The sequence below is a fragment of the Gastrolobium bilobum genome, unplaced genomic scaffold (genome assembly GCF_033153095.1).
Source record: "Gastrolobium bilobum isolate Gb01-03AN ecotype WA unplaced genomic scaffold, APGP_CSIRO_Gbil_v1 utg26659, whole genome shotgun sequence".
Taxonomy (NCBI): Eukaryota; Viridiplantae; Streptophyta; class Magnoliopsida; order Fabales; family Fabaceae; genus Gastrolobium; species Gastrolobium bilobum.
Window position 1 is genome coordinate 1 of NW_026896616.1, and position 64,981 is coordinate 64,981.

Genomic DNA, 64,981 nt, shown 5'->3' on the forward strand with positions numbered 1-64,981 from the left:
CCAGCATGGCCTAAAAAGCTTCTTATGCCCTTGACATCTCTAGGTGGTGGTAGCTTATCAATGAGTGCAATCTTAGCCTTATCTACCTCTAAACCAGATTTTGAAACCTTATGGCCTAGGACTATACCCTCTTGCACCATAAAATGACATTTTTCCCAATTCAAAACCAAATTAGTCTCCTCACATCTCTGTAAAACTCTAGACAAATTCAGCAAGCAATTTTCAAATGAATCTCCAAATACAGAGAAGTCATCCATGAAGACTTCTACATACTCATCAATCATGTCATTAAAAATGGCAGTCATGCACCTTTGAAAGGTGGCAGGGGCATTACAAAGCCCGAAAGACATTCTCCTAAATGCAAATGTGCCATATGGACATGTGAATGTTGTTTTATGCTGGTGGAGCTAAGGGTATCTGGTTATAACCAGAATACCCATCAAGGGTATCTGGTTATATGGTCTTTTTTACCAGAATACCCGGTTATGGTTCAAGGAAGCAAAGCACGATATTCCCTTGGCACAGCAATTAAGCATCCAACCATTTAATCACTTCTTTTTTAGTGGCTGCATTTAATTTCCTGAGCCTTATCCTAGTGCAAAGGACTTACCCAACTACTAAGAAGGGCTAATACCTCTAATGTCAGCCATGGTCAACTAGCCAATGGCTTTCTTGTGATTTTTAAGCACACTTAGGAGCTGATTCTCCTCATTATTTTTGAGGGCAGCAGCTACAATTACAGGGAGGGTATTATCTCTTCCTAGAAAAGCATATTTAAGGTGAGTTGGGAGTTCTTTCAACTCCACTTCAGGTGGTTCCACAATGGAAGGTTTAAGAGGTTTGGTGACTCTCTCATGAAGTCCTAGGGACTCAAAATGTTTGTCACCAAAGAACTTAGTAGGATAAGACTTCAATGCACATGCATGATCATGATTAGATGCATTATTTTCATAAAATTCAAAAATGGCAGAATCACTTGCAGAATCATTTGTTTCCAAATTTTCGTGTAAATGGGCAGCAACTAAAGTATCAATTACAGATATGGCAGAACAATCATCAACATCATCATCTACATATTTCATGGCTTTAAAAACACTAAAGGTCATAGTGTCATCATTTACCCTCATTGTTAACTCTCCTTTTTTCACATCTATTATTGCACCCCCTGTAGCTAAAAATGGTCTTCCTACTATAATAGGAATATTTTCATCAACTTCACAATCAAGGATAATGAAGTCAGCTGGAAAAATAAATTTTTCCACTTTTACTAAAATATTTTCCACTTTTCCTTCAGGGTATACAATAGACCTATCAGCTAATTGGAGAGTTAATGTTGTGGGTGCAGATTTTATTCCTAATTGCTTAAAAATGGAAGCAGGCATCAAATTAATGCTAGAGCCTAAATCACATAAAGCTCTACCAATATACCTATCTCCTATAACACAAGGAATAGTAAAAGAACCTGGATCCTCCATTTTAGGAGGTACTTTTGTAGAGACAATGCTGCTGCATTCTTTGGTCAGTGCCACTGTTTCGAACTCCTCTATTCTCCTCTTTCTTGATAGGATGTCCTTCATGAATTTGATGTAGCTTGGCATGTGTTGAAGGGCCTCCACAAATGGAATGTTGATCTGGAGTTGTTTGAGGATGTCTAAGAACCTTTTAAAGTGCTGCTCCTGGTTTTGTTTTTGTAGCCTTTGTGGAAATGGAATCTGCCTTGCCCTTGATCTTGGTGAAGTGCCTTCATTTTGCTGCGTAGGTTTGGCTGGCTCCTTTGATTTAGGTGCTGATTTTTCTGTTTTTCCCAAATCACCTTGCTCCTTGTTGTTTTCTGAGTCTTGCACTTCAATTACATTAGGCTCTTCCTCTTCTTCAATTGGTTGAACATTTTTTTCTGCCAACTTCCTCAAGGTAGAAGGCCTAATAACATGCTCTGGTTGTTCAACCTCTCTTCCATTTCTCAAATGGAGAGCCTTACAAGATTCCTTTCCCTCTCTCCTTGGTGCTTCAGTATCACTAGGAAGAGTTCCCACCGGTCTATTGCTAAGAGAGGAAGCAATCTGCCCCATTTGTGTCTCTAAGCTTTTTAAGATTGCTCCATGACTTTGAAGCATGGCCTCATGATTTTGCAGCATCCGGTTTGACCACTGATCATTAGGAAGAGGCTGAGCTTCTGCATTAGATTGCCCTTGCTGATCTTGAGGCATTTGTGAGTTGAAACCGGGTGGAAATGGGACTTTTGGCTGATAAGGTTGCTGCCCTCCTTGGAAGGGTTGATTCTGATTTCTATTTCCAACATTTTGATGGTAATTTTGGCCCTGATTCTGGCCAAAATTCCCACTTTGTTGCTGCCATCTGCCTTGGTTATAATTTCCTCTATTATTGTAGTTTTTGTTGTAGTCACCAACATAAAAGGCTGAAGAGGGGTTGCTTGGGCATTCTTCGAAAAAATGAGCTCCATAACAAAGGGAGCAGATTGGTGTTGTTTGAGCCACTTGAGCAGGTGGTTGATGTTTAGTTTCAGCCATTTGCTTGACTAAAACCTTGAAAGTGTTATGCATTGCTGCCATCTCAGCTGCCATGGATGTTATTTCAGTCACTTCATAAAGTCCAGCTGCCTTCTTTGGAGCTTCATCTCTTTGTTCAGGCCATTGGCAGCTGTTTTGGCTTATCCTCTCAAGTGTCTCAAAAGCTTCTGGATACCTTTTCAATAAAAACATTCCATTGGCAGTGGCATCCAAGTGAGTTTTGCCTTGGTGACTCAATCCTCTGTAGAAAATCTGAATGGTAGCCCACTTAGGAAGACCATGGGTGGGACACTTTTTAATCAGCCCCTTAAATCTAGTCCAGCTCTCATGGATTGACTCATCAACATACTGTCTGAACCCTGTTATGTCATCCCTCAAATCACATACCTTTGTGGGTGGGAAAAACCGCATAAGGAAGGCTTCTCCAAGCTCCTTCCATGTGGTGATGGACTGTGCAGGCAAATCTTCTACCCATTCTTCTGCTGCCCCAGCTAAAGAGAAGGGAAACAGCCTCATTCTCATGGCATCTGTGGACACCCCATGAACAGCAAATGTATCGGAAATTTTCATAAATTTCGTAATATGCTTGTGGGGATCTTCCTTGGGTAATCCATGGTATTGAGTCATGGATTGCAGCAGCTGTATCATCCCTGGTTTGAGATCAAAGTTCCCCTCCACTCCAGGCTGGACAATACCAGGAACTACTCCATCAAGTGATGGAATAGCATATTCAGCAATGGGAAGCTCTTCATCCACCATAACTAGAGCATGGTTGCCATTCCCATTGCCATTGATGTTTTCTCCATTAACAGATCCTTGGTTCGACTCTGCCATCTTCAATAGGTTGTAGTAATGCTTATTGCTGTAATCTAAATTGAATTCTGCAGAAATCTCACAAGAACTTAGAATTGGAGTTAGTAGGTAACAAGACAAAAATGTAAAAAGGAAAAAGATTCAATAAAAAAAATAAAAATCAAGAATTCTAAAACAGAATCACAAAAAGAAAATGAAATCAAACACCGTTCCCCGGCAACGGCGCCATTTTGTTGGGTAGTATTTTTCTCAAAAGAAGAGTTATCGTTCTCAGGGAACGGGTTATTTAGTTTTCCTTTTTAGTTCCTATTTCTAATTTCTTGAAATTAAGTAATCAATCTTTTAGAACTAAGAAAATTCTAAATGAAACAAGGTATTTATCAAATTTGTATTAAACAAAATTTAACAGAGGAATATCTAATCACAAATGTATCAATTATAAGGTTCTGGAATTCTTTGAATCATGGATGAAGGAGAAATTTCGCATTCCTGCATTTTATAACTGCTACGGCACTTTAGTATCAGAATTCGAATTACTATGGCTATTTTATCTGAAACTTCCCAGTTCCAGATTTTAATCTTTAGAAGGATCTTTTCCCAAAGTCTTCTAAATCTTTAAAAAATTATATCAAAGACCTCCTTGGGTTATCCCTAACCTCAAGGGTTCAATTAACAAGGGACATAACCTGATTTCCCAATCATAGCTATGCTAAAATTATTCAAGACCCATTCCCATGGTGTTCTTGAACTTAAAATCAAAATCTTGTTAATCAAATGAAACTAAAGCAAACCATCACAGTATTCAGAAAAATAAAAGATCACCCAATCATCGTGAATCCCAGAAAGAGAAAAGATCAGAAACCCATATTCAAAAATATTACAAATCTAAAAGTAAGAAACATGCATCACAAAAAGAAAATGAAAGAAAACTCAAAGTAAAGTTACAAACCGGTTCTTCAAGAGTCAAAGTTCCTAAACTAGAGCTAGGAAGAAAAAGATCAGAAATGGGAAAACCGGAGCTCGTATGCAGATCCGTGGTTCCTTTTCTTGAAGTTGCGTTGTCAATGCACTTCGAGATCAAGAATTGAAGAACATGCATCAGCTTTCAAGACAAACACTCAGATTCGAAGAGAGAAAATGCAAAATTCTAAAACGTAAACTGAAACTAAAAGTACGGTATATGTGTCCCTAAAAATGACTCAGACTTCTATTTAACTAAAAACTAAAAAGCTGCCTCAAAATGCATTGCTGTCCATCCATCTCTTTGTCCATCCAATGGTTCAGATTGGATCTTGCTTTCAAACTGCAGTAAAAATAACAAAAGAGAATAGTAAATCATCAGTTTATCTCTTTCTCTCTTTTTTACCTTTGGGCTGATTGGTACTCATTTGGCCCATTACCATGCACTAATATCCATCCTTCAACTCAAATATTGTAAAAATAAAGCCATTAAAATAATCATAATTTATAGCTAACACTTATAAAGTTTATAAAGCGCGCAATGGAAGGCGCCATTGATAAGGAGCTTATACATCATATTGACTACACAGCTTATAATACGGATATCTTTGAGTAAAGCCAATCGATACAGTATATTGGTTACACAGTATATAGTCTACGTAAAATATAAGTCCGCGGAGGCTCTTCTATATAATAAATTGCGCAACCTTCTCGCGCGATATAATTAGGAAGCTGTATTTATTGGATACACTGTGGCTGTTTATCCCACGAAATCAATCCTGGAAAGGTTACGAGGTGTTAAAGGTTTTATATGATTTGAGATAGATATAAGTATGATAGATATTAATCCATATATTCATGAACGCGGTGAATATTACTGTGTAGAATATATATTGCCGACTTTACCATTATCTAGAAAAGACAGTTACCAAGGTGTTTGAAATGTCTGAAGGGAGATTGGTGAGTCTTTTATCTTTGAGATTTCTTGTCATTTTGTGGCGCTGCATGTCTTTGATTAGATCTTAGGATGACTTTCCTATACCTAGTACATGCGTCACCTGTCACGACATGCACCAGTGAAGATCGGAACTATTTCTCGTACATATCTATTACTGACTTTAGTCCAAGATTATTTGAACCAACTTTATCTAGGTTGGGTTACGTTCCATTCTCCTTAGGAATATTATTAGCATATTGCATATATATAGTTCCACATAAAAGTTATTAATAACCTGTGAAAAACCATGTGGACCCGCTATGCTGAAAGTTGAATTCAAAGTCATGGCACAATATGTCATACTGTTATCAACATGCCATGGAACCTTATCCTCCGATAAGGTTCATCGCGCATGTCATCCTGTTACTCTGGTAATTACATCGCGCATGTCATCGTGTCACTCCTACCGGTTACATCGCGCGTGGGTAGATTAAACTCTTCAGTTGATATATTAACTCTTAAGTTAGTATATATATTGCGCGCTCTTCTCACGAGTATGGTTCATTACCTAGGTTGGAAATTTTAAGTACTAGTCTTCATGGAATTACGACTATGGCAATATGATTATGCATTTCGATCACGTCAACAGTCATTACATATCAGCGCTATACTGGCACACTCGCTGATATAGTGGTATTAGGAAGAGCCATAGATGGTCATATATATGAGATAATGCTTTCTCATGAAATTTGGGTTGTTGACAAGATTGACCAGGTAGAAATCATGAAATGGCATAAAAGTCCAATGCATATTATTAAGAGCTGAAACCTATGTCGGCAAAAACAGTGTCGGCAATTGCATATTGGTTGACAAAACATGTTATATGTTCGCAACATGATTTTTTGGTATACCCTCTGTAATGTTATATTGCGCATATAAGATGGCAATATTCGATTATTGCGCAAATGATGTGCATAAGGTCATATGTCGGTCAAAATCTACAAACAGCTTTAAAATTGGTTATTTCTACAATACATTGTCATTGATAAGGTATGCGATGTATATGATCACCAAAGTCTTATACGAACTGTTAGACTTGACTGATGACTATTCTGCTAGAATATCTCATATATCTAAGCACGATGCTTGAACGCAAGACTCATCTTGCAAATTGCAAATATAGTTATAGCGTGCGTACAACTTATCATAGCGCGATGAAGGATGATCACGGGATAAAAGCTGTGATGTATTTCTGCCTTGTGTTTTGTTGTGAAATACGCAGGGATCCATGAATAAAGAAAAGGGAAGACTTGAATCTCGCCTACAAGGATTCATGAACACTGAAGATATTAAATCTCACTAAGAATGCAGATAGACATAGAAAAGTTTATCTGATTTATATACTCTTATCTTGAGTTATCTTAACTACTTCTATTGTGAAATCCATAAGAGATTGCAGGGCTCCTTGCCTACCAAAAGGAGAAGACAAAAACCTCGCGTGAAACACCGACAAACTCAACAACAAATGCTACATTTCCTATTAGCAACATTATTATTTTAACATGATCTTGTTACAATTATCATCTCCATGATATAATGTTATTATTCTGTGAGATCTATGAAAATTACAGGTTTCACCAAACAGAAGAAAAGTCCTCCAAGCCAAAGCGCAATGAAGAACATAACAGGATTCTCACACGAATCCTCCAAGTAACAGAATTCCTCTCACGGATCCTATCAAATAACAGGGTCCTCCCAAAGATCCTCCAAATAACAGGATTCCTCTCACGGATCCTATCAAATAACAGGGCCCTCCCAAGGATCCTCCAAATAACAGGATTCCTCTCACGGATCCTATCAAATAACAGGGTCCTCCCAAGGATCCTCCAAATAACAGGATTCCTTTCAAGGATCCTATCAAATTACAGGATTCCCCCAACGAATCCTCCAAATAACAGGATTTCTCTCACGGATCCTATCAAGTAACTGGGTCCTCCCAAGGATCTTCCAAATAACAGGATTCCTCTCGCGGATCCTATCAAGTAACAGAGTCCTCCCAAGGATCCTCCAAGTAACAGGATTCCTCTCATGGATCCTATCAAGTAACAGGGTCCTCCCAAGGATCCTCCAAGTAACAGGATTCCTCCCAAAAATCCTCCAAGTAACAGGATTCCTCCTAAGGATCCTACCAAATAACAGGGTCCTTCCAAAAGGGTCCTTCAACCTACAGGATGTCCCTAAAGGATCCTCCAAGTTCAAGCGCGATACTCCAAGTTCTAGCGCGATAAAAGGTATGCAAAATATATACATTATGAATTATGAATTGTATCAAAATGAAGGATCCAAATATACAGCTCTCAAGCACCCATACAAAGTACAAACCATAGTTCCAGATAAAGGAACAAGCGCAATGAATTTTCCAGGTTGATACACAGACAAATCATCTCGCAGACTTATACATCTCGCTCCTCATGCCTTCGGCATAAGCAACGAGCTGGGGGGCTTCTGATCTGGATAATTATTATACAAATACAAGGCCCAAACTAAAAGCCTTCATAATGAAGCAAAGCCTTAGTCCAAGAAGGCTACAAGCTCCATAATATTAAAAGCACCATGACAGATAGCAAACTCCACAAGCTGTTATCTCATCTATAACAGCAAGCTCCATGACAGCCATCAAGCTGCACAATATTAATGGCCTTATCTCATCAAGCTCCTCAACATTAAACATGGCAGCTCTAATACTTTGGCACCAAGACAAGCAAACTGCATCTTATCTCAGCCACCCACAAGAACCAATAGAGAGGAACCTTTGCCTTCACCATGAAGAAAGGCACCCTCCAAGCTGCACATCTCTCCACTATAAATACATGTATCAACACTAAGGTATATCATCTTCTCCTGCGTAATTAAACCTGCTTGAACCATAACTGACTTGAGCGTCGGAGTGTCTTGCAGTACACCCCCCATCGCGTTCCATAGAAGACCCATGGGTTAAAACTGCTCCAAACTCCAAACTGCAAGATGCTCTGACCCAAGGAGGTTCCAGGCCTTTGTGTAGAGGAAGATCACATGATCGGCCCAGTTGTAAAAATCTGTTCTGATCAGCCTCCTTGTTACAACCCAAGAAAATACAACCAAATCTCTACCATGGATTAAAGCCAAAAATCAAATAAAAACATTGAATTTTATAAAAAGAATTATAAAGGATACACATGCCAATAATAACAAATATAGAAACCTAGGTGCTATATTTTATGAAGCAAAACAAATTACATGATAAACGTAAAATAAAACTAGTTCCACATCCAAAAACACAATCCAGCTCTGATACCAATTGTAGGAGCAATTGCATCTGCGGAAGCGTATGAGACCATTGTGATTTGGATGTATAAGGATCATCATGATTTTATCAATTACCTCTTTGATGGCGCATATGTGAGATGATGATGTTCCACACGCTTGAGTCCTTTGCGTCACAGCATGAACTCACAAACTGTTGTGGTAGATCTTTCAAACTATCTCTCGAGGAGGAAGGGGAAGTGTGTGGGCACCAATCAGATTCTGAGCTTGCCTCTTTCTCACAAAAGACCTCGGAGGCTGATGACTTAAGTGATACTATTTATATGGATTCCAAGAAACCCTAACTCATTGGGCTCTAGGTTCCTTAGGCTCTTCTCATACTAATAACCCATTTGAGCTTTAGTAAAAGAGCAAACCCAACAATTGTCACCATGCTACCAATCTCTGGAGAATTTGGTTTCGGATCCAGCCCCCTACCACATTCTTTTCTTCCTCCCTGGATGATTGGTTTAGACTTAATCTCAGTCTCCGTTGGTCTGTGGGGACTACTATTGAATGGAAATATGTTTGCTTTTTTTATTTTTAAATTTTTACATTTGCTACTAGTTCCTTTGGAAGTGGAGGAACATGATTGTTCATAATGCAAACGGCACCGTCTTGATCACCCCATGATGTTATCCTCTCTTACATTGCAGATGTTATAAGAAGCAAATCTTCTTCTTCTGAGTACATTGACAGGTCAGTTGGTTGGCAGCTACCGAAAGAGGGTTGGCACACAATTAATCTTGATGGTGAAGTTACTCATCATGCTGTGGCCATGCTGATTCGCCATGCATCAAGACAATGGCTCGGGGGATTCACTCATTTTATCGGCATCAGTAATGCTGAACTATGTGTCATATTGAAAGGGCATTGCTATTTTTATTTTTTTTTGATAAATCACAAGTATTTTTCATGGGATGAAATTTTATTCAGTACGGATATAGCTTTAAATCACTTCAAAAAATGATATTGAGAAAGATCACATACATATTCTCACCTTTACCTGCTCAGCTTTCAACTACCATCATTTGGTGAAATCACTCCTAAAACCAGTTATTGGCTGTGTAGAGACTGGATTGTGCAATTCAGAGATACCCCTCGCGGGTCTAATCAAAATACAGATTTTCTCGGGAAATTAGGGTTGTCATCAAGTATTCAAGGTACGATCATTTATTCGCTTTTCTTTTTGTGGTTCCTGCTGGTTGTTTCTTTTCTGGGCTTGATGCCCGCCTTGTATACCTAAAAATAAAATAAATTTGCCTGTTGATTCCCTCAGAATATCAAGTGCTCCTGTGCTCGTCCGATGTTTTTTGCAGTAATCATATCAGATTACAAAGTCAACACATCATGCAGCAACAAAGAAAAACATAAGGGTCAAAACTCAACACAAATATATACACAGTTTGTGGAATAAATTAATCAATTTACCACCATGACTACTTCGACGAAAGAATTAACCGACGGTTTTAAAACCAAATTACTATACCCATTGCTATTGCTTTGTTTCCTCGAGGCAAAAAAGTAAAAACCTTTTCTGTCATCCTATTCCAACTGAAAATCTGTTGACTACAACCTCAACCATCGCTACAAAAATGTACACAGCCTATCACCTATAATGAATTTCCCGATTGAAGATATACACCGCCTATCAACTGTATTGATTTTCCTACTTCTATAAAGGGCAAGCAAACTCATTTTTTTTGTATGCAGCCATGTGTCGACTAGTTATCTCCAACTCCACTCCTATTCGCTATTCCTCCCCTTTTGACCTTGTACACCTCTTCACAGAATAAATCAGACGTCCAAACACCCCCTTTCATCATCAAACTGAGGCCAATACCATAAAATTGCACAAAATGTTCCGGTAATTAAAATATAAAGATGTCTAAATGCAGCCACTTGTACTTCAGCCGGTAATGAGAAAGAAGTGTGGGTTTTTTCTTCTTTCTTTTCCTGTGTTTGGGTTTTATATGCAACTTTAAGCTCAAGCTGCAGCTGCTCAACGGGATATTAGGAGATAAAAATCACAATGAAAGAGTCAACAGGTACAGCAGTGCGGAATCAGAGCAGCTTCACTAATCCGAAAGAATTTCCTCCAACTCCGGTTCCTCAGAGTTCAGAATTTCATTGTCCGAAATTGTTTCATTGAACATACCCTGCTCATCACTCTGATCTTCATCATCATCCATATCAGGCCATTCAGTCTCATCATCAACATCAAAGCCATCATTTGATACATTTTTCTTGGTCGCATCATCCTTCCCATATTTCCCAGGTCCAGAATTTTGATCCACTTTGGTCACAGAATCTTTGCATATGCAGGCAGATGGATTCTCGTGGAAACTACCTCTACCTGGTCTAATCTCCTTTGGCTCCCCCATAAAGCCTTTCTGGAAAGTACGGACCCTAGAAGCAAAAACTTCCCAAGTCATGTTGCTTCTGCTCAAGAATAATCGATACAGCTTTTTAGCATTTGGACGAATGGTTGGTTTGTGCCCAAAGTATCTCCTACGAGGAAGTGCTCATAAAGTTAACCAAGAGATATAGGCAATAGTGATCAACTGAAAAGAGAAAAAAGACGCAAATGAAACGTGACATACCTTCGCCCAGCTAATATTTTAGCCATATTACCATTGTTATTTGTCACAAATACATCACTTTCATCACAAACAATAAAGTCAAGTGCAGCCATGCGGGAAGAAAATGAAGAAAATGGTTCTAGTTCTTCTTTGGTAGAAATAGTATCTTTAGAATGGAAGTTAGGAAACAATGCTTTGAGAGGTGCCAATGTTTCTTCCCCTCCATATACTTCTCCCGACGCAACATAGATATGAACATCAGAACCATATCCCAATGCCCTTAGCATGAGACCAACTTCTTCCGGGGTTAATGGACATTTTCCCTGTCTCCTTTGCTTATCAGGATTGCTTCCCTGCATATTAATATTGCTCAGCCTTATTCACTAGTCCATACCTAGCAGTGGGAATGAGTTGAGCTACAAGTAAAATATTTAAGCTTGACTTAAGCTCATTTCTTTTACTAAACAACCAAGCTTAGCTTTTAAACTTGATCATAAACTTAACATTAAAAACTCGTGTATATATATATATATATATATATATATATATATATATATATATATATATATATATATATATATATGGGGCAGAATCCTTTGACACCGGTGTCAAACTTTGAAATTTGACACCAAATCCTAACCGTTGATTTCAGTCAATCAACGGTTATCATTTATTGGGAATTACACTTATTAATTAATCATTAATGTCAATAAATGATAACCGTTGATTGGCGGAAATCAACGGTTAGGATTTGGTGTCAAATTTCAAAGTTTGACACCAGTGTCAAATGATCCTATCCCTATATATATATATATATATATATATATATAAAAGATCCTTTGACACCGGTGTCAAATTTAAAGTTTGACACCTCGTCTGAGAGCCGTTAGATCAAAAAAGATCAATGGTGTCATATGCCTACAAATCAGAGTCGTCAATTTTTTTTGATCTAATGACTCTCAGACGAGTATCAAATTTTAAATTTGACATCAGTGTCAAAGGATCCTACCCCACATATATATATATATATATATAATTGAAAATTTTAGATAAGAAAATGGACATAGATAATAGTTTATATTTTCATTTCTTATAAATTGTAATTCTATTTAAAGAATTATAATTACCTAACTTTCATGTTTAAAGATTCTTTTACTCTATCTGTTCTTAATTTTACTTCAACTTCTAGCATAAAAATGTCTACTAAATACTCAATCAATATACTTTAAAAATAGTTCAAAAAGAGATTTAATAAACTAAAAAAAAATAATCAAGTTACAAATGAGCTAAACTACCCGAGCTCAGCCTTCATAGTTTTAAACAAGCCAAGTCCGAGCTCTAAATTTGGCTCGTTTAAATAAATGAGTGAAGCTTGAGTATCATGCACACTTCTTCCTCTTCCTCTTCCTCTTCTTTTTTTTGTTTTTTTCCCCAAGCCAACCCTTAGCTTCAAGTGCTTGGCTTGGCTAGATTTGTTTACACCCCACCTATACCTTTTTAAGAATCAGCTTCCATATGCAAACATAGTTAGGAATATTCATTCTTCACAGTTCACAGAGTAATGTCTATTTTCTTAGCATTTTGCTACTAATAGCACGGAAGTTTATTCAGATGTTAAAGACATTGCTGACATTCATTCTACGATAACATGCAGTTAGGTCACATATCCAGTGTACTCATAACAGATATTAATATTGAATACTAGGTGGTTGCATGTGCATCCAAGCATAAAAAAAAACTACCAAAAAGTTGAATAAGATGTTATGACATTTTCAATATTTCCTAATAAATCATGGTTACTAGTTGTTGAAATTATAGGGATTTAGGTACAAAGGGAGGAAAATGCTCAGAATAATAAAATTATATTGAAATTGTTGTGAATGATGTGATATAAACTACTAAGCACTAATCCTGATTAATACTAATACTATCCTAATTAAATAAGAAAAAAATCATTAAATATAAAGAAATATCAAAATAATCTTAGGAGATCATCTAAGGTAATCTAAACTATTTTAAGATATAATCTTAATATTATAAGATAAATTCCAGATATTCTAACAGAAGTATAACATTTAACATGTAATCCTTACATGTAGTGTCTTCCACCTCCTCCTTATTGCGCGCAGTTCCTTTTGCTCCTTCTCCCCACCACCATAAGCACATCCAGAAAATGCAAGCATATCGGGTTCAAATCTGTAAAAGAAAATCCAGTAAGATTTAGAAACCATCTCAATAATTATTCAACATAGGTTACTGCATCTTATATGTAAAAGCCATTGCTTCTTATCAATAAAACAATGAACAAAAGCTTCACCGGTGCCAATCAAAGTCCAAATCCTTATCCATTGAAGATGGTTAATGGATTCAAGCAAACCAAGAAGAGACTCCAGTGCCAAATTCTATTTCATGAGGATTTTGGAAATAAAAATGGAAATTACAAGAAGAAAAAAAAGAATCCTGGATAAAATCAAAAATGATATCGCGATGGGAAAGCATGGAGGATAAATAATAAAGGCAAGGGTAGCAAAAATATTGAGAAATTATAATATCATAAAATAATATAATTTATTTAGTCCATATATTTGTTAGAATTAACCCCTGCAATGCATGGGTTACAGGCCAGTCCTAGAAAATTATGATATAAAAAAATATACAACTTTGTAATGACTATTCAGTATTGACTATTCTAATTCACCCTTATTTCCACGAAGCCTCTTTCCGTGTAAATATCATGATTACAATGATTTTTTTGTATATTTTCTGTACCGTAGAGCTATGAAGCACCGATACGGCGATTTCAATACGTTCTCGATGATACAGGATGTCGATTACCATACAATACGTGTCCGATACGTTTCCGATACGCGTATCCGATACGTTGAAAAAAAATTTAAGGAGTATCGGTGCTTCTTAGCCGTAGAGTCTATAAGCCCAATATGTTCCCTTGTGGGATGAGAGTCACTATATGGGTTATACCTCTAGCACAGGTAGAGACCAAGCTAGGAAGTACTATCGCAAGTACGAGTATCACTATCAGATAAAAAGGGGGGAAGTGTGTGTGTGACTCTAGGTTTACAAACTAATAGAATAACGATACATAAAATGCCCCTCTCTGGTCTTAAGGGGGGTATTTATAAGGAGTGAGTGTAAAGAACTAATTCAACCCAAAAGCTTAAGCTGTTGGGGGACGCTACATTAATGGTTTTATATATCTCAATATGCCCCTTCACACGAGAGCCCACTGGGCTTTAAGGGTGGACAATGCACAGGCTCACCTACCTGTGCGAAGAAAGAAATTCCACTAGAAAGAAAGTGGGAGGCAGTGAGGATCGAACCCAGTACACGGAGGCTCTAATACCATATAAAGAACCAATTTAACCCAAAAGCTTAAGCTGTTGGGTGAGGCTACATTAATGGTTTTATATATCTCAACAGTGAGGTATTTGCCTGGGGTGAGTAGGTGGAGGGGGTCAACTCTGGGAACGCCAGGCCTGGCTGGCATTGCTGTGATAGCAGTGGCGCAGACACTGCATCAGCGGTGACAGCATCTAACGCTACCTCTGTAAAAAGGAGGTTACTATTTATGGCACCTGGGGCGGCTTCCAGCAGGGTTGGTATCCCTAGGTGAGACATTTTGGTGTCTCAACTAGGGGGTGCAATCGCCCAGGGGACAGGAAGGAAGGAGGGTTGGTACCGACCTGCCGGTAGAGCTGATGTGGAAAGGGTAAGGGGTTTGGGCCCAAGTCACTGGGCCGCCCAGATGTGGGCCATCCAGAACATTTTCAATTCTAAAATATTGAAGAACACTAAAAATATTGCTACTAAGAATAATGTCCAGCATGTGGGCACCTTCTTTGATATATATCTTGTCACAAATTGTCCAATGCATGTCCACAGAATGTTGAATTTGAGAACAGATTTTACAACAGCGACATGAAAATATATTAAGTAGCCAACCTAAGTTCAAAACTTGATTTCGTCATGTGTAAAATTTAAACTCCCCTTCCTGAATGAATACCATTCAATTAAAATGACAAGACTATCTCTGCTATCCCACATGCAAATGGTTAGTCGAATGGTACAAGCTGGGTGTTGAAACGTACATAGTTTCAATTTCAAGTGTAGTAGGTTATTAAGCTACCAAGGGCTGAAAGAAAGGAAAAATCCTTGTATATCCTTTGCATAAGTCTCAATTTCAAGAAGCAAGTCCCATAATTTATTCCTTCACAAATTTGCCAAGTAAAAAAAAAAACCTCAAAAACCTATTCCATTAAACAAATTCCATTTACCAAACCAATTTTGAAATTAATCGCAGATTTGGCCATTTTATCAGAGCTAACCAGGTTACTGTCCCTTTGTCAGACAGTTCAAAAACATCTGGGGAATAGAGATAATGTCCAGCTACTCATCCTATTTGACTTTATACTACTTCAAATGCCACACTTTAGTCAAAACAGAGATACTTCATGACACTGATCATTCTTGTATTTCAAAATTGTACAAAATATTTGGATATTTTAGGGTTGTACTTAAAAAGCACATTCAATAGGGGTACCAGCAGGAATATAAATATCCATGTATTACAACAGTGTAAGAATTGATCCAGCTTCGAAATGAATGTTTACAAGGGTTTGTACATAAGAAAATGCTTAAGAACAAGGATCCACACATTAATGTGTCACTATATTCTAGAGTTTTATGGTCATCACATAAACTAAACTAATTGATAAAAGAGACCAGAATTTGTGAACTTAATAGAATAGATAACCAGGTTATAAAGGAAAGAAAACCAATTAGACTACCTGAGGTGCAATGCAATATAATGTTTGCTTCTCATCCTCATTCGATGGACCAATTGTTGACCCATTGCAAGTATTGGATTGGTAAATCTTAGAGCATGGTAATTAACTCTGCATCTCAGCTTTTGATACTCTGTGTCCAACCTGTTTGCAAGCCTGTAGTCAAACTTGTTGAGCTGAACAGCCTGCCACAAAATAAAGCAAAATAAATACTTTTTGGGGATAATGAAATATTCAAACAATATGCATATCAAAAATTTGTATCAGAACTTAAAAGTATTACTCATACATTTAAATATAGATTTTTTTACTCAGTTTCCATAAAATATAAACAGATCAAAACTCAAAGATTCAGTTCATTATAATATGGTGAACAATTACTAAATGGCAGATAAATTTAATACATTTATAACTTATAAAAACTAATAAATATGCAGATGTGCTCGATCCAAAACAACCGGGATTAGTATAGCAATAAAAGCAACAGTTGGTGCTGACTAGTGCTCTCTCAAGCATTTATGAACTTTCTCAAATTAAAGTTTCAAGCACACAAAACATCACATTTTGGATAAACCAAAAATCACTCTAAGAAAATTCAAAAAAGGATAATACAAACAAAATTTTAAATTTAGGTGTAATTTGTCTAACACGGAAAAATTATTTAGCTAAAAGTTAGAATGTGTAAAGCGTCATTTCAAACCAAAACCTTAAGCTGTTAGGTGAATGCCACATTAATATTTTTATATTATATTTCCCTAACATGACCCCTCATACTAGAGCTCATTGAGCTTAACCGGTGGATAATGCACAGACCCACCTACCTATGCTAAGAAATTTAACAATATTTAATTATTTATCAATAGAATGAAGGCAGTGAAGATCGAACTCATGAACTTAGTCACAGAGGCTCTAGTATCTTGTAAAGAACCATTTTAACCTAAAAGCTTAAATGGTTAGGTGAAGACCACATTAATGGTTTTACATTATATTTCTCTAACAAAAGCAAAACAACTTGGATTTAAGTAGGTTAAAATTAGGGAACTTCAAGGGTGGCATTGTGCGATTTATGGGATTTTTTGGTTTATGTGGTTGGAAAGGAATGTTGTATCTTCAACCGTGTATGTTCGTTCACCTTTGAATTTGCTTTGGGATAGAATTGTTTAGATGGCTTCTATTTGGTGTCCAGACACGGTTTAATATCAGGAGATTATTGGACAGCTCTTTTACACTGATTAGTTTTATAAGACTCCTGTTTCTGTGTATTTGTTTTGGTTTTCTTTTTCTGGTCTAAGGATTCCTTATCCTCCATCTTTCTGTACTGTTTTTTGTTTCTAATTCTAATACAACTTTTGTAAAAAAAAATTAAAAAATTAGGGAACTTCAGGATTTGTAGATCTAATGAATGAATGGTAGTTGGTAGGCACTTCTGCCATAGATTTTAAATATATAATGAAGGAAGAATAGAGATAGCTAGCTTGACTCATCAGGTACTTTGAGCATAACACACTTGGGGTTTAAGTGCATCAGACAACCTAGAGAAGGAAACATGCTGAGGGACTATCTGTTTTAATGAGATTATCTTCCATTTGGTTCACCTCTCTCACTGGAGCCTTTATTGGTTTTCTTCAATTGTATCGTTGATCCATGTCATAAACAGTTCGAGTTTTACATCAAGTACCTAATACAACCCTCCTCTTTTAAAACTGGCTGTGGGAAGTTTGACAAAAATGTATGAAATAGGCAGAGTTTCAGAATAGAAGTGGAGCCGAAATAAAGAGAGCTAAATTAGACAAGCATAGCAACTTCCAAACAAAAGAAACATACATTTTAGGACCTAATTTAGCTCCCATAAATCAGCCTACATCAAATTAGACAATATTGATCCTCGAGTCCTTTGTCCCCATTTGTGTTGAGAATTTCTGAAATTCCATAGCACAGAGTTTTCATATTTGCTATGGACAAGTCACCTATATTGATGAGAGGCTAGTTGGGTATGTAGATTTGAGTATATGACATCTTCCAAGTAACAAATAACACTCAAGCTAAGGGGTGAAGATGATTCCTCCCAGTAAAGAGAATCTAATAAATTGTAGAAATATATGATATATTGGCACCAGAAGTAGTTTCAGCCAGGAAATAAAAAACTTACATGTTTCTTCAGGAGTACAGGTAATATGCGAATTATATAACATCTTTCATTACACTTCCTTGGAACACGCATATTGTATGGAGATAATGTTTTCCCACCCTTTCTTGGCAGTTGCCTGATTATTTTGACATCTTTTGACAGATAGGAGATAAACCAATTGACATCAAAGATCTCTGAGAAATTACTGCAAAAGGCAACATATGATATCATTTCACATAATCACCACTGAGAATGGTACAACACTTCAATCCTTGGACGACCCAGTCAGATAACAATAGCACAATTGTACAAACAGGCCAGACAATAAATTTTCCTTCCATAACTGACCTAGAATCTTTCCAGAAAGATTTTTGATCTAATTTCGGAACAACAAGAGTAGCATTCAAGATTCGTGCAGCAACAACAGCATCTGTAATCTGCCAGTTGCAAAAATGGAAAAGTAAGCACTGACAGCTGACTATGCAGATACTTTGCAATAATAAGTGCATCCACGACAATTATCATATACAGCAGTAAATTAATCTGGTTTCCACTTTCACTTTTAAACAGAGACATATGCATATTTTGCTTCTTTTGAGTTCATTTCACTTTTCTTTTTCTTTTCTTTTCTAAAAAAAAGCTATGGAATGAAGTATATTAATCGAAAGGTTAAAAACAGACCCTCTTTTTTATAGAAACAAAAACCAAAATATCAAATACTCGCTTGACTGTAATAATGCAAGAGTCTAGAAAACAAAAGTACCCCAGTTCTTTGTTGATTCAAGCCTCCACTTGTTTCAATCATCAAATATCGATTAGGTTGTGTAATCACTTGAGCTTCTGCCATAAGAAAAGCATACTCATCGGTAATGATTAAACAAATCTAAGTAGCACATAGGAGTTCGAAACTCAGAAGATAAAGACATATTTCCCAAACTTCAAACTACTAGTACATGGCAGCATTAGATTACTGAAGTGATGTGTATATTGCAATGAAATACGCACTTGGAAAATTGTTGCTCGCATCGCTGCATCCATGGAAGTGCTCGGAATTCATAGAACTCCACACATGGCGATCCAACTTTCCTCCATCGGTCTGCTCATTAAATTAAAATGTTAAAAAAAAAAAAAACAGAGCTCAACGGAATTAAGATCCAACGTATAGAAGCTAAACAAGCCTAACCGGAACGCGGAAGGCGGGAATTCCAATTGCGTAATCCGTTTCAACGTTAACCTAGAAAATAATTGCAGAGAAAACAAAAAAAATAGGTAAGGAATTCGCATAGTGATTCAGTAATAATTATCAGTTTTATTAATCGAAATGGAGTATCGTACCGAGGAGTGGTTGATATGATGGTTATCGTTGGGAGAAGGAGAAAAGAAAGTGAGGAGAGAGAAGAGAACAAGTAGAGCGGCGGCGATACCAGAAATGACCGGAATCATACGATTGTTATAGCGGTGGCGCCGCCGCTGAAATGCCATTACAAATGCTTCGGAAATCACACACAACAGAACACAAAGAGCAATTTACTAATTTATGAAAACGCCAAGAAGGTAAAGAGATAGATATATGATGGCACACCGCCACAACATAGAAATTGAAAAGCCCAGTGGCATGAGTGCCACACTCACTCTCACACACTGCACATACTTTTCTTGGTTTTCACTCTAGATATTATGCTTCCTTTTTTCCTTCTCATCAACACGTGCACTGTCTTACTCATGACACAAAATCGCACACTGTGGTCCGGGTTGGGTTAATGGATCACCGTCTCAGTCACTGCATGAATTAAATATATATATATATATATATATATATATATATAATAAAATATAATAAGTATAAAATTAGAAACATTTCAGATAATAATTAAAGAGAAATATTACTCTCCTTTCACATGAAAGTAACTTATCTCATTTTCTCTCACTTCGATTTTCGCACCCCACTTTTTCTTTTTCTTTTTCTTTTTTCTTGTAATGGTGGGACCCACCCATTTTCTCTCTACCACATAAGATAACTATCTTATGTAGAAAGAGATTAATAAAACTCATAATTAAAGTTGGCTTAATAGCATTTGTTATAATGATTCGTTTTTTCTTTTCGTTACGGCAGATAAATTATTTGTAGTAAATCTAATACGATGTCGTTTTGCGACGAAAATCATGATATTTTTGTAATTTCAATTTATTTCAGGATTATTATAGTCTTTATAATTACAAGTTTTTAATATTTCAATCCCAAAACGATATCATTTTGAAAGTAAATACAGATAATTTATCTATAGTAATGTAGAAATATTTTTCAATTGTTATAATTTATAATTCTCATAGTTTAAATTTGAATTTCGTTAGTAGTAATTTTTAAGTATTTTGTTCAGAATTATACAAAATTGATTGTTTTTTAAAATAAAATTGATGCCAACAAGACTAGTTTATTGATTTTATACGGGATCAAATATATAACCGTATGATAGAGGGTTGTCGATTTTTATAGCACCGCTCTGTACCCTCCTTCGCCCTGGGTTTATCAAAAGAGTATATGTGTTTACCTTAGTCTGGAGAATTTTGTTTATACATTTACGCTATTATATTAATTTTACTCTTTTTTTATAGACATATTTTACTCTCTTTTTTAAATGATAAAATATAGTAATTTTGAGAGAATATATCAAAATGTATATTGTCTGGTTTCATTATAAGATTAATTAATATGTGCAAATAACGTTATTTATTTGAAATAATTGGACCATATCATGACATCATTAACTATGATACGGACAACTCTAAAATCTAAGACTCCACAATTATTGAACTATGAAAATGTATTTTTATTATTTGTTTTTAGTTGGTATTTTTTTAAATAATTTTAGATTCAATAATTTTATTTAAATCAAGGATCACTTAATGATTGAGGTTTGAGGCACAATGCTTGTTTGATGTCGTTGGATTAAAGAAAAAATTGCACTGCATTTTTTTTTTTGGTAGAAAACTTGCACTGCATTTTAAAACTGAAGATCAGCTAATCACAGTTTGGCTTTTTTTCTTTTTCTTTTTCATATTGCTTTTAGCCATATAAATTTTTTTGTACGTAAATTATCTCCAACTGTCATGAAATGAAAAAATCAAGCACATCTAATAAGTGGTAGTGAATTTTTTTTTAATTTCTCAACAATTTTATTGATTATTCGACTAATTCTACCTAGTCAGGCAAATTTATAAGGGTATCAAAATTCTCCATGTTAAATTTTTAACACAGCTCTTGATCATAACATTTTTACATCAGCTGACGATGAACTTTTGCTACAAGTGATTTGATGCAATTTTTACTCATGAGTTTTTACTAGATTAAAGTAGGGGATATACTTGCAAAATACTCCGACGCTTAAGTCAAATTTTGTGTAAACAGGTTTTCATACGTAGAAGATGTATACCTTATCTTTAGCATACTTGTATTTATAATGGAGGATGACCAACTTTGGGGGATGCCCCCCATTGTTGCATGCAAGTGGTGATGCAACAAAGTTTCTCTATTGGTTCTTGTGTAGATGTCTTGAGATGAATTTTGCAAAAGAGTTGAAGAAGTAACATAGCAGAGGTAGAGGGCCAGCTTTGTTTGACTGAGATATCATCTTGAAGATACGTTTCTTGAAGGCTATAAATATGGGTTTAATATATTATTCTAGATCAACTCCATACTTAGATACGTTTCTTTATGTTGAAGGCTATAAATATGGGCTTAATATATTATCCTAGATCAACTCCATACTTAGAACTAGAATCCGAGACCATTAATTAAGTTAAAAAGAATCTTATGTCAGTTAATCTACATAACAATATATCTCTTCTAAATTTCCAACGCAAAAGCTTGGAAATGTTCGTATTCTCTGATTCGCATCACTTGGCAGTTTACCCAAGCAGATATGAATCATAGATTATAGTCAAAGAAAAGGACATTTAAAAAATAATAAAATGTGCAACCAAAAAAAATAAAATGTTAAATGAATAGCTGTAGATAACAAAGTAATTATAATAACGCGAATAATTAAATTGTGAATTTGGGAATTAATTAAGGATTAAAAGAGGTTGATTAGATGAGAAATCTAATTATGTTATTTAAATCACTTTTCGGGATAAAAGTGCAAATGGTGAAAATTTTGGGGTAAAAATACAAATATGTAAAATTCATCTAAAACTTGAAAATGATTTAGTGAGAAACTATTTCATGATCTTTGGGAACTTAGAAACACATATTAGATGTTCTAAGTCATTGATTAGAATTAATTAAATAAGGAGGGTAAATTAGTAAATGACCCAATGTGAATTGTTGACTTTAGTCAAACATCGTTTAAGTCACTTAATCACCATCATTTGTAACAAAACACATATCCATTGACTTCATTCCTTTGCTTGGCTGAACCTTCACCATTTTAAGACCTCAAAATACCTATTCGAGAGTTAACCATCAAAATGCTTAGATTGTGTCATGAAAGTTGCTTAGTAGACCACAAAGAGTAAGGATCATCTATCATTTCCCTTCAATAAGTGGTCAGAAAATCCCTCTCAAGTGTGGGGCGCCATTTTGAGGATTTGTGTAAGAAGAGAGTTGTGTCTCTTGAAATCTTGCAAAGGCTTCCTTCTACACTTATTGGAGGTTTAATGTAATACCTATCATATATCTTGATGTTTCATGGACTTAGAAAGAAAGTTATGGATTTTGATAGTTTATGAAATGGAAGGAGATTTTGATGGTGGTTTTATGTTTGATTGATTATGTAGTGTTGAACCAAGTGCTATCTTGGTGGAGTATCAAGCATTGGATCATTTCATGGACTATGACCTTGATTCTTGAATATGTCAAGAATAAGGTAAGTTATTAAACTTGTGTTCTTTGTGGAATTGTAGCTACTAGCTTAGTATTTGATGTGTAATATATATGATTGATTATATCTTCACCTTTGGAATAGGTGGTGCTAGTAGGAAATTGGTTGGTATTGATACTTTGAGCAAAATTCATGTGTAGAGTAGATTGCTTGAGCTTGAAGAAATTTTTTAAAGGAAAGACTTCAAGACGTAAACTCTTGGATCTTGGGGATTATTCTCTTTTGATATTCCACCATGCTCCTTTGGGGATTATGGCTATGTATTGGATGATTGTTGGTTTGTTAGTTATATGGTATAGTTGCATTCATATAGAATTGTTATGTGGGGGTGTAGGGACCAATGCACAAGCATAAGGGGCTAGATTGTATAGTTAGTCTATGGACTAACATACAATTGAATGTTAAATTGATTGTTTAGTTCTTTGGCCATTTGAACATATGTATGGAGGGCTGACGTGCGCTATCAAACCCACACAAATTACCGAGCTTTAAGTTTGTAGTGATAGGACAACTCGGATCGTCTCCCAAAGAACCTGCTAGAAATAAAAAACGTTCTGTAAAATAAAATATAAAAAGGGAAAGAGGGATTTTGTTGATTTGAAATTTAAATAAAAACATTTAAAATTTGGATTTAAAATCAGAATTAAAAAGCAATCAACCTAAGGAATCAGGATTCATTAGTTTATTTCATCGTTGGATTAAAAGATAATTATCAATTTGTGATTAACCCCAATTAAATTCGAAATCCTCAAATTCAATTGGAAACCCTCTCTAGACTATCGCCTAGCGTTTGGTTGAATACAGTATCTCAACTATGCGATCGCAGTAGTTTTGATTTGTTCAACATATGTTCATCGGGTAAATTAATCTGACCATTAAATCTAATGATCAATTTTTCCTTATAGAATGCAATCGCATTATTCAGTTTGAATATCTTCAATCGCATGATATTCAACCTGAATTGGGAAAAAATGAAACTGATTTAATAAGTTAAAAATAAATCCTCTAAAATAAACTAACGAACCTTTAACCTTAGATTGATTAAAGGTGTTTAGCCTAGCATCGCAAGGTTAAACATCATTCAGAATAAAATAAAATAGAAGAAGAATGTTATCAAAAAAAAAAAAATAGAAGAAGAAGAAGAAAAAGATGAAAGGAAAAGAGTGCAGAATTTCGATAAAGAAAACTCAAAACAATTATTCAATTCCAAAATCTGACTGTCGAAGGGTTTCTTAAAATTTTCCTTAAATAACCCGCATTCAGAACAGGTTACGGTTCCAACACTTCAGCCCATACATAAAATAAAAATTGAATAAAATAAAATAAAATAAAATATTAAAATATGGCCTTGAGCCCTAAACACATTGGGTCCTAATTTAATTTATAAGTCCAAACGTCAAAATAAAATTCCAGCAAAAAGAACATCTTGGGCTCAGGTTTCGACCATCTTCTCATCCGTATTGGGCTTCAATGGCTGAAATAGCGATTGTATCCATTTCCGTTAGCTGCAAAACGCAACAACAACGGAGTCAATCTGACATTTGTAGGGTGAGATATGGCCAAAATACGAAAGTAGTATAAATCTGGAAAATTCTGACGAAAATCAATTAAACCCAATTAAAATCTAGAATTCTGATTTGACCCAAAAGACCTTTATTTAACTCAAATAAATCCTAAAAGTACTAACCAAGAGTAATAAATAAGTGTAACAAAATATGTGTTATCAAGGGCTTCCCCTGGGAATTTTATCCTAAGATGTACGAATCTTGGAAGTCTCATACAAACACTCTCTTTAAGGTACGGCTCATCGAAGGGTCTCAGTATACTGGGTGCACATTTAAAATCAATTTTGAGTTGCCTCTGCCTATATGATGTTTTGTATGCCATGTTTATTAACCTATCATGCAGAAAATAAACTCATGGGTGGAGAAATACTCCAAGAACCCTAAGGGGCTGTTTGGTAGGAGTATATTTTTTAGAATCCTGGAAAAGCTCAATAGGGATTCCAATTAACCTGCGTTTGGTAGAGGTTTTGCAAAAAAAATTCCATGATTCCAGTTTGTCCAGCATTTTCATTGTAGTGTAAAATAATGGTCAAAATACCATGAAGAAATACCACAAAGTAGGTGGTATTTGGTGAATCCGGTTTCTTGGACAAATTTACTTGTTTTTTTGGGACTTTTTTTTTACCCTTTTGTTACTTTTTTGGGACAGAGTAGGTGGAAGACAAAAGTGTTGAAGGGTTCCGATACATTGTCTTCCCGTCGACTAATTTGCCAATATCCGGTGAGTTTTGTGCTTACCGTCTGATACTTGAAGCTAATCTCCATTATTTTTGTTTTGTTTAGTTACCCTTTTAGATCCATATTGACCCTTATCTTCATAAAAAAATTTCATTGCTTTATAAATTCTTAAGCTCAGTGATGTGGGATGAGAACGAAGAAAACCCAGGGCGGAAAAAAATCGTCTTTTCAACAAAGGTGGATCTACGAAACCCAGACTGTAAATCGTGCAAAAGTAAAAATACAAAAGGGTTATTTTTTGTAAAATAACCTCATTTTCCCATTAAAATTTCCTAACCAACCAAACATAGAATCAGTAATTTTTATCCAATATTCCCGGTAATATTTTGACCTACCAAACAACTTTTTGATAACATTCTCGGAAAACTCACTTTCCTATCATATTTTTCGGGAATCGTGATTCCTGGATAAAAAAAAATTTCTCCTCTACCAAACGCCCCCTAAGTTTATTGAGATAATTATCTCACCCCATTTTTGGGGATCATATTTCAAGTACTCTAGCTAAAGGAGGTGAGACCTCACAGGGCAAGAAACTTGTTTAGAGCTAGAGGGCTCTTATGTTTTGGAGATCTGATTATGATGATGATATTTATGTTTTGAGAAACATGATACATAGCTTTATACATTTTGGAAGAAACTTGTATAGTTTTGGTTTAAAGCTTGTAATAATGGCATGTGTAGCCTTTATGTATTTGAACATTTGTTTATGTAATTTTGATGTTCAAATGTTGTATTTTTAAATCTTATGATATTTTCATGGAAGTTAATGAATGAATGTGTAATTAATGTCATATGATAGGTTTAAAGCTTTGACATAGCTAAAATTATGCATGGGAAATGATAAATTGTCAATTAGGTGGTGTGTTGGACAAATTGGGGGATAGTATATCCTATTATATGTCAAAATAGCAATTTTGCTCACTGTCCAGGAAGTAATTGATTACTTCCCATAAGTAATCAGATATGTAATACCCTATATTTTCTTTTAATAAAATAATAATAATAATAAATATTTTTGGATAATAATGATATTTAGTATTTTTGTAATTAATAATATTGGTATTTAATATTTTTAATTAATGAGTTAATAATAGTTAAAATAATAAGAGGTAAGATAATAATAGTAATATTATTTAATTTATGTGATAATATATATATATATATATATATATATATTAGATGATAAATTATGATTAATTGATTTATTAATTGATTGATGATTTATGTATTTATGTTTGATTAGTAATGATTGATTAGTAAATTGTTTAGATATGATGAGTCAACAAACATAAATTGTTTAGATATGATGAGTCAACAAACATATATTGTTTAGATATGATGAGTCAATAAACATAAATTGTTTAGATATGATGAGTCAACAAACATATATTGTTTAGATATGATGAGTCAGCATTGAGTCAGTAATGTATAAGCCCTAAACTTCAACTATAAATAGAGACCTAGCTTAACCAAACCAATTCACTCTCCTCTACTACTCTCTCTCTTCTCACTCCAAAAAGCTTATTTTAATTATTTTCAATCTTTATATTTTTTTTATCAACCGATTCTCTACCCCAAATTACTCTTTTCTTCTAGAAGTTAGCGCGGAGACCAGGTAATCTTAATCTCTAGGTGGTTGTAGATTTGTTGTGTATGAAATTTTATTGGGTGTCCTATTATTCAGGTAGTTATATGTTTGATATATGTAATCTCAATCCCTAGGAAAATTTTAGGATGTTTTCATATATTATATGTAACCCTTAGGGTATTTAAATTAAATTATTTTAATCTCTAGAAATTAATTGGATTAATTATTACATTTTGGCTTTACTCTAATAGATGTGAATATTTGAATTATGATTTGGAAAAATTATGATATGATGATTGGATTTAGATTTTACTCTTTGAATTCTGATTTCGAAAATTATGATATAATGATTGGATTCGAGTTTTACTCTGTTATATGTTGAATATGAAAATTATGATATTCTTGGATAATGGATTTGAAAATTATGATGGATTAGAAAATTATGATATTCTTGGATAATGGATTTGGAAATTATGATGGATTTGGAAATTATGATGGATTTGGAAATTATGATATTCTTGAAAAAATGAATTTGGAAATCATACTCTTGATTAAATTGATGTGGAAATCATGAAAACTATTTGACAATTATGAGAATCGTGACAAGATTGAATTGATTGTATGTGATTGAATAAATTAATAGTGGGAGGATAGCTTTGGGATGGTACCTCCCAAGGTGATGAACACAATTTTTGGGCTTTATGCCTCCGATGTGAAACTGATGTGAAAAAGATTATATTCGTTCTTTCCAAAGTGGTGTCTGGCAGGGTTTTCCGGGATACTAGTAGCAACTTTGGGAAGAGGTGTGCACACTAGGAAGATGTGAATTGATTATGGCCAATTTTGATTATATGTGGCTGGTAACAGTGGTTTTTTCCCGGGTCACGGGGTAGACTGGCAGGGTTTCCCGGGTCTACCATGGTTCTCTTCCCACTAAATATAATGAACTTAAACATTATTAATAATGAAATTTGTTATTTGATTTGATTATGAAGAATGTCATTGAGTTGTGAATATTATCATATTATGACTAATGTTGTGCTAAATATATTAGTTGATAATTACCAAATACATTAAATGAACTTAATAAAGATAAATATTATATAATGGAATTTTGATTATTATATTGATATTTGATTTGATTAATGTGGAATTGATTTGAACACTATTTGATATTTGATTTAATTTGTTATTACTCACATTAATTGTATTTTGATTAGGATTACCAGCTTTGCTGACTTTTGTGTTTGTTTGACTGCAATGATCCTGCGGCTGCGGGGGAGCAGATTTTCAGTGAAGCATGTTGCAAAGGATGGGGCTAGCTGTGGACAGTGAGGATCACGACTCGGGTATTTCAAGCTAGTTTCTAAGTTTAGAAATTTATGAGATTTAAATAAATGCATAAGACATATTTCCTTTATTTAAACTTTAGTCTTTGGTTTTATTTTAATGTAATAAATTTAGCCTTGCACCTGTTCATTGTACAGGTGCGGCGGTAACATTCCCCAAATTAGATTTTGATTAGCTTCCGCAATATTTCTATTATTATAATTGTGAAAAAAATGAATTTTGACAATTTATTTATTATAAGATTGTTTTATAAATTGTTAGAAATTTGGGGTGTTACAAGATATTTCCCTGGCAATAACTTAACCTGAGCCACTATTTTGATTACTTTCAAGAAAGTAATCGATTACTGGGTTGTAGGTAATCGATTACTTGATGTGACAATGGAGTAATCTGTTACTCGGGTTTTGGAAGGTTTAAATCAACTTCTAATGAGTTGTGGTGCCTTGTTAAATGATGATGGACTTTAGGGAGGTTAAATTAATCTCTCTCAACATGAATAGATGTCCCAACATGGTTAATCATTCCTTATGGAGTGGTAAGGGATTAAAGTTTATCAAAGTGAAGTACTTACGTGAAATTATGGGTGTGCATGACAACCATCCGAGAATCATTTTTTTTAATTCATATTCTTGGGAACAAAAACGGATAGAAACAGCGTTTGGTAAAATCAATTTATTTTTTGTTCCCGGGATGAACTAGTTTAATTTTTGTGCTGAGTAATAAAAAAAAAGAAACACAGTTTTTTTGCTTCTCCGTTCTAGGGCACAAAAAGAGAATCACTTTGATTTTTTTTTTCATCAGCACTCTTAACCCTTTCTCTCAAAAAAAATTGAAACAAAATTAAAATACAAAAATTTAATTATTTTTTTTTAGAAACCCAAATCCCTTCCTCTTTCATCGACCAGCAACCCCCGTTGTCTTTCACCTCCAACAACCACCGACCTCCACAACCACCATAGAAGCCAGCCATCACCTCTTATCTTCATCGGCGAACCACATATCCACCACCGTGCCCAACCAAACCACCAATGACAAACCCCATTCCCGTTCGCATATCACCGTTTCACCTTTGGTTGAAACCCCAAATACCATCTTATCCGCCACAAACCTCCTCGGCCACCACCAATTTCGTCCGACCAAATCCTACCAAAACCCCAACCATTCGACCACTAGCCTCCACCACCGCTGAATCTACAAAACACCCACCACTGACCCATAAGCAAGTCTCTCACAACCGACCCAGCCATCTCCCTTCTCCTTCCGCCAAAGTAATCATCGCCTTCCTCCATCATCCCGTCATTAACCCTGCCGACCAAGCACAATCGTTTGCAAGCCACAACATCTCATTGGCCATCCATCTCACCGACCATCCATCTCTTTCTTTATCTCTTGTCCATCTATGCCGACAACCACATTTATTGGCCAAGCACTTCGGTTGTATTGTGTTATCAAACGTAATTCTAATTCTCAAAATAAAAAAATATGTTAATAAATGTAATTTTGATTCTCGAAATAAAAATAAAATATGATTACAAACGTAATTCTGATTTAGAACTCTTCTAAGACACAAAATCAAACAAAAATTGTTTCATCTCAGAATCAGTGCTAGGGAACAAAAAGGATGTCATGCACATTTTATTTCATAATTAAATGGAGTATAATGCAATATGTAAGAAATGAAAAAGTTAGTTCACAAATTTACATAAGTGTAATTGTGATATTTATAAGTATAGATTATGTTCTATTACTTAATTGTGTTGCGCTTAATACCATGTAAAGAGATAATACACCGGTTGCAGATAGGGTGTTCCGGTAATAATCTAAAATTTTATAAATTACAAATATTTAAATAATAATTTATAAATTTGTGAATCATAACTATTTTATACATTTACATTTTTTTTTAAGTGCAGTTATTATAAGATCTTTATTATTGAAAGTTGAAAAGAACTTGTTCGAGCTTGTTCTCCTTAACGTGCTTCACAAACAACTTATGAAATAGTTTGTTGAAGGAGCACCTCAACATGCATGTTGTTTTCTAACTACCGCTACGATACAAATTACCAATGTGTTCTGATCAACATGCTACTCATCACTGTTAGTTGATTGATTTTCCATGTCACTGTGGATGCAATGCGACAAACAGTGACAAATATGATTGGAACACTGCCCTCTCAGTTTTATGCGGTAACAGTTACCACTGTAAGTGTTGTATCACTTTCTCTTTCTCCTTCATTAATTTTTGCAATCATTTTATGATACCCTTTTATGCAACTTGTGATGGTTTTAGAAGCTTCCTGCAACTTCGGAAGGTATGAAATGAATGTTAAGCGGTTGACCATACCAATCAATAGTATCATGACAATATTTAGTTTTTATATATGGTGTTGTGTGTGAAGTGAAATACTTTACTTTTAATAATGTGTAGTTATACACTGATTATAGATTTAATTTTTAAACTCATGGGAATAAACCGTCCCCATGACAGATAATTATTCTGTATCTCAGACATGTAACGGATGGTTATGTTTTCTTGAAACGTGTGGTTATGTCCGTAAAAATAAATCATTAAACAAGTGTCAACAAAATAAAAGACGTTGAATAAATAGTAAAAACAAGTGTCACCAAATAAATCTCAAATAGTTGGTCATAATCATATATTATTAATTTGACAATTTATTGTTTTTGTTATTTGGCTAAAAATACATAATAATACATATCAGAGAACTTCAGCATCTTCCAAAATGATCAGAACTTGTCCCCTAAAATATCTTTGAAAATTTGATCACCTGCGCAATGCTGCAGCAAGGACAATGTCAACACTTGACACCAGACATGATATTAGCGTCTTCGTGTGTTTCCCCAATACTGAAACCCCAACCTTTTATGGAGGCTTCCCTAAAGAAAATTCACATGTAGCAGCATAACCTGTTTATCGTATGTATAACACAGTTCAATAACCAAGGAGATTGTCTCCATTAAAACCATCAAGCAACTGTATCCACAAGAGGGTATCTTGATAGAACAAAAAGGCTCACAATTGCTCTCCTCTTAAGGAACTACCCACTAGCCTCTTCTTAAGGAATTGTAATTCGAGTCTTTTAGCCCATAGGCTTTGATCAGCTGATTCGCAGATTGGGAATCCAACTACAACAGACCATCTTAAATTCAACAACCCAACTACAAGTACATCTTCAGAATCTTCAAATAATTTAAGTATATGTGACTCATCAGCCAAATCTTCAGCAAGGATGAATTCATCCACAAAATTTTTCTTCTGTCTAAGTATGTTGCCATCTATAGACATCATACGCAAACTTAAAACTTGCAATGCTTCAATTGCGGTATTGTGAAAACCAGAGTTTACATATGCAGAGAAGACATAGCCGCATGTTGCTGGATTAGGCTGAATTTTCTCTCGGTGCATACACTCCACAATAAACTCAATTACGTCAATCCTTCCCTAATTCATGGAAGAAATTATAAGACAAAAAAATTAGGTCATACTCTAAATTTTCCTTTAAAAAGGAAGAAAGCAAGCACAATTAGACTTTTCATCAGGGTAGAAAACTAGAAACTTGTTTTTTCCCCCGGATACCAAGGACTAGCAAGCGAAGTGTGAAGAAATTATAACCATTATCCAACATGAAACATGGTAACTATAGCAGAACATTTGCAGTTCCTTAAGAAAAATACTAGATTAGCCATAATTTTTTATAGAATGAGCTGGCATTGTTCTTGACTCTTGGATGGACGAGTGACCCCTATCACTTTCGAGTTATCCAACAACCATCCTTAAATCTTGACAAATTTTGGCTGAATTCTATAAAATTTTCTGGCTGCCTAGCATTACTCATTTCTTAATCATATATACGAGTTTGAAACAGATTCTTTTTCTTCTACCTTTTATCCCCCTTCTATACAGAAAGATATTAATATGAAAGACATAGTACCTGGTAACATGCTTTTCGAAGAAATGTATTAAACAATAGTACATCAAGTTGGATGCCATCCAATCTAACTCGTTCGAAAAGATTCAGGGCTTCATTAAAGTTCTCATTTTCCAACAAAATCTGAAGCAAACAAGCTCAGTATCAAGTTGGACACAGAGCTCAAAAAATAAATCTATAAATTGTAAGACGGACATCATGGCAACACATGAACAAAGAATTAAGATATCAGCATGCACGCAATGGGCAGTGTACAATATATGATACATGCATCAGTTATAACTTATAACTCAATTTGCATAATGATCAGAATTCAGCTGCAAATTCCTGTAATTTTTGCAACATTTTGCTGGTAAATTAATTCCTTCTCAGGACAAGATAAGCAGTAAAATGGGCAATAAGGTCAAGATGAACCAAAACCAGATGATCCAGAAGAACAACTATGCTTTCCTTGGGTAGTAAGAAACAAATTTTGAAGCCAATACTTTAGCCACTACATATATGAGCAAAGATTTAGTGGGTTTTGTATGTTCAAACTCCATCCAGCCTAATATGTCCAAAGTTATAAGAAAAAATAAATGCTTCAAATATTGTACACTATGAGCATGAGGAATGTAACTCAGGAGAGAACTGCAGAAAGACTCCTGAAGTATCATTTCAAAAAAAAAAAAATTTATTTAGTAAACCCCCTATATGCTGCACAAATTATGTACCAATAGAAATATGTCACACCAGATTGGCGCATTTGTACTTGCAGGTTGACTACTTGACTTGTGGAAGGGGATTAGGAAGTTCATTAAGTTACTTTAAAATCCTGAACCTGTGCATTTTACTCTCATCATATAAAACAAGTACAAATGCCAAAACTTTGACAAAATGGTAATAATTTGGAAAACATTATCAGAGGTTAAACAAAAATAACCTTAATGAGAGTAGTATATGTACAAGTCATTGGACAAAACCCTTCACGTATCATCACCGAAATCAGCAAAGAAGCAGATTTGTAACAACTTAGGACGCTACAACAGTCAATCATTATATTGTATGTTTCGGAATCAGGATGGCAGCCACATAACTTCATCTTTTTGAAAATTTCAATTGCCATGTGACACTGCATATCAAGTGGAAAACATTATATGTTAGAGAATAATATAAACCATTAAAAAGGCCCTCACCCAACAGCTTAAGGTTTTGGGTTGAAGTGGTTCTTTACATGGTATCAGAGCTTCAGTGACCATAAGGTCCCGAGTTCAATCCTCACCGCTCCCTACTTGTGGAATAAAATAAGCATATGGTAAACCAAAAGTAAAAATAAAAAAAATTGGGCCTATGCAATATCAACGCTTCAAGCCCAAAGGGCTCTTGCGTGAGGAGATATGTTAGAGAATAATATAAACTATTAAAAAGGGCCTCACCCAACACTTTAAGGTTTTGGGTTGAAGTGATTCTTTTACATTATATTCCAGCAAGACATGTTAATCTACAATGGAGAAGCATATAGAAGGATTATTGTGTTATTTTAAGTTATTATGTTATTATTAGAATTTTAGAATTTCCTCTTATTTAAGAGATCTTTCATTACTTTTAGGGATTTTATATTTAATAAGGAATTATCAGGATTTATCTTGCATTTTATATTTATAAGGGATTATGATTTATCCAGGATTTTATTATTTTAGGGTTATAAATACCTTTTAGGTGCCTTATGTAATTCAAACTTTTGCATAATTGATTATTGATATTTTGTTTGAGTTGGATGAGCACTCCTCCATAAAAAAAAGCACTCTACGTTTGTTTTTTAAAGGGGACTATCCTTCAAAGAGCACTTCTACCATTGCGTGCGGCATTTTTCGGCGGCCTTTCGCCATCAACAAAGAAAAGAAGGGGTTACCTAGGCCTCCTCTTTTCAGGTCTGCCATTGCTTTGTTCAATGGACATCTTTTGGGTTGTGGGTTTGTAATTTTCGCATCAAGATTCAATGTTTTCTTGGTTCTCTTGGACCCCTATTGCTAAGATCTAGTCTTCCCATTGCTGATTGGGGTCGACGAAGATTTCATTGGTAATTATCCACCCTCGTGTGTTATTTTTATTTTTTTATATTTTTTTGACTAATCACTCCTTTTTCGTCCATTTAGCACTATGTCGGACGTTGACAGTACTATTGACCATTCCACAATACAGTGTTTGCTATGCAACCAATTGTTCCTCTCAATCCAAATGATCTTCCCACTTTACATCAGAATTATTGCTTCTGTTGAGATATATAAAACCATTAATGTAGCCTCACCCAACAGCTTAAGCTTTTGGGTTGAATTGGTTCTCTACATGGTATCAGAGCCTCGCCGCCCCCCACTTTTTCTTGTGGACTTTCTTAGCACAAGTAGGCAGAGCCTGTTGCATCTTCCACTCTTCAAACCCAATGGGCTCTCGTGTGAGGGGACGTGTTGTGATATATAGTCTCACATTGGTTGTATGTGCAACTAATGTGGAGTTTATAAGGCCTTGGGCACTCCCACCCTTTAAGCTAGCTTTTGGGGTTGTTGAAATATATAAAACCATTAACGTAGCCTCACCTAATAGCTTAAGCTTTTGGGTTGAATTGGTTCTTTATATGGTATCAGAGCCTTGTGTCCCGGGTTCGATCCTCACCGCCCCCACTTTCTTTCTAGTGGAATTTCTTTGTTCGCACAGGTAGGTGGGCCTGTGCATTGTCCACCCTTCAAGCCCAGTGGACTCTCGTGTGAGGGGGCGTGTTGAGATATATAAAACCATTAATGTAGCCTCACCCAACAGCTTAAGCTTTTGGGTTGAATTGGTTCTTTACAGCTTCCATGGGAAATAACAGATTTTGGAGAAGCTCGGTAGATTAGCCCCACATGGCTAGGCTCATATGACCTCATTGGACATGATAACTCCTAGTGAGGGCACACGCATGTCTAATGAATTCATTACTACTCGCCTTGTTGAATTGGAGCAGCTTCAAACTATTTTTTATTTTCTCAGTAATCCCCATGGGACTGGTTCTTTGGCTATGACCGATAAGAACACAAGTACTCAATCTTTTATCGCCTCTTTCATTGATCTCAAAATTCATGAATTGTATATTCTGGTGCTACTAATCATATAACTTGCTGCGCTAACCTATTTCTCTCTTATTATCCTACTGTTGGTACTCATACTATAATCATAGTTGATGGCTCTCACGCATCAGTTGCAGGTTCTAGCAACATTCGAAGTCAACTTTTCTTACATCTGAAAAATGCTCTTTATCTTCCCTAACTCTCCACCAATCTTCTTTCCATACATAAACTTACTAAAAATTTCAATTGTACACTAAACTTTTTTCCTACTCACCATGCTTTTCAAGATCTCACCATAGGGAAGATGATTGGCGTTGCCTAAGGAGCAGGGTGGATTGTATTCTCTCATTCTAGAATTTGCTGCAAATGGGACTAAGGATCAAATATTGATGACTTGTTGTCAGTCTACTCCAGAATCTCTAATTAGGCTTCATGATAAGCGATTGGGCACCCTTCATTTAATCTACTTAAGTCTATGTTTCTGTCTTTATTTATGTCACAGCTGATTCAATCTTTCCAATGTGATATCATGTACTTTTTCATTCTAGTGCAATAAAAAGTATTGAACCTTTAGCTATTATACATTCTGATGCTTGGTGTCCTTTTGAGGTTCTTAATGTTTCTGGTTCGAAACAATTTGTTTCTTTTATTGATGATTGTACTTGGGTAACCTAGATATTTTTCATGAAAGACAAGTCAAAGGTACCACAGTTGTTCATCCAATTTTATCATATGATTGAGACATAATTTCGAAAAGGTATTAAACGTTTGAGATCAGATAATGATACAGAGTATGTAAACCAACGCCTTTCCAAATTCATTAAACATAAAGAAATGGTTCATGAACTTACAAGTGTGGACACCCCTCAGCAGAATGGAGTTGCTGAGCGAAAAAATTGCCATTTACTTGAAGTCACCAGAGCATTACTCTTTTGAACATCTATACCCAACTCTTATTAGGGAGAAGTTGTGTTAACTGTAGCTTATCCGATCAACTGCTTACCCTCCCAGATTCTTGACCATATAAGTCTTATTCATTCCATGACCTCCTTTCCCTCTGCTCCAGTTATGCAGAGTCTTAAGCCTTAAGTTTTTGGGTGTATTGCCTTCATCCATATTCATAAACAACATAAGAGTAAATTGGACCACTGAGCTATTAAATGTATCTTCCTTGGCGATGATCCCAACAAAAAGGGATACAAATATTATCTTCCTCCAAGTTGTTAGTTTTTTGTCTCAATGGGTGTAACTTTCCATGAATCTGAGTCATTTTCCCCTCATCTTCACCTTTAGGGGGAGAACAATTATGAAGCTTCATCAATTTTCTTCTTTGAGCCCGAGTCTTACTTTACCATTACCCATACCTCCGAATCATTCTCTACTTCCCCAAGCTCCTTCCTTGAGGGGAAATGTCGTAAATATGAAAAATATCTGTAATTATTTGTTTCCTTTATTTGCCAGATTATATTTAGGATATAGGTTTATTCCTTTTGACCATTTAGTTTCTCTATAAATATTGCGACCCCTTGTACTTGTTTTCTCAAGCAAATAATATTTCAATTTTTCTCCTTTCAAGTTAATATGTTTAACTCTCCGGAGATGAGTTCTTTCAAAGGGGTAAAATGATGTAGAATGGAGCATATATTGAAGGATTTTTGTGTTATTTAGGAATTATTATGTAATTATTAGAATTTCTTCTTATTTAAGAGATCTTCATTATTTTTAGGGATTTTATATTAATTAGTATTTTCTAGGAATTTATATTTGATTGGCATTATGATTTATCTAGGATTTTATTACTTATAGGTTATAAATACCCTTTAGGTGCCTTATGTAATTCAAACTTTTGCATATAATTGATTATAGATATTTCATTTCATTCAGATAGTACTGGAAACTTGAGACGGAGGAGCACTCCAGGTTTGTTTATCAAAGAACTACTCGTGATTTATCAATCAGGGAAGTAGCATGCCAAGATGAGTACTATTGGACTGTCCTACATCACAAAGCAGGTTGTCAAAATAGAGAAGTAACGGTGTAAAAGTCACTTACTTCTTTGGCTTCAACAAGATAATGCAACACTATGTTGTACATATCTGTTCCCAACGAAGGGTTTCTATAAATAAAAAGATTCTCTGCCACGTGTAAATACTGGATCAGCTCCCTCATCATCCCTTCTTGTCCAAGGGCTTTCAACTGAAAAGAACCAAAGGTCATAGCCAAGTCATAAGCAATGTAAATGGACAAGATACCAATCCTGTCCCTATCTAACCCAGCTTGGAGAGCAATTAAACATCAAACTCTCAATCATAACGTTAGCAATTTAAGTCGACCTTTCATTAGCATGCTCTCACACAAGTGTGTGTGCGTGTGTATGGAGGAAGCTGGAAGAAATTAATAATTTAATACACAAAACTACAATGACAGCAACAAAAATGACAGCAGCAAAATCCATTTTGTACTACGGGAGGTTGGCTACATTGGCTACATGGACAAATGATACGATTGTGTTCTACCAAAAAGCAAGTTTTTGAAATCAAGGTCTTTTTAATTGTTTCACTTCAGAGTTTTCCTTTGTCTTCCTCTACTTCTGTTTATAGGGTCATCCTCCATCTGATCAACTCTTCTTATTGGGGCCTTTATTGTTCCTCTCCTCACATTACTGTTGGCACCAGGCTTTTCAAGAGAAATAATTACAGTAATTAGAGAATTCAACAGCAATCTCAATGAAGAAAAACAATTTTATTAATGGAAGTAAGGATCATACACTTCATCAGTGATACAACTCATGACAGTAAACAAGTAATAACAAAAATTAAGAGACTCAACGATAATGACTAATTCCTCCCAATGGACTATCCTATTGGAGAAGAAACACAGTGGACTACACCTTGCAGTCACACTGTTACTACCCACACTCCTCTACAATATTCTTCACACCTCCCCCTCTTTTCCTAACTGACTAATATCCCCTGAACCTTCCCTGCCTCCCTCTCCAATTTCGCCCTCTCCATTGATAGCTTGCCACGTGTTCCCTCCTCTAACTGACTCCCTTTTGTCTTCAGCTCCTCCTTTTTGGGCCTTGCGTGTGTAGACTTTGCCATAGGATTTGAGAGGCCCATCAATTACCATACCATCTTAGGCAAGATTGTGTCATTTTATCCTCAATATGTGTTAGTCCAGCTTTCTCCATAACACTTTAATTCCTAATTTTATCTTTTCTCGTTTGTCCATTCATCCACTGCAACATTCACATCTCTGCAACTCTTAGCTTTTATGCTCTTGTTGGCACTTTGCTACCCAACATTACTACAAAGCATTACTCGACTTGTGGGCTATTTATTAAAATTTTCCTTTGACTTTAAGAGGCACCTTCAATCACAAATAACACCTAAGGCATTCCTCCATTTCCTTCCATCCTTGGGTTTACATCTTAATTACTAAACAGAATAGGCAAACAAGATAAGCATGATTTTGACATAGAGGGGTCTAAGTAATCCACACTCTAGTAACAAAACATTTTGTTTTACGTTAATTGAATCCCAGGACATGTTATTGACTACTCGGTTGATTACCACCACCACCCTCTTTTAAAATTCAAGTAGAAGGAACTCAGGAAATTACGTCATCATTAAGTTATGTGCAAAAAGGAAACATGAATTTAACTTACCAAGTTTCTGATTGAAAGATGACTATGCTGAATGCCATTTTTGGCCATATCCCTTTCTATAGCATTTATTCTTTTAGCAGCATCCACCTGTGACAGCATATTACCGTCTTCATATGGGGCATTTACTATACCAAATAACGAAAATAAAAGCTCGTATGTCCTGATATTAGGTAAAACTTTAATCTGCTTCATTTTGGCGAACACTCGCACAGCACGTTCAGGCTGATTCTGCAAATTTTGATTAGATAAATAAAATGTAAGCCATTTATAAAATCTAAGGGCAACTAAGAGGGTCGGACTTGCGAGAGATAGTTCAGTTATAAATTCAGTTCCTCATCCTAATTGGTGCTCTATCATGCAGCCTATTGATAAAAAAATGACTTATTTAATATGCCATAGCAACAAATCCAAGCCAAACAAACAATAATCAATTACATAATAGTAATAAAAGGGCATTCATTGATTGAAGACCCCAAAATTATTAACCGTACAAGAAAATTATCCAGTGTGTAGAAATATATATAGAAATATCGATAGTGTTGTCAACATTTATAATTCATGTATTTATTAACTAGAATTAGTGTTTCCTCAATATAGTTATTAGTTTCATTTCTTCGGCACATTAGTCTCTATATATTCTGTAACCCTTTGTACATAAGCAATAGTATTTTAGTTTTCTCCTTTCAAGTTGGTTTTAGAGCTTCTATGATACAAGGGTCTAGAGTTTGATTCCTGCCGCCCCCAATCTTCTTTTCTTTGAATAAAAAGTTTAATTTCCATGTTTCAAACCCTAAAAAATGGCTTTTGGTTTAGTGGGCCTGTATAAATTGTCATTGCTTCAAACCCTAAAAAAAGGACTCTTGGTGTGGTGGTCCTGTAAATTGTCCACACTTCTATCCTGCTAAAAAATAATATAAACCATTAAAAAGACCATCACCCAACACCTTAAAGTTTTTGGTTAAAGTGGTTTTTTATATGGTATCAGAGCCTCGGTGTCCCGGATTCGATCCTCACCGCCCTCCATTTTCTCTTGTGGAATTTTCTTAGCACAAGTAGGCTGGGCCTGATGCATTATCCACTCTTTAAGCCCAATGGGCTCTTGTGTGAGGGGACATGTTAGAGTATAATATAAACCATTAAAGATGCTCTCACGTAACAGCTTAAACTTTTGGGTTGAATTGGTTCTTTATATGGTATCAAAGCTTCCTTAACCACAAGGTCACGAGTTTGATCCTCACCGCCCCCCACTTGTGGAATTAAATAAGCATAAGATAGACCAAAAATTGGGCCTATGCAATAATCCATGCTTCAAGCCCAAAGGGCTTTTGCGTGAGAAGGTGTGTTAAAAAATAATATAAACCATTAAAAAAACCCTCACCTAACACCTTAAGGTTTTGGGTTGAAGTGGTTCTTTATATATCCTATAAGGATCTTGGCGTGTAAGGGTGTGTGTTAAGGAATAGTATAATATAAAATCATATCACTTAACAACTTCAATTTTTGGATTAAATAGGTTTTTTACATATACCAACAAAATAGTTTCCTTATTTACATTTTATGTACATTAATTATTGTACTATAGTACTTCACCTTGCGCTACCATATTATTCAGTAATATAAATAGGATGCCAAAGAAAGTGTAATGCACCGACTCATTCACATATTTTAGGGTTTCTCTATGGTCCTTTTCTCTCAACACAAAAACATCAAAATTAGATATGTTTTAAGGTGAACTAATTTTAGTCTTGCAAACAATAAAATGGTAAAAACGACAAATTTTGTTTTGAAGTTTCATATTTGAGCTCACCAGTGCATCACATGATGCTAGCAAAGCATTGTAAGGATGTGGATATAGACATTTAGAAATCCGATTCAGCAAAGCCTCAGCTAAATCTAGTTGCATTGCTTCGCTGCAACTGATTGAAAGTGTAGCTAGAGTTGGATCATATGGCTTCAAATTCTTCTGCTGCATTTTTTCTAGCTGCAAATTATATGAAAATAATATATTATCTTTAATCAAGATGAGTTTCAGCACGCACAAGGTCATAGAGCTCTACGCCACACTAGATATCATATTCTATTAAAAGAGAAGGAAACAAAAGGCATATGATGTAATCTGCATGATTAAGATACTCAACGGATGCACTAATATATAACTGAATAAAAGGAGTTACACATGAATAATACATTATGCGGGACTTTGTCGCTCACACTAAACTATTCTATTTACTACATTCTCGATTTCCCCTCCACCTCGAGCATATAAATAGTATGCGCAAAGCTTGTTAATATGTAATCTATTTGAGGACCTCTCAAAGACTTAGTGAAGACATCCGTCAGTTAATCATTTGAGTTGACGAATGTGCGATGATCTCTCCTGAAAGGACTCTCTCTGATAGAGTGACAATCTATTTCAATATGCTTAGTTCTTTCATGAAACACTGAATTGAAGGCAATATGCAAAGCAACTTGTTTATCGCAAATAAGTGTTGTTGTTTCAGTCTCTCCAAACTTCAGTTCCTTAAGCAGTTGTTTTAGCTAGATAAGTTCAAAAGTGATTGTGGCCATGGAATGATACTCTGCTTCAGCACTCGATCTGACAAACACACATTGTTTCTTACTTTTCCAGGAAACTAAGTTATTTCCAACCAATACACAGTATCCAAAAGGTGGATCTCCTTAATCAACATCTGAGTATCCCACAACTCTAATATGACTTCTGTCTCCATAGAAGAAACCTTTCCCTAGAGCTATTTTGATGTACTTGAGAATATGAATCACTTCATTCCAAAGATCTTCACAAGGAGAATTCCGAAACTGACTCACTACATTGACCGCAAATGAGATGTCTAGTCGAATGATTGTGAGGTAGTTCAGCTTTCCAACTAATCTTTTATACCTTTGTAGATTTGAAAACGGCTCCCTCTGGTTTGGGAGAAGCTTGACATTTGGATCTATAGGAGTGTCAAATGGCTTTGCATTCAATAGATCACAATATCGAAGTGGGCCACCTGTATCCCTAAGAAATATCAAAGTTTAACAACATTTTTTGTCTGAAAATGATGGCTGAAATGCTTTACCTAAGTAATGTCATGATGATCATTACCTATAATGACAATGTCGTCAACATACACCACCGAATAAATGGATCCTGAGACTGAGTGATGAAAGAATACTAAGTGGTCAGCCTCACTCTGAGTCAAGCCAAACCGTTTAATAACAGTGCTAAATCTTACAAGACTGTTTGATGTCATATAAAGACTTGTAGAGACGACAAACTAAACTAGACTCCTCCTAAGCAACAAACCCAGAGGCTGCTCCATATAGACTTCTTAAGCAAAATTGCAATGGAGGAAAAGAGGCCAGCGACGGATAGCTGCCATACTAAAGAAAAGGAGAATTGAAGTCATTTTCATCACAGGGGAGAATGTGTCACCATAATCCAGGCCAAACACCTAATTGTATCCTTTAGCCACAAACTGAGTCTTGAGATGGTCCACTTGACCATCAGGACCAACCTTAACAGCATAGATCCACCTGCAACCAACAGATTTCCCAAAGGGAAGAGGAACCAAATCCTTAGTACCACTGCTCTGAAAGGCACATATCTCGTCAAACATAGCCTGTCGCCATCAAGAATGTGATACGGTCTCAATTAGAATCTGATGAGCCTTCAATAAAGTAACCAAGCCCATTAATTAGGAATTAGTATATATAGAAGTTTAGGGTGATATTTCTATTATTCATGTATTCAGAATATTTGGAGTGGGGTTTTGGGAAAGGATTTCTTGGGATCTCTTTGGCTTAGGTATTTGGCTTGAGAGTGAGTGAGATCTTTTAGTGTGTATTTTCTGTATTTCCTTTATATTTTCTGCAATTTCAGATTTATAAAAAAGGGGTTCCATCAATTTGCTATCAGAGCATCTTCGATCCCGGAGGTGCTTTCTGGTCCAGATTCAAAAAAAAAAAAAAAAAAAAATTGAGCAACCGATCCAGATCTAATACAATGGTTCCAAAATTTTATGGAGGCGAAGATGAAATGAAAGCTTGGGGATGGTTGCTCGGGCTTGAACAACATTTTCAAGCAAACCAAATTCCAAAAGCTGATATGTTGAAAGAGGCTGTGAAGGGGTTGAGAGGTTGTGCTCTCAGCTGGTACAAACATTGGAGTGTGCTCAGTCCCCATGTAAGTTGGCAGAGCTTTGATAGAGCATTTATAAAGAGGTATATACCTGAGATCTATATAGTAGATGAGGTTGTAGTCTCAAATAATCCAAAAAAAAAGGAAGAAGAAACAGAAAAAAAAGAAGAAAAAAGAAATAACAGTGCAGAGGAAGAAGATGCAGCAGTAGAGGCAGTAGAAAAAGAAACAAAAATCAGCAAAGAAGAGACAATGACAGCGCTACAGAAAAAAGAGCTACAGAAAAAAGAGACGGACGAAATCGAAGAAAAATCAAAAGCGGAAGTGAAAGCAGAAAAAGAAGAAGTACAAGAGCAGCAGCAGCAAAAACCAGTGGCGTTCATGGTTGTTTCCATGGCTGATTTGAGTTGTATGATGAGCCTAGGCCAAAGGGCTGAGGATAGAGAGGTGTTATTGGTTGTTTCCATGCCTGTTATCAACGCAGAAGAAGAAATAGAAAGAGGAACAGTCATCAAAGAAGAAGGATCAGTAATCGCAGAAGAAGGAGAAGAAACAGAAGGAAAAAAAAAAAAAAAAAAAAAAAAGGACGAAGAAGAAGGAGAAAGCAGAAAGTTAACGCTGCATAGAGGGAGAAAGGAAGAAGGGGCATAAATGGCATTACAAGGATTGAATCATTTTTTTGACCTAATGGGCCAAGCCCAAAAGAAATCTGTGTTAAAAGAAAAGGAGATGGGTTTTATTCTACCCATTGACATAGCTTCAGCAATTCTGGTGGGCTAGGGCCCAATACTTGAAGTGATGAAATTTGAGTTGGTGCAAAAAAGAATATTGGGCCAAAGGAAAGGCCAGCTACAGGAACCCAAACCAAAAGAACAAGGAATTGAGAGACATTTTGTGTACAATTCAGGAAGCTGAAATTAGCTTGTGTTTTTCAGCCAAAAATACCCCAGCCAACAGAGCACTGACAGAAACAACAATTTTCAATGGTACAAGGGGCTCCAATGGCAATTTTTCAGTTTCAAGCATAATGGGGTCAATATGCTTCAAGCTATGGGACCCAGGAGGAGTGTATCTCACATTACATGTCCTCTTCCCTCACCTTGAGGACAAGGTGAATTTTGGAGGGGGAGTATTGATGGGCCTTCAATAAAGTAACCAAGCCCATTAATTAGGAATTAGTATATATAGAAGTTTAGGGTGATATTTCTATTATTCATGTATTCAGAATATTTGGAGTGGGGTTTTGGGAAAGGATTTCTTGGGATCTCTTTGGCTTAGGTATTTGGCTTGAGAGTGAGTGAGATCTTTTAGTGTGTATTTTCTGTATTTCCTTTATATTTTCTGCAATTTCAGATTTATAAAAAAGGGGTTCCATCAGAGTCTTAGAAATAGACACAAAAGACAAAGAAGATAGACAAGTAAAAAGCAATGGAGATATGAGATGATAACTCAAAGTAAAATAATGAGGTGAGAGATTACAAGAACTATGGATACCTTTGCGAAGAGCAATAGGCATGTAAATATCATAGGACAGGGTCAAAGCTGCAAGCGGAGATGACGTCAGAGGAGAGGTCACAGGAACCTCATCAATAACAAAGTTTCAAGCAAGGGGCACAGGGGGACAAAGCTGATGGAGAAAAAACTGTAAGGGTTGTTAAGAGGCTGAGACATCTAGAGTAGGAGGGGATACTAGTGACGATGGTGGTATATACTCAGCCAATACAATAGACAAAGGTGCAAGGGGAGAGACAGAGTCATTCGAAGAGGAGGCATAATCAAAGTATGGAACAGACTCAACAAATATAACATCCGTCGGGACAAAATAATGATAAAGACTGGGAGAGTAACAACAATACCCCTTTTGTGACAGGTATAACCAAGAAACACACATATGTGGGTCTTAGTAGACAATTGGTCAAAACCAAGGCCGAGGTCATGAACAAGACGAGTAGAACCAAAAATGCGAGGAGCTAGGGAATGCAATGGCTAGTGGATAAATAAAACCGAATGAGAGACTCGGTTATCAAGGACAAATGATGACATGTGTGTTGATAAGATAACACCCAATAAGAACTAAGAACAACATCACCCCTAAAGTAGAAGAGGACATGGTCATGGAGTAAAAGGGTTGAGCAGTTTCAATAAGGTGACGCCTTTTACGTTCAGCCCGTCTTGTTAGGGTGTATGGGAATATGATATTTGGTGAAGAATGTCGTAAGAGACGAAAAATGTCTGAAATTGATAGGATAAATATTCATGGGCATTGTCGCTATGAAAAGTGTAAATAAGAACACCAAATTGGGTAAGTATTTCAATGTAAAACTATTGGAATATAAAAAATAATTCAAACCGATTTTTCCATAAAAAATAACCAAGTACATTGAGAGTAATCATCAATAAAAATAATAAAGTACTGAAACCCCATTGTAGAATTAGTACGACTAGAGCCTCAAATATCTAAAGGAACCAAAGTGAAAGGAGAGAAAGCACAACAACTAACACATACGGGAAACGAACATCGAGTACGTTTACCTAACCTACAAGACTCATATGACAAACTAGATAAAGTAGACAAATGTGACACCATTTTTTGAAGTTTTGCAAGGCTTGGATGATGATGACCCAACTGAACATTAACGGTAAGAGAATAACCCACTGCAAAGCACACTGAGGATGAAATTGATAACTAACAAAGGCTATTGGACATTTGGACTCACATCTAGCGCCAATCATACTCCCTGAACTACGGTCCTGCAAAATCATGAAAGTTTTAGTAAAGGAAATAATACAGTCAAGAGAGCGAGTTAAGCGACTAATGGAGAGAAGAGTGAATAGAGAATTAGGGACATAAAGCATATTATCAATGGATATAGAGGGAAAAAGTAGAAAAGTGTCAATCCCACGGGATTTGACCAATGAACCATTAGCCATGGTGATAGTGGGCAAGGAACCAGACGTAGAAAGAGAAGTGAATAAAGACTTATTACTTGAATTATGATTTGATGCACCAGACTCTAGAATCCAAGGACTAAGAGATTGCGATTGAGTGAAACTAGCAAAAGAATTATTCGTGTGCAACAAAGGCAGTGAAACCAAGGGCGTGACACTCCCATACCATTTCATGAAATCAATAAAAATAGTCAGAGGTGATTGTGGCATACCAAACGACTGAGAATCAAAAGAGGCTTGTGCCACATGAGCCGTGTGAGGAGGACAATGAAGGTCCCAACAACGATTAACAATATGGTTCGATTTGATACAATGACTGAAATGAAGACAATTCTTGGAAGGCTTGTTGTCACGACCAGAACCCTTGGATACAAGTGCAGAGGTATCAGCCAGTGAAAGAGAAAGAATTGCAGGCTTAGCAACATGCTTAAGGGGAATCCAAAGCAAGGTAAACCAAATAAAGTTCAGAGTCGGGACAGTGGTCAAACCTAGAATCTAGTCATAGTTGGTAGAGTACTTCTAGGCTATAAAGAGCCAGCAAAATGAAAAATTTGTTTTATTGCTCAAGTTCCTTAGTACAATCCTCAGCGAGGGGGCAAAAGTTCATTGAAATCATGGATCAAGTCATGAACCTTCCCTAAATAGGAAGACATAGGACCATCAAGACAACAAGGAAGGGGGGAGGTTTGGGCAAACTCCATAGAAATGTTGAGTGTTATTAGTATAGAGTGCCTTGGCCTGACGCCAAACATATTCACATGTAACATGAGCACGAAAGATCTTCTTAAGGGAAGGGTGAATAGTAGAGTTGATGAAACTGCATAACTGGGCATCAATCTTCTTCAAACAAGGGAGCTTAGTAGCGGCTATAGACTCATCCATGTTGGTGAGATGGTCGTTGTAATCCAGTGCATCAAGCTAAAGTTTGAGATCGTACGCTTAAGAATCATAATTAGAACCATTGAACTCGTCCACGCATAACGGAGCATGAACGTAATTACTAAGAACAAACGCCTTGGGCTTCTAAACATTATGGGGAACACCACCAGATTGCGAGACAGCCATGGTCAACCTAAAAAGATAGAAACACATGTCAACAAGTGCACACACCACGAAACAAGCTCCAATCAACACGAAAACCACATATCCATGACCTGAAGAGAAGGACGACCAAGTTTGTCCAACTCACAGGGGAAATGGAGCAGCCACGCATTGCCACGTGCCGCCAAAGGAAAGAAAACGATGCAACTGTTCACAATGTGTGGGGGCATGTTTCAAGATTGTCGAAGTTGGGTCTTAGACAGACATGACCATCGTGAGAAGGCGATCCAACTAATGGGACGATCAGTCGAAAATTTGCTGGAAAAATCTCTGGCGCAGTGGTCGACGACGGACGAACAACAGCAATGACTCGCCAGAGACGTGGCGGACGACAGACAATCTGGGACGATTGTCGGAAGTTGAGATGGCGTTTGAGGACAGAGAATGGTGCCAGAGGGATGTCATAGAAGGAGATACCAAAAACCGAAAAGATGACACGATTTCCGAAAACAAATTTGCCACCGATAGGCAGTGAGCCACCGAGTAGGCACGGATTAGGGTTGTCTCTCGTCAAGCTCTCGATACCATGTTAAAAGAGAAGGAAACAAAAGACATATGATGTAATCCGCATGATTAAGATACAAGGCAGAGACACTAATATATAACTAAAGGAGATATAGAAGAATAATACATGATGTGAGACTTTGTGCCTTACACTAAACTATTTTATTTATAACACTCTAAACATATTCAAATTCCAATTTCACTAGAATTAGGGTCTATTTGACCTGAAATTAGGTGGTTGAAATTTCCAAATGAAACTCCAAGTGATACCAACCTGCTCAATGAATAAATTCAAGAAATAATAAAAGATACCAAAAACAAGTGGCTGTAAACACAAGGATTTTAATAGAACTCACCACTCGCATGCCATGCCTAAAACTTCTTCCAGAAACAACTGCTCTAACAATGCCATCATATGTATGGCTGGATGGCTGCAAACCAAAATTTTGCATCTGAACAGAAAAGGGTCCTTTAATACGTTAAAGATATTAATCTAAATGAAGTTGGCAATTAATAAAATTTCTTAAATTTCCGTAAACATAAAAAATATATTTATGCTAAAAAAATTTAAGAATGGAAGACTTAAAGGGACAAGTAACACTGATATTCATATGTGATTGAGAATCAACTATTTGAAGCATTCAATAATTGGAATCTTAGGGTTGAAATCTTAGGGGCCTGAAATCTGAAAATTTGAAATTTGACATAAAATTTGGGCAATCTATGTAGAGAACCTTCCATGATTATAATATTTGGGCAAACAAATAATTAAGTCTATAGATCCTGTATTACATGGTGCATTACAAAGAAAATTGACAAGCTTAGTCAAATGTCTACCTGTAACATAAGCTTCCTTGCAAGCGCATAATTCTTTTGTTTTGCACACCCATGTATTATATCATTAAAGGACCACCTCAAAATTTTCATAAGCAATGGGTGTTTTTGTCCATTCAGCCCATCTATTTTAGAATTCTTTGCTTTTTTATTTCCCACGCGAATAATTTGCGGCCCTATACTTGCAGAAATAGAATCAGGGAAATACATAGAAGGAGGGCATATACAAGAGTCCGGTTGCTTGGTTTCCTTCAAGTCCAATACGGTTGAGCCTAGCTCTCTATTTAGAGGTACAGGGATGTCCAATCTAGTAGAATACAACTTCCCATTAACTGTTCTAGCAATAGAAATGTTTCCCCCAATGGCTAATGACACCATTTGTTGCAGTGTTTTATATGCAGATTTTAAATCTCCCAACCTTGTGAATGACCAAATGAATTTACGGAGAGGAAGGATACTCATACTGTAGTGTTTAATATACTCCTGCCAAATTAGATGGACTGCAGGCAAGTTTTTCTGCAAAACTGCAAGCTGAGAAATGGGGTAAGACAAATGATATTATTAATAAAAAGCATAAAAAAATAAATAAAAGCCAACACATTCAAACCCAGCAAAACATGTTTCATAAAACAGCAAAAGAAATAAATTAATCATATTGTGTTCTTACTTGATTCCAGACCATTTACGTAGGTTGGCAATACATAGGCCTATTTTTTCGAAGTTTTGTTTTAAATCCACTTTCTCTAGACAAATGGATTACTGGAATAAGGACAAAAGTGAGAGGGGAATCATATTGTAAGGCAATGGATATGAACTCGTAAAATCTGATTTCCTTGTCCCTCTCTCTACAAGACAAAGGAACAGAACAAAACTACTGACGGACAATCTAGTCAAAGAATATAAACAGGGATGCTTTCCTATCCTATAAACGAGGAATGTTAGCAAAACATTCATTGACATTCACTTTTTTTTTTTGGAAAAGTGACATTCACTTTTTAACACTATTATTAGGTATCCCATTCTAGTCCCACTAAACATCCAGGGCCCACTTTGTATTAGTGGGGCCAGCATGGGATTTCACCCAATAATAAAGTGTTGTAAAGAGAGTCAAAAAGTGGGTTGCAAGCATTTCTCTCTTATGAATTATAATAAATATTCACTCCTTTACGGCCAATATTCACTCCTTTGAGAAGGTTTAATGATGTGTAGCATGCTTTTCTGTTTCAGATGTAAAACATTATTAGAAGTATCAATGAAAGACATTATAGAAACCAGAGCATAAAAAAACGAAAATATATAATAAATATTGAAAACTATGAGAAACTGCCAGTATATTTGTTTATCCCAAATGGCAATGGGAAAACAAAAAACATATGTCCTCTTCCACCTCATGACAAAGCCTTTCACAAAACAATAAACATATGTAGAAGGAAAAAAATAAAACAAAAAGGGAACTCGTCATTGTCAAGGGATGGCAGATGTCAATGGCAAGAAAGAAAAGCCTCCTCACCCATCATTTAATAATCATCACTACTCTTAGAAATGAGGAAAGTATAAGTTTTCCTTCGGTAAGCAGTAAGCTTAATATACAAAATCACGCCAAGGTTGGGAAGGGGATTATAATGATCACAAAGCCTTAAATTATATGTCTGTTCTGTACACAGCAATGAAGCCCAAAATATAGTGCTCAAAACTGAAGTTTCACCTAATGAAACAACATCTAGAGATAATTTGGAATACAGAGCAGCCAAGAACTGGTCCTGGTGCAAAGTGCAAACTAGTATATATTGTAACTAGTACTCCTAAGAACATGCATCTTATATGAAAGTGCTTTCAGACTTTACAATCTGTCGAATATCACAAATAATGCTTTTCTCAAAAACCACTCCCCATTAAACCCCAGCTAGCGAGAGTAGGGATGAGAGCAATCCTTGTACATAGCCTTACCCATATATATTTGCAAAGAGACTATTTCCGAATACGAACACATGACTTTTCAATCACAAAGGAACAGTTTTATCGCTGTTCAAGGCTCACCCTCTTAATGCTTTTCTCAAACTGAAAGAAAATTTTCTCTTCAAAAATAATAATAGAATGATAAGAGTACTTTCTATCTTCACACCTTGACAAGCTCAGTATATGTAACTTCACTCTTTCCCACCATCAGCTTTTCCATCAAGTCTAAACATTTGCTTGCTTGAATTATACTCTGCATTTCCGTGCAGGATCTTAAGAGACTATTGCACAAAGGGAGAAGTGGATGCAGACGTTGACTTTCTCCAAGAAAATCCATCATATTAAAGGCCTGAACAAAAAATAACAGGAAGACAGTAGAAAAATAAAAATCTTATAGCTAAGATGAAGGTGATTCACTAATGACTGCCTCATATACCTCACTTGACTTGCAATTTAATGCTACCACAAAAAATAGAAACATATGAATTTGTAATTTCAGAAAAATCTTTTTTTTGTTTAAAATCCCTGAAAATGTAATGGATCTATCCAATACCAACATACCCTTAACCCTGCCCCTCTTCCCATTAAGAGACCCAAAAAGGAAAGGAAGGTAAAGGAAATATATACTCAATTATACTATTTACAAAAACTAATATTTTACCTCTTCCAAGTAACCCCCATTACATAGGGCCTGCATCATAAGAACGAAGCATATATAATTCATGCTAACATCTTTTAACTCCATTAATCTCCACATCTCCATAACAAACTGCAACAAATCAAAAGGGGAAGCAATAAACTTCACATCCGCAAGATATTCCTTCATAACTCATGGTCAGAGAATTTCAAGAATAAAAGGTATACTCATGCAAAAAGGAAACTTGGGATAATTTATTATGCTTCTTACTCGCGCACAGTAGAACATACAGCAGTTATTTGCTAATTGTAACTAAACAGTGTAAATATGATTTGTTGTTATCTAGACCTGTTTAGGTTAGTTAAAGTTAATGACAATAGTGCAGTTAGTAGAAATTACATTGATGAGAATCACACAGCGAAGTCGTACAGGCATTGTATCAATTTGTAGAATTGTCAAGGATAAAATTGAACTGCAGCTAGAATCACTATTTCCATCCATACATTTTATAAATCCATCCTTCAAAAAAATCTTAAAATATTCATTTTGCAAACCTAGAAAATAAGGGAGGGTTAAAAAAATGAACTTGTGAATGATCTTAGGATTTAGGAATCCACCAAAAGCACATTGAGTTACCATGTTATTTAGCATACCAATGGATCAGGAGATCGTGCACAGTACTTGAAAATATCAACAAAATCATCAGATGTTAATGGGTGACTTTTGTAACCAAAATCCAAAAGTAATTCTGAAGCTTTTCTTCTCTCACCGGAGCGCAGTGCTTTGACAATTTGCATTTGTATTGATGATCCAACTACAGGTTCCATAAAATTAGAACCTGCATTTTAATATACACTATCATCCTGCGAGTTAATAACAATAATAAATATATATACAAAGGGATTAATGTTTCTCCTACTGGGAGGGTTACAATTATCTCATGCAACTCCAAAACAACATCATTTTTTCGTTTAAGAAAAAAACAAAATATTTGAAAAGAAATATAAAATTTCTAAAATATCCTTCTTCTTCTTCTCTTGTTTTCCTACACCCAAAACGACATTATTTAGGGTTGTATTGCAGGAAAGTAGAAACACTTTTTCCCATATACAAATTCATACATTTACAAATGCATATAATACGAGAGCAACATTTATCAAAAATAAATAAAAGTAAATTATTGAGCAACGATTGATTTGATAGGTGAACTGAAAAGATAAGAGTATCTGAAATCAATTGTAATATAAAACGCTCAATAAGTGAGTGAATAGTGATTACCTGTTGTTGTGGTGGTGAGATTTCGAGAGAATTGGATTCCACCTTCCTACAGTAACAGGAAGAAAGCGTTAGGAAAGAGAAAAGGTAAGAAGAGAGGAAATAGCATAATAGATAAGTTACATGGGAATGGTGATGATGCCACTTTGATTTACAAATTGAAATAGAGCGTAGAGCAACCCATGCTCTGAATCCATGCATATGCATGTTTTCAGTTTCAGCCCCCAAACAATGGTTAATGTGTCTCTACTTCCCTTGTCAGTTGAACCTCGAATCCCCAAGGTAAACAAGAACACTCATTTGAATCTCAACTTCCTGAGCTGTCAATTGGGGTTGTAGGCCCGGGCTCAAATTAATGGGCTTTTTTAATACCCAAATGTTGCAGAATTGTGTGGGTAAGGGCTGGGTTATCAGTGGGTCAGCCCACATTTCACAAAAGGAGGACTAACAGGGCCCTTGTAAAAAAAAAAAAATTTAAAAAAAAGGTTTCATATTAGGAAAAGGCATGTCCCATGGAAAAACCTTTGGTACATTAGTGATACCTACATCTTTGTTAAATGGGGAAAGTTTTTGAAATTTAGAAAAAAAAAAAAGGAAAAATAAGGATTTAAATGAAAAAAATTATTTAAAAAAAAAAGATGTTCCTACTTCGATACATTCGCTGCATTTAAGAAATTTCCATATCCCATAAGAGAGAGATCATCAACTTCCATAAGAATCTAGGGTGGGATTTTATAATGCCTATCAAAAAGAAAAATATAAATATCAAATACAAGCCACGATTTGTGTGGACTATGATAAAAAAAAATTGCTTGTCAGGTGATAATTTGTTCTTCTTAGAATCAATTGTGCTTGTTAATGCAATAAAGCCTACTTTTTTCTTCTTCTTTTTTTAAAAAATTGTGGTTTGTAAAAAAAAAAATTCACACTATTATTTTTCTCAAAATTATTCAAATATGGTAAGAGTTAAAATCTGTGGTTTGGTCTATAAATCTTGGAGTGGAAGTATAAGTATGTTGGATTTTGTCTATAAAAATGTGTGCCTTAAAAAGCACTTGCATTGTGAAATCCTGGACATGGTTGGTTGTAGCTGAATAAATTAATTGCCAATAACCACATGTCGCTTAATATTGTGTTAATTTTGTGTTTAAGAAGATAAAGTTGTGTGATTTGCATAATGTAATTTACATAGGGGTATTATATTTATGTAACGATTTGAACACTAATAATATTTCAATTCAATAAAATAATGATAACTAGAAAATATAAAACAAAATATACAAAAATATACCAACTTTAAAATGATGGAAGAATTAAAATAAAATAAAAAATATTTGCAATAAGACCACAAAGAGTAACACCCTCTCAACGTCTAACGAGACAAACAAAAGGATGGAAGATTAAGACCGTCCAATTGGTCATTTCTATGATTGCAAAATGGTAGATGAGCAAATAATAAACTAATCTAGAGATACAAATGCTATGTTGGTTAATGGAATACATTATTTTTATGAGAATGATAACTCAAAACCTTATCGGAACATAAGTGGATAATATTGTGGCCTCAGAAGCACCGACACACACATTTGGAAGAGAAAAAAAGTGTCAGACACATGTCGAATACGGACATGTTATGACATGCTCTAACAAGCATTTGACATGCGGTCAATATTTTAGGACACGCGATCAATGCTCCAACACGCAGTCAATGTTTTTCGACACGTTCTGACACGCATCCGACACAGTCAATATTTTCCGACACACGATCATCGTTCATACAAGAGTCACACACTCTAAGAAATCATTTCTTTCAAGGAAGGTTCAACTGGGTGCTTTAAATAGTCGTCACTCTTAGGAATCACTTCCTCAAAGAAAGTCCATCTTCTTATGTTCAATTGACTCGAGAATTGTCCACTCACAATCACAAGATATCACATCAAGTGTTTTACACTAAGCACACCCACAATGGTGCACCCACACAAGGCATCTCACCTATACCAGTTATTTTCGTGAAATCCATGTGCAAGAAATCTTTAATTTCACAATATCATGCCATATTTCTAATTCATTGCATATTACGACTCACCTAACCTATGCTCAACGTTGTAAATCAATCCATCAATTTTCTTGTTCATTCCACCTCTTGGTGGTTGTAGAATATCCACTTACAATGACAAGACCTTCATTGAATGCACCAACATGCCACATGGGATACCATAATTTATTATTTCATGCTACCAGCATACAAAGACCACTCGATGAATCACAACTCAGAGTGGTGTCCAAATAGGACTTCTAAGAGTCATACCTCTTAAGGTCCATTCCCCAAAAGGAAATCCATTACATATTCTGTTGACCAAGGAACTATTAGGCATACATGCCATCGTGTACCTCATATACCAGTACTACTCGATGAATCCCATACCAGTTGAGCGTCCAGATGGAACTCCTAAGAGACTACCTCTTTGGATACATCCTTTCACTGGATATTCCCTACCACATCATTTTCCTATAACCAAAGAATTCAATTATCCATTATAAAATACATATACAGGCACTCAAGCCCTCACAAGATTCTTATCCATTTATTCATCAAAGGTTGTATACGGGCAATCAGGCCATTACGTATAATCCATTTATCCTTTATGGATATCCAGTGGCAATCAGGCCATTATATCATATACATATATATTATCAATCTCATGGGACTACCAAGAAACATCCATCATGGATCAAATCTCTTAAGCATCATATCATCTGTAACTCCATCATAGAGTCGACTCCAGACAAAGCCCCACACATTAATATACATATATAAACATGTTACTGCACAACAAAATCACAAAATATCAAACAACATACCAACATACTATTATTATTAGTACATGACATCAGGTCAAAAAATTTTACATTTTTCATTACTATCTTATGTAAAATTTATACAATTCAGATATCATATCCATTTCATCTATGGCATGTCTGCTAATTAGAACCAACATCCATCATTGACAACGGTGCCTTCAATTCACATTTGTTTTATGTCATCCAAGGCAATTATCTCAACTTCCTCCTTGTACACATAATACATCATTGATACACTTTACTTAGGTGTAATAAATATTACCTTATAATGGATTTAAATTCTATATTCCCATGCCAATATATCCCAAATTAACACATCACTAACATAATCATTCCAAAGTGATCACATTCCTCGGGATCAGATTTCAAAGATTCAATTCATTTATACTCATCAATCATCTCAATTCATTCAAGTGTATGCCTTCCATCAGGGACTTATAACTTTCTAATTTAACATCAATGTATTCAAGCTTACATCTAAGCATACCTATTCATATTTTTTATGAATTCACCGGGGTTCCAAGTCACCTTCCATGTCACAGTCAAACCACCAAGTCCATATGTAGACAATTATTTTAGCTAACACATACTGGAAAGATTTACCAACTCAATCTCCGTAATACCAAATCATCTCAATTCTTTACTATCAAGCACACCACACAATTCCCCTATGATAGCATTCTACATTAAAGGGTTAATATGAGTATCCCAATTTGTTTTCATTAGGCCCTCAATTATATTTTATTTATAGTCATCTCTGTTTGTGGAATAGTCAATATTGCAGCCACAAAATCAGACTAAGGATTGCATTAGGTGCTCCAGGGTTGACACGCAGCTTTCTCCTGATGACCACACATGTAACACAAAGGAATGGGTTGATCAGACCCACACTAAGGAATCACATATGCGATAATCAATAAGAGTCTACATACAACTATACAGCACTTAACACAAAATCAAGCAATCTGCAAGTTCCCTAAGAAACTGCTCTGATAGTATAAAATGTAACATCTTGTTATCATATCGGTGTATTAACATCAATTATGATATTAATCGCAGTTACGATCGCAGCAATTCATTTAAAAATACGGAAAAACTTTTTTTTTCTTTTTATAACGTTCACACTTTTAAAATCTTTGTATTTAAGTATGTTGCGAACTATGATCACAAGTCAAATATTATTGCGGAAACATAATTTTTATAACATCATACAGCATGGGTTTAAAGTTTCTAAGTGGTTCCTATAAACCAACAAAGTTTAATATTCACTTTATTCATGTTCAACACTAAATGACTTCACCTTTTTATTACTCTAGGAATTCTATACTTCCTCTATGATTCTCATCTCTTACTATTTATAAATTTCTCTGTTAGCTTCGCATGGGTTCAAACTGCACTCAAATTGGAGTATCGTAGCTCAAGTTATGAATTTTCTAAGAAATGGGTGCTGAAGCTCAATGCCAGAAGCGCGACAAAGTGAATTCCCTTCTGTTTTATGACATCATTAGTGCCAAGGATATTTCTTTTTGTTTAGTGGCGCCAAAGGCGCCGCGAGTCTGGGGACAGACACCAAATAGGGAATTAAAACCTACTTTGGTATTTCACCCATAACTTGGGTTATACTTATCCAATTTACACAATCTTAGTCTCGTTGAAAAGCTAAAAGAAAGATCTACAACTTCCAAGAATTCCAAGGGATCCAATTCTATCATATCGAATATGAGAATTGGGCAGCACTCTATTTACAATCGATAATTTTTAATTATGTACCTAATCAATTATCATCCATCAAAATTATACATTCCAACATCTATAATAGGCATATGTCATTCCATCACATATATACTTCCATAGGTACATCACTACATTATCAAATTGAATACATGTCCATGTTACCACATTATGGCAAACTTTACATAAACCACAACACTAATGCCTCAAATATAGCAAAAGTGGCATGGACATCCCCATGCTCACCAAAACTCAAAATAACATGTGAGGCATATACAATACAAGTATCAAAATACAATCCATGATCAAATGGCTTGGAAATAAATATGAACAACCTAAGCATGGTAAATACAATCTCATGCAATACAATGTTCATATCCTAAGTGATGTGCGATGTCGAACTCACGCAAATTACCGAGCTTCAGGTTTGTAGTGATAGGGCAACTCGGATCGTCTCCCAAAGAATCTGCTAGAAATCAAAATGCTCTTGTAAAATAAAATATAAAAGGAAGGGGGATTTTGTTGATTTGAAATTTAAATAAAAATAGATTTAAAATTAGAATTTAAAAATTAGAATTAAAAAGCAATCAACCTAAGGAATCAGGATTCATTAATTTATTTCGTCATTGGATAAAAATATATAATTATCAATTCGTGATTAACCCCAATCGAATTAGGAATCCTCAAATTCAATTGGAAACCCTCTCTAGACTATCGCCTAGCGTTTGGTTGAATACAGTATCCTAACTATGCGATCGCAGTAGTTTTGATCTGTTCAACTTATGTTCATCGGGTAAATTAATCTGATCATTAAATCTAATGATCAATTTTTCCTTATAGAATGCAATCGCATTATTCAGTTTGAATATCTACACTCGCATGATATTCAACCTGAATTAGAAAAAAATGAAATTGATTTAAAAAGTTAAAAACCTATCATCTTAAATAAATTAACGAACTTTTAACCTTAGATTGATTAAAGGTGTTTTGTCTAGCATCGCGAGGTTAAACATAATTCAAAATTAAATAGAAGAAGATGATGCAAAGAAAAGTACAGAATTTCGTTAAAGAAAACTGAAAATAATTGTTCAATTCCAAAATCTGACTGCCAAAGAGTTTCCTAACGTTTCCCTTAAATAACCCACATTCAGAACGGGTTAGGGTTTCACCACTTAAGGCCATATATAAAATAAAAACCGAATAAAATAAAATAAAATATTAAAACATGGCCTTTGGCCCTAAACACATTGGGTTCTAATTAATTTACAAGTCAAAACATAAAAATAAAGTTCCAGCAAAAACATGTCATCTTGGGCTCAAGTTTCGACCATCTTTCCGTTTGAATTGGGCTTTAGTGGCTGAAATAGAGATTGTAGCCCTTTCTGGTAGCTGCAAAACTCAATAAGAACGGAGTCAATCGAACATCTGTAGAGTGAGATATGGCCAAAATACAAAAGTAGTGTAATCTGGAAAAATCTGACAAAAATCAATTAAACCCAATTAAAATCTAGAATTCTGATTTGACCCAAAATACCTTTATTTAATTCAAATAAATCCTAAAAGTACCAACCAAGAATAATAAATAAGTGTAACAAAATAGGTGTTATCACTACGTCCGTGATGCGAATAATTGCTACTATATGCATCAAAAGAAAACTCTCCCCAAATCCTAAGTAGTCCACATGCACAATATATATCCATTACCGCCTCTAAGCAGGCCTCTTTCCTAATGCTCCAACATGATCAATAGTACCTGAAATGGTGCCCCGAAACGTGAGTGATATATATATATATATATATATATATATATATATATATATATATATATATATTACATATACATATATGGGAAAAACATTTCTCAAGCAGCTTGAGATAAGTTTATCTCCGGCTAACTCAAAATTACATCGTTATATTTATTTATTTCCTTATATTAATTGATTCACCTTTGAATGGTTATGATTTCCTTTTTCTCTCTCTTCCTTCATCACCATTGATCTATCTTTGTACGGTTAAGATTTAGTAGCCAGAGATAAAATTATCTCAAGCTGCTTGAGAAACGATAAGCCCTACATATATATGTATATATATATCTTAGTGACAGTGAACCAAGGGTCCTAGAGGATTACTCTACCCAATGGCTCACTCAATGTGCATGCAATGATAACAAATGAACAGTATAGCATACAGAATCACATCAATCACTGGGCACACATCCAAGAACATCCACACTAGGATAGTATTCAAGGGGCCCATCATATAACTCCTGGGAACTTCCTAGTGTCGCTCTCAGTAACAAAGACAGCTCTATGGCAAAACCAGACTAGAACTCCCAACGGAGACCTATCTAGTGAAAGTCCTCACATTGTTTATATCTTCCTAGTACCGCTCCCAGTAATGAAGACAGTCCTATGGCAAAACCTGACCGGAGCTCCCCAAAGGAGACTATTTCCAGTGGAAGTCCAAACAATATATATCCACTAGCCAGAGATACAAGTAGAATATCACGCAACATGCCACAACGCATGTCAATCAACATGTTAATAATGCATGAACATACTCTATCACACATTATCAAAGATCACAAATCCAACCACTACACTCAAAGGGCATAGTGGAGCACACACAAGGAGATTAACCCCAAGATACATAAGTTTATCTCAATGCAAACTCCTCCTTGCCAAGCTCTCCAACGCAAAAGCAAGTCCACAACACAATTTATACTAAATCACTTACACAAGGTAATTTTTTCAATTATAATTAGAACCAATCAAACCATCCATCAATGATTATCAATCAATACCACAATGATGAATATAAGTTCATACTTACCAATTTCTTGATATACAAGAATCCAATGGTTCCAAACCCTATGGCGATGCCTAGGTCTCCATGAAGCTCTCCGCTTGATTCAATCAACATGATCACAAAACCAAGTGATCAATACACAACTTGGCAATACAAATGTTCAACTACATGAAATCATGTTTTTATGCATACCCTCGACTCACATACTCAAAATAGCTCAATTCTTGATTTTAATTCCATTTAATCATCATTCTAGCTTCATCAACATTAACATTGTTAATTACACAACCATAGCATGCCAAGTTTTACAATATTTTCTCATCAATTTTTCCTTCCATGGCCGAGGCATATCCATCAACAAGCCTAGGAAAATTTGCATGCATTCACATGTTTTAATCTTTATTTAACCTTACCAATAATTACCCAAACACATCACAAACTCAATCCACCATCCAAAATTAATTTACTTCAAAATTTCATCACTTTTTACACATAGTTTTTGGTCCAAAATGCCTAAAACCAAAATCATGTTTTTAATCCATTTTTACCAATCATTTTCCATTGTAAGCATTCTTTTTAACATACACAAGGTCTCATTTACATCCAAGACAACCCCATTAACACACCATTTTCATGTCAACATCCAAAATATGATCTCCAATAAAATCCATCAAAGTTAGTAAAACTTACCACAATTCAACTCACCAAGGTCCAAGGAGCAAGTATCAAGCATCCATTCAAGCCAAACAAGTCTCAAACACCCATGAACTCCAAATTTTGTGGCTTTCTAGGGGGATGATCTCTTTACACAATGGTTTTTAGCAAGAGTGCATGAAAGGAAAGTCGTTCACAAGAGGGAAAGGAATAATTTTCATGTTAAAACCTAAGGCTAAATGTGAGTAGAACTCCAAGTTTGTTCCAAGGTCTTCAAAAATGGCTCCCCATGTTTTGGTCGCTGCCCCCACGAAGAATACCATCATTTTTTTTTGTCTAAATGATGTTTTAATTCACTTAAATGAGGTGCCACATGTGTTTAAGTGTTTCCCCATGTGAAAAGATTAAAGTGCTCTTCATTAAACCCTTTTAAATAACATAGTTTTTCACACTTAATCATCAATTCAAATATTTAACATTCCTAGATGTTCATTATTTTTCCATCAATAGATGAATTTCGAGTTTCCGGGAGATTTCACACAATTGTGTTTTTATCGCGAAATTTGTTCTTTTACATGTTTCCCCAAAAATCACCAAATCATAACCTATCATCCAATAATATCCATTATTAGTCTCACACTAGACCAATCTCAAGTTTTCGGGTAGTTTTGCGCAGTTTCACTTTAACCTCGGTATTTTCACTATTGACACGTTTCCTAAGAAAACTACCAAATTTGTAATTTGTCTCTTAATAATTCCCATAAACATTTTCCTAGCTCTAAGTGCCTCTTTTAGCATATATTTCATTTTATAACAATTATCTCAATTCTGGGTTTTCCCTGTAAAGTTGTTCAACAGTATTTTTACCCCGTAATTTCATTATTCATTATTTTTTCCAGTAAGTGTCTATCAACTTCAAATTTCGTTCTGAATCCAATTCTATCATTATTTTCACCAAATAATGTCTAATTATCTCATTTCACAAATTAGGGTTGTTTACCTGACAAATTACCATTTTGCCCCTGATGTGTATTTTGACCTAAAACTCATGATTTTCACTAATTAAATTCTCTAACCCACTATTTAACTCCTAATAATATATTTCAACTATGTGAGGTGTTATAGTCACTATTCACCGTGATTCCACTATAATGTATCTAGATTTGAAAAAGATATTTTGGTTGTCAAGAATGAAGAAAGATATTGCTAAGTATGTTTCAAAGTGTCTAATTTGTGAAAAAGTAAAAATTTAATATCAAAAGCCTTCGAGATTACTGACACGAGCTGTCGAACTCGCGCAAATTAATAAAATCAGGTTTCCAAAAAATTGTTGTAGAGCGTCAACCTGAGTTGTCTTTCAAAGAAATCGCAATGATTAAAATCGCATATTAATAAAAAGGGGGGGTTTGTGTTCGCTTTGAATAAGAATTAAAACAGAACGTAAAAATTGAAATTGAAATTCGTAATTAAAATAACAAACCTAAGGTTAGGATTCCTAGGATGTCTTCCCTCGGATAAAAAGATACTAGAATCGTGATTGATCTCAATTGAATCAGAATCCTTGTTTTCATTTGAGAACCCTCCCTAAGCGATCGCTTAGCTTTTGATCAAATTATACGGTGCTTCTACTCATACAATCGCAAGGTATTAGCCCGTTTGACTTAAGGTCATAGGGTTAATCAATCTAATCATCAAATCTAATGATTAATCTCTTTCCATAATCGTAATCGCAAATCTCAGATTGAATATCCACAATTACACGATATCAATATGAGTTTGGAAGAGAAACGAATCTGATTTAAAGGAAAGGTTCAGATCTTCTAGACTCTTCCATGGAATCCATTACCCTTAGGTTGATTAAAGGTTCTTAGCCTCGCATGGCTAAGGTAAACATAACTAAAAATTAAAAAGAAGAAGAAGAAGAAGAGATGAAGAACAAAAAAATGTAGATTGATCCTTCAGAGAAAAGCCGTCAAACATACAAACTCCAAAACGAAGAATGCCAACAAGTTTCTTTTAACCCACGTCACAATCGGGTTAGGGTTCAACTAATTTTGGCCCACAATAATAACATAAACAAAATCAGAACTAAAACAATGGCTTTGGGCCTTAAACACATTGGGTTCTAATTTAATTTACAAGTCCAAACGTCAAAATAAATTTCTAACAAAACAAGTCCATCTTGGGCTTAGTTTTTGACCATCTTTCCCTCTGAATTAGGCTTCAAGGGCTGAAATAGAGATTGTAGCCCTTTTTGTTAGCTGCAAAACGCAATAAGAACGGAGTCAATCGGACATTTGTAGATTGAGATATGGTCAAAATAAAAAAGTAGTGTAAATCTAAAAATTTCTGACAAAAATCAATTAAACCCAATTAAAATCTAGAATTTTAATATTTATAAGAAAAGCAGATAGAGAATGATGTCATACCTTCCTCTGAGGAATTACAAAAGTACATATCCTATTGATTCCAAATCATCCCGTTAGCTTTTTTCTACAACAGAGCTGCAAAAAAAAACCAAAAATATTACATGTTCATGTATTAGAATAACAACTTGAGAAGATGAAGAAGATAAACATACAAAGAAGAGAAGAAATATATGCACAAAAGCTAATTACCAAATGAAAGACCAAATAACACATATCCTATTTATACACAAAATATTTGCATTTTTTACAGAATATATTCATTTTTTTAATTCATTTTTTGTTATTTATAGAAATAAAATTATGTTATAAATAGAGTTGACAATTACCTATGCAAAAAGAAGTGGAGAATATTGAATGCTGAGCTCTTTTTCCACCTATTAAATTAAAAATTCAAATTTGAAAAGTAATAGGAAACATTAAATGTTGAACTCATTCCCCACCTATATCAAGTTTACAATTTGAATTTAAAAAGCTACTAAAAGAAGAAACATTTTAAAGTGGTTCAAGAGTGAACACAAAGTGGATATTGAAAAAGAGAGCGACGCGTCAGCAAACTTGCCAAAGAATGACCCTGATTATAATATGATAGATGACGATGCACTTTCCACTTTTCAATAATTTCCAATTAAAAACTTTACAATTTCAATGTAGAAATGATAGTGGGACATTAATTTGATGTTTGCCACCAACAATTTAATTTCAAATTTATATTTATTTAAAACTAAATATTTATTTATTTATTTTAAAATTGACATGCAAGTGTTATCACACAATGTGAACACAAAGCTGAAATTAAAGGAGAGCTTAACACATAAACTTTTTTGGTTCTCCTTTAAGATATTAATAGATAGAGTAAATACCATTTTTGGTCTTCAACAAATTTCACGATGCCCGCTCTAGCCTCTAACAAATAAAAAGGCTATTTGTGGTCCTTAAGAAATTCAAAATGGACCAATTTAGTTGAAATCGTGGTCCCTCACAAATTCAAAAATGACCCACATTAGTACCTCAAAAAAACTAAAATGGGTCCACTTTAAATTTCCTAATGATCACGAATAGCCTTTTTATTTGCTATGGACTAAAGTGGACATCATAAAATTTGCTGAAGACCGAAAAAGGGTATTTACTCTAATAGATATGAGAGGATTCACTCTAGTTTCAACTCTCGTAATGCATGTAATAAATTATGAAAAAATATTTATTGCACTTATATCCAAATTTAAACAATTTTTTCGTTTTCGTTTACACTTTCATTAATTCAACTAATAAGTTTGACATTATATTTTCATAAATAATATCTTTCATTTTAATTTTCAACCTTTATAATTAATGCAATTAATATTTTTTATATTTTAAAATTATTCTCATTTTATATTATTATGAAACCGTACTGTTTTCAACACTTTTATAACAAAATGATTTATTGAATTCAATATCATATTTTTAAATAATTTTCTTTTACATTCATTAATATTGCTTGATTTTAATGCATTTAATATACTAGATATTTTTAAATTATAGCTTTGATTTCCATTTTCTACCAATGTCATTAATGCATTTAATAACTTTTAAAATTTTGAATTTATTTATAATTTATGTTATTTAAAACGTTCGAAAGATTCATTAATACTTTTAATAAACTATAAAAAAAATATTTATCGAACCTATATCAGATTTTATTTTTTTCATTTACATGGTTTGCCTTAATGCATTTAACAACTTTGAGACTAGATTTTTTAACGATTGAATACAATGATTTTTAAATGTTAAAATTATTCCCATCTTATTTTTTATTTTATTTTTTAAACTTTCTGCTATTTTTAACAATTTCATCAATGCCTTTAATAAATATTACAAAACGTTTTTATTGAATTCCATATCGGATTTCTAAATGAATTTTTTTATTTTCATTTACATTATTTCATCTGCCTTAATGCATTTAATGTACTAGATGTTATTAAATTATATTATTCATTTTTATTTTCAACCTTTGTCATGAATTAATGCATTAAGGATATCAAATCATTTTCAAAATTCTCAATTCAATATTATTTTGGGGGGTTTTCGATTAACATTTCTCCTATAATTAGAGATAAAGTTATTTCTCGCAATCCAAAATAACATCATTTTGGGATTTAGGGAAAACATGCATAATACTTTAGTAAAATTCATAATAAAATGAAAAGT

The 64,981-nt window shown here is 35.0% G+C and overlaps 3 protein-coding genes across 7 annotated transcripts; all 3 read right to left on the minus strand.

Annotated features, from left to right (window-relative positions):
- Positions 1 to 656: 656 nt before the first annotated feature.
- LOC133300993 (uncharacterized) lies at positions 657 to 3,362 on the minus strand. Its single transcript, XM_061500587.1, has one exon. The coding sequence runs from the start codon at positions 3,360 to 3,362 to the stop codon at positions 657 to 659; it is 2,706 nt and encodes a 901-aa protein (XP_061356571.1).
- A 6,653-nt stretch (positions 3,363 to 10,015) lies between these two features.
- LOC133301002 (O-fucosyltransferase 6-like) lies at positions 10,016 to 19,608 on the minus strand. The gene is made up of 10 exons (XM_061500598.1): positions 19,428 to 19,608; positions 19,276 to 19,326; positions 19,098 to 19,188; positions 18,856 to 18,932; positions 18,441 to 18,529; positions 18,114 to 18,297; positions 15,968 to 16,149; positions 13,256 to 13,358; positions 11,184 to 11,515; positions 10,016 to 11,091 (listed from the first exon to the last, which is right to left on the minus strand). The coding sequence occupies exons 1-10, from the start codon at positions 19,572 to 19,574 to the stop codon at positions 10,659 to 10,661; spliced, it is 1,689 nt and encodes a 562-aa protein (XP_061356582.1). The 5' UTR covers positions 19,575 to 19,608; the 3' UTR covers positions 10,016 to 10,658.
- An 11,231-nt stretch (positions 19,609 to 30,839) lies between these two features.
- Positions 30,840 to 52,571, minus strand: LOC133301000 (pentatricopeptide repeat-containing protein At1g76280). 5 transcript variants are annotated; one of them, XM_061500593.1, is made up of 14 exons: positions 52,434 to 52,452; positions 52,314 to 52,359; positions 51,805 to 51,873; positions 51,672 to 51,715; positions 51,060 to 51,167; positions 50,565 to 50,747; positions 48,446 to 48,973; positions 47,965 to 48,060; positions 40,721 to 40,894; positions 38,914 to 39,141; positions 37,296 to 37,439; positions 33,086 to 33,274; positions 32,167 to 32,286; positions 30,840 to 31,676 (listed from the first exon to the last, which is right to left on the minus strand). In XM_061500593.1, the coding sequence occupies exons 4-14, from the start codon at positions 51,684 to 51,686 to the stop codon at positions 31,248 to 31,250; spliced, it is 2,214 nt and encodes a 737-aa protein (XP_061356577.1). In that variant the 5' UTR covers positions 51,687 to 51,715; positions 51,805 to 51,873; positions 52,314 to 52,359; positions 52,434 to 52,452; the 3' UTR covers positions 30,840 to 31,247. The 5 variants fall into 5 exon arrangements, with proteins under 5 accessions (XP_061356577.1, XP_061356576.1, XP_061356575.1 ...); XM_061500592.1 differs by having other exon boundaries at positions 51,689 to 51,849; positions 52,434 to 52,571; XM_061500591.1 differs by having other exon boundaries at positions 51,689 to 51,873; positions 52,434 to 52,571.
- Between the last annotated feature and the right edge of the window lie 12,410 nt (positions 52,572 to 64,981).

Bases quoted from the DNA above. Each gene is read 5' to 3' on its own strand.
- LOC133300993 (XM_061500587.1), bottom strand. From the start codon at position 3,362: ATGGCAGAGTCGAACCAAGGATCTGTTAATGGAGAAAACATCAATGGC.
- LOC133301002 (XM_061500598.1), bottom strand. From the start codon at position 19,574: ATGGCATTTCAGCGGCGGCGCCACCGCTATAACAATCGTATGATTCCG. The intron at 19,189-19,275 runs GTTAGGCTTGTT...TTTAATGAGCAG, and splicing joins TTCCCGCCTTCCGCGTTCCG to ACCGATGGAGGAAAGTTGGA. The intron at 16,150-18,113 runs GTAAGTTTTTTA...ATTTTGTGGCAG, and splicing joins CTGTACTCCTGAAGAAACAT to GCTGTTCAGCTCAACAAGTT.
- LOC133301000 (XM_061500591.1), bottom strand. From the start codon at position 52,517: ATGCATATGCATGGATTCAGAGCATGGGTTGCTCTACGCTCTATTTCA. The intron at 52,360-52,433 runs GTAACTTATCTA...CTGTTACTGTAG, and splicing joins GGCATCATCACCATTCCCAT to GAAGGTGGAATCCAATTCTC. The intron at 39,142-40,720 runs GTGAGCTCAAAT...CAAAATTTGCAG, and splicing joins TAGCATCATGTGATGCACTG to AATCAGCCTGAACGTGCTGT.